The sequence below is a fragment of the Amblyomma mixtum genome, chromosome 10, assembly GCF_055824585.1.
Source record: "Amblyomma mixtum isolate Tamu chromosome 10, ASM5582458v1, whole genome shotgun sequence".
Taxonomy (NCBI): Eukaryota; Metazoa; Arthropoda; class Arachnida; order Ixodida; family Ixodidae; genus Amblyomma; species Amblyomma mixtum.
The window spans coordinates 97,726,577-97,798,665 of NC_143021.1; the positions used below are offsets into that span (position 1 = coordinate 97,726,577).

General features: G+C 46.5%; 1 protein-coding gene across 1 annotated transcript; it reads right to left on the minus strand.

The window, feature by feature from the left end:
• Window positions 1-17,494: 17,494 nt before the first annotated feature.
• LOC149326500 (uncharacterized) lies at window positions 17,495-35,433 on the minus strand. Its single transcript, XM_089564595.1, has 9 exons — window positions 35,250-35,433; window positions 35,081-35,169; window positions 30,022-30,229; window positions 29,531-29,605; window positions 27,762-27,857; window positions 24,740-24,811; window positions 22,231-22,292; window positions 19,658-19,880; window positions 17,495-17,607 (listed from the first exon to the last, which is right to left on the minus strand). Exons 1-9 carry the CDS (start codon window positions 35,431-35,433, stop codon window positions 17,495-17,497), a joined length of 1,122 nt encoding a protein of 373 aa, XP_089420721.1.
• Between the last annotated feature and the right edge of the window lie 36,656 nt (window positions 35,434-72,089).

Sequence of the window (72,089 nt, forward strand, 5' to 3'; positions counted from 1 at the left end):
CGTCACTCCTACCTTACGCGTGCCGTACGTAGTTTAGAACTGGCGCCATGTGCCGCTTCAGTATCTGACAAGCATCGGCCTAAGCCGCATATAAGTGAAGTAATTCGTGTGTCGTCTTTAGCGGCGCTGCGGCTCTTGGTAAAGCGTGCAAATATGTTTTGGGAGAGCGCAATTATGTTTTCTCTTTATTCTCGGGCTCCTAGCAGGCGTGACCATCAGTTTTCAATGTGCAAGCGCTGAACGAACGGGCCGCAATGCCGGGATGACCAGCTGCTCATACTCGTGAAGAGCGTTGGCATACCAAACCCTCCGCGAAGAATGCGGGTACGCGAATCAGAAGAAAATAAAAGTATCAGAATGCTCGGCAACAATTCCCTCAGATGTGTTCCGCGTGTCCAGCACTCTGCGAATCTATACTCCGTTTCATACGTTGCAGTCAACACAGCGAAGGCTGCGGCGCCTGCTCGCGCTCCTCGTCCGCATCGTAATGTAGTGCGTCAAAAGTGAAAAGGGTAATGAACTTAAAGTTAAAGTAAATGTTGGTCGATATTGTAGTATAATAATAAAAGGGTTTTATTTTGCAAAAAGATTGCTTTTTCTTTTATGTTCTTCCAAACAGAGTGCCTTAGTTTTCTATTTTTTTTCCGGCTCCTCCTGTATCAGGTTTTCGCAGCTAGGCCGGCCGCTGATGTCGTCTGCTTTCGTCTTTCGGTTTCTGAGTCTGCGAAAATGGCACCACTATCTCCTACCCGCTTGGTTTCTTCGCCCACTGCGGCTTCAAAAACATCTCATGCTTGCCTATTTTCTAAGCTGAAGTCTCCGAAAATTTTGAAAGACTGCAAGCCGGTGATTGTCAACTTTTACTCTAGCGTAAGGAAGCGCTTCCCGGAGAAGACTGTGCGTGAAGTTCTCGAAACTGTGGGCGAGATGATCAGGGGGAGAGCTTTCAACAATCCCCGTCTCGCCGCACTAACTCACACCCATAACAAACCGAATCCGACATCTAATAGAAAACATTACTACGAACGGAAGCACTTCAAAGAATTTTCCTTGTGACGACAGCTGAAAGAGGAGACCCTAGTCAGACGCTCCTCACTATAAAGCCGCCGAGTACAGCGATCAATGCAAGGTTGCCGCTAGCCGAGGCTGCTCCGAATAATCGACGCCACACTGAATTCTATCACCACACGATTAATGATTCATTGCGTGCCGCATGCTAAAAAGCGGCTCATTGCCCGAAAAAAGCACTTCGCAATCACGTCCGTCGCCAGTAGACTACAGTGCCTTTTCCCTTCCAAACAGGTAAACAGCTCTGCGTTTTTCAAAGTAGGTATTCGAGTTTGACAGTTTCGAGTTTCTACCTAATGAATCTTTTAAGAAATATGAAAAATAAATATAAATAAAACAGCCAAGCCCGGAGTCGAACCTTGCCCCTTACAAAATGAACAGACAGGCGCGCGCTTCGGACCACTCAGCCGCGATGCGAGGCAGACGGATACATTTCGCTTGGTTTTTGCAGCGGACTACTTTCGTACCTTTCGCAGCGTTGACTGCGATGTATGAAACGGGGTATAATGCCCAGTAACCTTGGCGTCGACGGTGCTCACAGGTTGCTGTTGATCTGCGGTGATGGAGGCTTCACAAGTCGCCGTTTGGGGAAGTGTCGCTCATAGTGCTAACGCAGTGAAACAAAGAACACGTCACTGGGGCTCCCTTCCCTTCACGCAAAGTCGCTGCTTCACGAAAGGTGGCCACAAATTGTTTCGCCCTTCTCAGCGCCTCGGGCAGGCGCTAGCAGGATATCGAAGCGGCACCTGCCGCCGGTAGCAGGGAGGGTACAACGATGTCTGCGATGGAAGAACGAGCGGGAGTGTTCCGTTAGGTGGCGCAGAACGCAGTTTCCCACGTTTTCCCATGTCCCGCAGTATTGTGATCGCAACAGTACACTGTACAGAACTGATTTCGTGAGTGCATTGATCATTCCCGTCGGTTTTCTTTTTTTTTAAGGCCCCAAAACTGTAGAGGTTCGCAAAAGCTTGAAGCACTATCTCACGTGTTCTTGGCTTTAGGGTCAGAGGCATTTTGTTGGTGGAGACTTTGCCTTCCCGAAATTTTTTTTCAAAAATATCCTAAACTTGCCTAAACTTGCAGCGACCATCCACCGCTACGTCAGAGGTTGCCGTGAGTGCCAGCGTCGTAAGTCGCCACCGCTATAGCCAGCAGATTTGCTCCATCCAATTGATCCACCTCGCACACCTTTTGACCAAATCGGCATTGATCTTCTGGGCCGGTTCCCTGTATCATCTTCTGGCAACAAGTGGATCATAGTTGCGACTGATTATTTGACACGCTATGTGGAAACCAAGACGGTGCCATGCAGTACATCCTCTGAAATCGCGCATTTCTTCATACACCAAATCGTTTTACAACACGGCGCCCCGTCCTCCGTAATCACCGATAGGGGCACTGCGTTTACAGCGCAGCTCCTGCACGAGGTGTTCCAGCTGAGTCACACGACCCACTGCAAGACTACTGCATACCGCCCGCAGTAAAACGGGCTTACGGAGCGTCTCAACAAAACCTTAGCGGACATGCTCGCAATGTACGTCGACGTAAAGCACGCGACCTGGGACGAGATCCTCGCATACGTGACGTTTGCCTATAACACGGCGATTCAGGAAACGACTCGGTTTACGCCGTTTCGCCTCGTCTACGGGCGTGACGTACAAACAATGCTCGACGCCATGCTTCCGTGCACCCCTGCCGACCAAGCACTCACGTCAGACGCCGAGGAGTTTACTCATCAGGCAGAGGAAGCCCGGCAACTGGCCCGTGTGCACATCCGACGGCCGCAGGTCACGGATGCACAACGCTACAACCAACGACATCGACACGTAGAGTAACACCCCGACGACAAAGTGTGGGTATGGACCCCAGTACGTCGCCCAGGACTGTCCGAGAAGCTCCTGAGCCGCTACTTTGGACCGTACACAGTGCTGCGCCGCATCACGGATGTGGCATATGAGATCCTCCCCGATGGCACTCTGCCGAGCTCGCGCCGTTGACCTCAGTCTGAGGTCGTGCACGTACTGCGCATGAAGCCTTACTTTACGCAGTAACGGGCGTCGCCTCTTCCGCGTTTTCTTTTTATTTGTGCCTGCAGCCCTTGAGCGGCACGTGACCGTTTGTTTGCTTGCTTACTTCCTCCCGTTCGCTCAAAGTGCACCCACATTTTTGCTTTCTTTCTTAAGGGGAGGGGGAATAATGCCGCCAGGTGTCCCCGGGCGGCGCCTAGAGGACGATGAAATGAGGGACTCACGTGTTCTCGCAGCTGGGACTCTGCTCCTCTGTTTGCGGCCTCTGCCTAGCCCTTTTGATTAAGGAACCATCTGTGACAATATTTACCAGTTTTAGGCAGCAAATCCAGAGTGCACTGTATTTTATGTGCTTCTAAGCGAAAATGGCCATCACCTGATTGTGACTTCACCTAAGATTTTGAGCCGCTCGTGCACTGGTATTCTTGATCTTGTGCTCTGCATGATGCCGCGCTTGTTTGGTCGGTCACTCGTACACCTGAACAGATTAATGATTTAGATGCTGTTATCGAAACCGAAACCTAAAATCTAAACCGCGTAAGGTCTCTTATGCGCAGCATATTACTAGGGCTACACTACAGCCCGTCGAGCTCGGTGGAGCTACCATTGACCTTTAGCGTGAGCACGTGATACCACGTGACAACATGACTTCACAGCAGAGGAGAGATGGGCTGCCGGCTCGCGCGGTCGGCCGCGGCGGTCGAGGCTCCACATCAGAGGCGCGGCGGCTGACCACGTGACAACATGACATCACAGCAGAGGAGAGATGGGCTGCCGGCTCGCGCTGTCGGCCGCGGCGGTGGAGCCTTCACATCAGAGGCGCTGCAGCTGACCACGTGACGCTACAGCAGCGGTTTAAAGCTGAGCTTGCCTCGCTCTCCGGGCACTTACGATTGCATTGGATTGCATTGGATTGGAGTGGATTGAATTGGATTGGATTGAATTGGATTGCATTGGATTGGATTGGTTTGGACTGGATTCGAGTGGAGTGGATTGAATTGGATTGGGATGGATTGCATTGGATTGGATTGGAGTGGATTGGATTGGAGTGGATTGAATTGTATTGGAATGGATTGCATTGCATTGCATTTGATTGGATTGGAGTGGATTGCATTGGATTGGATGGGATTAGATTGGATTGTATTGGTTTGGATTGGAGTGGACTCAATTGGATTGGAATGGATTGCATTAGATTGGATGGGATTGGATTCGTTTGGATTGCATTGGATTGGAGTGGATTGGAGTGGAGTGGATTGAATTGCATTTGCATGGATTGCATTGGATGGGATTGGATTGGATTGGTTTGGATTGCATTGCATTGAATTGAATGGGATTGCATTGTATAACCGATGCATCACCACAAGTCTAACCTCAAGCACAACCCCCAGCTGCACTACGAGCTGTACCATGGCGTAGGTACGGATATTGCTTTCGCAATTACCGGGCTTAACCAAGCTAAGCCACAGATTTTTTCATTATCGAGTTAATTTTTATTAATAACAGATGACACGTGCTTGCTTCCACCTTAGTTTAAAGAGTTCTGCTCCTTTATGTTTATTAATCTCACGCGCAATCTACTCTATTTGATGACACTAACATAGTTATAGCAGAACGCGAAGTGTTTTATTGTCTTTAGCGCCTGAATCTGTTCTTTGTTCTAGGGTCAGGGAGTATTTTTAATCGTGATTTGAAATAATTCCTTGGAACCTTAACATCCTTTGTTGTCATTTGACCTAACAAACTGCTATAGGAACATAGCTACCGTCATAATGGCAGTGTGCAATTCCTTATTGATTGACAGGTCTGCCCGCAAGCAATCCGCATCAATTTTCGTCCCATCTTTGTGACTAGTGCGCGCTGGAAATCTCTGAAACACATAACTTATCGAACAGCGATAAAGCACCTAAAGGCAGCAAATTTTTTCCCGCAAGACGCGTGCGGTTTTAGGCCCGGGCTGTCGTTTGTTTGTTTTTTTGCATCACATTTTGATTTTTTATGACGAAAGTCTACAATTTCATTCAGGATTTCCGGGCATCGAGAAGGCGTTCGACACCTCTCCTCATTTTCTTTTAGTGCCCAAATTGCCATTTCTTGGCTTCCTTGCCGCTATTTTACACTGCGCACAGGGCTACTTGTCGCATAGAAAGCTTTTTGCCGCAGTTAGCTCCGCATCCAGCTTATTTGTTGGTGTGACTTCAGCCGTACCATTTTCTTCAGTTCTAGGGCCGCTGTTTTTCTCGCTGCAAATCAGTGATCTAGCTGAAGAGATTTGGGCCAATTTGGGGCTTTACATCGACGACTGATTTGTATAGAGATGACTCTACGTTAAGATTTTGCAAAGTGATAGGAATTATGCGGTGCCATGGCGATAAGCGGACAATGCGCCTTAGCGTGCAGAAGGGTTATATGAGATAGTCAAGAAAGCAACAGCCTTTTCTCTCTCGCAGCACTATTGTAAGGCTACTTCCTTGTCCATGCTGATAATTTTAAGCGCTTGCGATCAGGCATGTATTTCTGGTCTGACTGAGCGTGGAACAAGCCTGAAGACTACATAACTATCAACGGTTCTATTGTACTAAATATCTTCAAAGAAAACTTGAAAACTACTCGACTGACCCTCAACGAAGGCTTCTATTTCAGTAATATATGTCCGATCCTTGAATATGCATGTCTAATATAGAGATGCATATAACGACGTAATTAATAAACTAGAACGCATTCAAAGAACTGTGCTGCAGGTTCCGTCTTCAACAGCTATAATTTTCGCTTCAGTATAAAATGGATGAAAAGCCAGCTTGGATGGCAGCGACATTACAATTTGCAAAGCAACGAAGCCGTTCAGATTGAAAATTTTTCCCAGCGAATTTATTGGCAACACGGGTATTGACAAGAATGTTTATTTTAAGGCACCGCACAGTATTGCTTCGAGAACCAATCACGCGAGAAAAGTTCAACAGGTTACATGAGGCACGATTACTTTTGCTCATTCCTTATTTACGAAGAATGGATGGATGGATAGGAGCACCCCCTTTGAAACGGGGTGCTGGCAATAGCCACCATGCTCAGCTTTTCTTTCTTAATTAACTTTGTTGTTAATTATGATTATGATTCGCCATCTTCTTTCTCTACGGTTATCTACACTTCTAAGCTTATGTCACATCTCTGCTTTTCAGCCACCAATTCTCTAGTCGCTTATCACTAAGTTCTACTGCAGATTTATTTACATGACCATAGATAGATAGATACAGAGAGAGGGAAAGGCAGGGATGTTGACATGACCGCTGTTATCATTAAACCCTAGAGCCTGAGGAGTAGTGACAGTGCCTGCATCGACATCCGGATGGATACCATCACATTTGAGTATGAGATGTTAAATTTTTCCCACAGATCTACCACACACAATTTTTTTTATAGCTGAGCGTTCTAAGACACCCTGACCTAGCTTCAAAGAGTAGGGCACCGCCTTGTGAGTTATCATTGAAAAATTCTTTCCTGATCTGCCTTTTCCAGTACCGATATAGTTCTACACTAAGCTTGTTTCCCACTGAATTAATCCAATTTTTAACTGCCGCGTTTTTAACCTGTTGTTTATTGCTTTCTTTCTCCTTCCTCATGGCCGGCATACTTACTGGTCAGTTTTGTAGTTTTTTTTTTTCGCCGCGGTTAGTCAACGCTCTTACTGTATAAGTATTTAAATACCTTAGCTGCCCACCTGTTATCGTCCAAATTCCTCAGCCGTTCTTCATAGAGTATTTTATTCTTAGCTTCCCGTGCTTCGAACGATGCCCAGCCCATATTCCCTTGTGCTGCCTTGTTTGTGGTTTTGCGGTGGGCACCTGGTGGTAATCTTCTAACAGCTCACGGACTTACGTCTAATCACGACTGAACTTCTGCCCTTTAAATGAGCGCCATCTCACAAATGAAGGAATAATCAGTGCTCCTTGCACCGTATTCTTCATACAATTATATGACATGCCGTTGTTGTTGTTGTTGTTAGCGTTTGAAAAGATGGCACATACCCACACTGGGGAATCGGCCAAGAATCGGGTGGCGGAGGTTGCTATTCAGCTGTACATACTAAAAGCAAAAGAAAAGCACACGAAAGAGCAACACCGGTGGATTCTTCCAAAAAGAGGGCAGGGACTTATCTCTTATCTCCGAATTTTGTTATACTCAGCACATAAAATTTATGTACTGCGTATACTTGTCATTTTATTGGTGTTATATATGAGTCCATTTTTGCAACCGCTCTGGAGTAAAGTCCCAAGGGAGATTCTAGATATATGCATGAGTGAATAAATAAAAATAAAAATAGCACCGTCCAGCCCAGGCAACCCGTAGGTGACCACCGAAGAGGAAGAAGAAGAATACCAGGATGACTATACCACTATACCTTGGCCAATCCCCCCAAGTTGGTATGTGCCATTATAAAGATGTGAAGAAGAAGAAGAAGAAGAAAACTGCAGCGTCGGCGGCTCCGCTCACCGCTGCGACCGACTTCGGCGCCGACCCACAACGCGGTCCTACTGCGGTGGGCACCGTCGTGCCTCCTGGATAAGTCGCCCCCGCCAAGGTAAACGAAGACGACGAAGACGAGGTAGATGATAGTCTTGTTAGTCTTGTTCGCTTAGTCTGTTCGCTTCCTTTCGGTTAGTCTTGTTCGCTTCCTTTCGGGCTGGGGCACCGCTCAATAGCTGGCATCTCCCTCGCATGACACATTAAAAAGAATGTGCACCAACTGGAGCTTCAAGACGCCGCATTTTGTAACGTTTCATCGAGTTTTCATTTTCATTCATTCCCTGCCATTTGTTCGATCCTCCCGCTGGCGCAGGCCCTGAGCGTTGACGTCACACCGGTCGTGGTAGAGACCCGTCAATGATGCTCCTTGTATCACCTACGCTCACTACATATGTCTCGCGAATGAAGTTCGTCGTGGTAGTGGGGCGAATGCAAGGACCATAGTCCCTGCCACATGGCTGGACTGGATGTGGCGGCGGCAGGGTATATAGCAGCGTCACCGCGTCCCGATCCAGATGTGCCTGTGATGGCATGTTGATTTGGCCACCTCCTGTTGCTATAGTCGGGGATCACGTCACGAGCAAGGAAACGTTTACAGAAAACGAAGGCAGGTTGCGTTTCTTCATGCTTTATCCACTTCATAAGAATTCAAAGGAAGTTAAAACGTATCTCCACTAACATGCCACCCCAACATACCGAACGAAAACTTGTCTAGAGAATACGCTAAAGGCTGTATAACATATGCTTATACCGCAGAGGTTACCAGCTGTTAGTGGGCAGCGTTTGGCCATACAGTGTGCATTTCGCTGCCTGCGTATACCCTCTTCAGTTTCAAAGATAATCGCAAATAATCAGCTTCTGATCCAGTCTTACCATGATTCGGGGATCATAACCGGTGTTCTGCCCTCCGTTCCTCGCAGTCATCTCTTAACTTTATCTACCCCATCATTGCCACAATCAACACCAGCCGCTGTGTTTATGTTCAATACTGGAAAAATGACAGCCTGGGTTTAACGCTACGTGTCTTTCATATAGGGACGTCACGAAAATGAGCTGGCGCACACGTCTGTAGGGATGTTATAGTGTGGTTGGAACAAGTTCTGCCTGCCCGCGCGTACCGCAGCTACTGCGTAGACTGCGCGGCTGCATTCACAGCTGCCTCACTGTTGGATGTGCGTACTACGGTAAAAATGAACATGGATGGGTTTATTGCATATAAATTCCGCTAGTGGCAATGGGCCGTAATAGTAAAGAGCAAAATTTACTCCTCGAAGCTGGCTGCTACTAACTGCATGCGGCAGATATTTCTTAGTGGGGAAAATGCTGCTTTGATTTGCGGTGCACCGGCATAGTTTGCTTAAATCAGTTAAGGCTTTGATTTGGTGCATAATCATCGCTCGTGGTAGTTTCTGCACCGGCGCACCAGGTTCCTCACAGCGACTAAAGAATGCGTTCTTTTGTGGCTAGCATGGCATGCTTTAACGTGTGTGGAGGCCGAGTGCAGTATATTTAACAATTATTTTGCCCTATTTTTTGCACTTATAATTGCTGCGGGTAAGGGCAGGTCAAAAAATTTATAATTTTTTCATGATGTCGTTTCTAGGTTGGAGTAGGGTACTCTGAAGTGTGTGAGAAGCAACGCAAGCAAGTTTAGCTATTTTGATTGATTTGTTTGAAAAAGCGCTGCTTGACCGCGAATTTGTTTGCAAGGAGACAGCTGAGGGTTGGCGTTGCCTAAGTTGCAGCACGCTTTTGTCTTCGTTTTTTTCCATTGCACGACAGAGGCGGACAAGGAATGCAATACAGCACGCGGAAACATGTGCTAGCGCGTCTAGCTGCATCAACAATACGTCGTTTGCTGGGAAGTTGCGTATTTCAAACAACTTCACTAAGCAGCAGTTTGAACTCGCTAAGAGTTCGAACTGTCGGTCAAAACTCTGGACATAGATGTGACAGATAAAGCTGATTATGGGCAGCGCTAGCTAGCCACGCATTGCGCGGCAGCTTTTTCAAGAGGCGGCGACCACACATCTGCACGGCCGAGACGTTGCCAGCAATTTTAACTATTACCCCGCAGTTAGGTACGGCTCATTAGTGCAAAGTGCGAAATAGTTTTGGTTTTATTTAGTAACCACTGCAGAAATAAATGGCAGCAACGCTTTCTGCTCACCACTAATCACTTAAAAAAATATATAGCGCCGATATTTTAGGAGGAATACGCTACGCTCGGTGAGCTCAAGCCCATGTACTTCGTATGAAATGACCTATTTAGTTGCAAGCTCCAACTGGCCTTGTAATTTGAAGAAAACTAAGTGCACACTTACAAGCGTCGTAAATCCTGTAGGACCGCATGAAAAGAAAGCTTGTGAAAAAATCGCAAATCGATTTTTTTGAGGAAATAAAATGGTGCAATAACTTTCTCACATCTAGGTGTGTACCCGAACCGCGCCGTAAAAAAAAAACAGAAGAAGTTGGTAGTGAAAGAATAGGTTTGTGAGAGAGAGCTTAGACATCCCACGCTATAGCATTTGGGCTTTTAATCTTTCAGGTACAGCGAGCATTCGTGATTTTGTGGTTCTTAGTAGTGCAGCTCTTACTTCATGCACCAGGTGTCATTCTCCGTGTCGTTATCTGTCATCTCACTGAAAAACGCTAGTAAAGTAGCAGGCTTATACGGGAACGTAAGTGGTCTTACTAGGCAATGACTGCTGCCAAACCAAATGAGACAGTTTCTAGGGATCCTACAATCTTCTTTTATAAAATTTTCTTCAGGGAGCATGCAAAGACTAAACTTCATGTAATACAAGATGTGTAAACTTTAAACCTACATTTGTCGATACATAAATCATTTGTGGGATGTTCGCGACAGTAGCCAATGACTGGACTCCCAGTCAAAACGCACTACAGGAATTTACGACAGAAAACTTCTGTAGTCTGTCGTATTTTGGGCATGTAGTATTTGTGTAGTCTGTAGTGTAGTATTTCTGTAGTCTGTCTTCTGTAGTGTAGTATTTCTGTAGTCTGTAGTGTAGTATTTCTGTAGTCTGTAGTGTAGTATTTCTGTAGTCTGTAGTGTAGTATTTCTGTAGTCTGTAGTGTAGTATTTCTGTAGTCTGTCCTCTGTAGTGACGTAATTCTGTAGTCTGTCTTCTGTAGTGTCATCTCTGTAGTCTGCCTTCTGTAGTGCATTTCTGTAGTGTCTTGTATTCCTGTAGTCATTACCAAGTACCCTTTGTCAATTAATATGCAGCTACAGAGCAGCAGTCTGAACATTCCATGCATTCCTGCAGTAAAGCCAGCCACAAAAACATCTCACTTGGAGCAAATCGACTATTTATTTAGATATATACACAGGGGTGGAAGCAGCTAGCTCCAGCTTTTTGGAGCAGGCACGGGAGCAGCCAAAGTCTTATTTTAGAGCAGCTTTGGAGCAATTTGTAGGCTATTTGGGAGCACTTTTGGAGCAGACTGGCAACATTTAAATGCGACTGAGAGCAATTTTGTTTGCAACTCGCCCAAAAACTGCAGAAATATTGATCATCAATCCTACAGGCCAGAATTCTTTAAAAGGACTGCAATCGCGCTAAAGATATTTGCTAGAGTTCATAAAAAATAGACATGTGGCAGCTGCTACAAACAGTAGTTGCAGTAAATTAGCTGTCATCAATTTCAGTTTCGAAAAAAAAGAAAACATCATATTGGCGACAGTTCGTCAAAAACATCAAAAGAGTGCTGCAGAATCTCGAATATACTAGTCAGGACCGAAAAAAAAAGAATCAATACCCGCCAACCAGTGGATTTTAAAATTCGGAAAACTGTTGCAGCCAAACCAACAAGAAGGTACTCACATAATTTGCGCCCTCACGTAAATGCGCACCAAGAATTTAACACCCATGCATATATGTAAAACAAATGCACCAGCGTACAAGCGGGTGCACCCAAGGCAGGCTTTGGAAGAACGCGTTGCTCTGTACAGCTATGAAAGGTGCGAGTAGCGAGGGGATGCCAGCCGCGCCGCTATGAAGATGTAACCCCATAACTGGCCAGGCCAAACCGAAGCAACGCCAACTGCGTGCGAGGTAAGAGCACGACAGTACCTCGCACGATGGGTAGTAAGTCAGGTGTCCATTCCCTGGCAGCACCACGTGCAAGAAGTTCGCAATTCGTTTGTGAAATTAGCTCAGGTAAATAAAATTATATTCGCGCGCCGTTTACCCTGCCCGCGCTGGCAGTTGCTATGCAGGTCAAGGTGTCCGGAATCCTAAACAACCGATTCGGTTTGGGGCTAGTAAGCTAGGCCTATGGCAAGGACGCCGTTTTAAGTGCTGTTTATCTCCAGAGTGAAAGCCTTTAATGGCTCATGCTCACAGTGTCTGTCCTTGCGCTGGAATCGTGCCAACTGTGGCCTCTCCTCCAGGCTAGCGCCACAGCACAACCACCTCCTCCAACAATTTCCTTTCCTCAAATTCATTTTCTTCACTACGGTCCTCTTTCTGTTCCTTCTTTCACTCCCACTTCCTCTGCAAACGGAAGAATCAAGACAGTTACTGCTTACTGCGAAATTTCCTTGCCTCAAATAGAATTTTCATTTTCTTCCCTATGGCCCCTCTCTGTGTCTTTTTTTCTTTCACTCCCACTGCCTCCCTTCCTGTACAGCCATGGTTGGTAGCAGCCGAAACAACCCAAAAGTGGGATTCAGGCGTGCACTGACCCAGGGAGCCAGTTATGAGCGCTTCCTTTCCTTAAAATGATACGAGTGTAAAACATCAACGCCAACGAACAAAGTGAACACAAACAGACAATGGCAATGAACAAAGTGAACACAAACAGACAATGGCAAGGCAAAGGGCTCCCTCTAAAACACTGCAACGCTTCCTTTCCTTAAAATGATCAGTGTTAAATGTGAACACAAACAGACAATGGCAAGGGGAATGAACAAAGTGAACACAAACAGACAAAGACAAGGGGAATGAACAAAGTGATCACAAACAGACAATGGCAAGGGCAACGTTTCTGCCAAAGAGCTCCCTCTAAAATACTGCAACACTTCCTTTCCTTAAAATGATCTGAGTGTAAAATGTCAACGAGCGCTAAAGGGCTCCCTCTAAAACACTACAACGCTCTAAAACACTGGCTTTAAAACACTGCAACGCTTCCTTTCCTTAAAATGATCAGTGTTAAATGTGAACACAAACAGACAATGGCAAGGGGAATGAACAAAGTGAACACAAACAGACAATGACAAGGGGAATGAACAAAGTGATCACAAACAGACAATGGCAAGGGCAACGTTTCTGCCAAAGAGCTCCCTCTAAAATACTGCAACGCTCTAAAACACTGCAACGCTTCCTTTCCTTAAAATGATCAGTGTTAAATGTGAACACAAACAGACAATGGCAAGAGGAATGAACAAAGTGAACACAAACAGACAATGACAAGGGGAATGAACAAAGTGATCACAAACAGACAATGGCAAGGGCACCGTTTCTGCCAAAGAGCTCCCTCTAAAATACTGCAACACTTCCTTTCCTTAAAATGATCTGAGTGTAAAATGTCAACGAGCGCTAAAGGGCTCCCTCTAAAACACTACAACGCTCTAAAACACTGGCTCTAAAACACTGCAACGCTTCCTTTCCTTAAAATGATCAGTGTTAAATGTGAACACAAACAGACAATGGCAAGGGGAATGAACAAAGTGAACACAAACAGACAATGACAAGGGGAATGAACAAAGTGATCACAAACAGACAATGGCAAGGGCAACGTTTCTGCCAAAGAGCTCCCTCTAAAATACTGCAACACTTCCTTTCCTTAAAATGATCTGAGTGTAAAATGTCAACGAGCGCTAAAGGGCTCCCTCTAAAACACTACAACGCTCTAAAACACTGGCTTTAAAACACTGCAACGCTTCCTTTCCTTAAAATGATCAGTGTTAAATGTGAACACAAACAGACAATGGCAAGGGGAATGAACAAAGTGAACACAAACAGACAATGACAAGGGGAATGAACAAAGTGATCACAAACAGACAATGGCAAGGGCAACGTTTCTGCCAAAGAGCTCCCTCTAAAATACTGCAACGCTCTAAAACACTGCAACGCTTCCTTTCCTTAAAATGATCAGTGTTAAATGTGAACACAAACAGACAATGGCAAGAGGAATGAACAAAGTGAACACAAACAGACAATGACAAGGGGAATGAACAAAGCGATCACAAACAGACAATGGCAAGGGCACCGTTTCTGCCAAAGAGCTCCCTCTAAAATACTGCAACACTTCCTTTCCTTAAAATGATCTGAGTGTAAAATGTCAACGAGCGCTAAAGGGCTCCCTCTAAAACACTACAACGCTCTAAAACACTGGCTCTAAAACACTGCAACGCTTCCTTTCCTTAAAATGATCAGAGTGTAAAATGTCAATGCCAGTGAACACAATGAACACCAGTGATGGCGACGCCGCGAAACAGGCGCCAAAGAGCTCGCTCTAAAACATTGCAATCAATATAGATACCGCAGTCACCAAAGACAAAAACCGCACACGCGGGAAGCCCGCCACGCGCCAAGCAGTTCGGGAAAGCGGCTGTGGGTTGACCACAAGGCTTTCGCCAAGCACACTAGAATTTCCAGTGCATTCGGTAATTTTTTTCCTTCCTCCAAGAGCGAACCCAACTGTCGATGCCAATGCAGTTGCGTCCGTTTCGTAGCGAGCACTCAGTGTTGCCCAGCTGACAATAACACTCGTCTAAATTTGGCTCTGTACGAGGGGGTACCCAAAAGAAACCGAACTTATTTTTGTTTGAACTTATTTGTTCACATTTTAAGCACAGACCTTCAATCTCCTTCAAAGTATTCCCCACTTGCAATGATACGCTTGTCGAATCTTTCATTTCATTTTTCAAAACATTGTTTAAATTCATCTTTTGTAATGCTTGACAGTGCCTCCGTCGTTTTTTTCTTCATCTCAGCAACATCAGCGAAACGCTTTCCATTCACTTATTTTTTCATTCTAGGTAACAAAGAAAGTAGCACGGGGCAAGGTCGGCAGAGTATGACGGTTGAGGAATAGGGGTCATGCCATTTTTGGTCCAAAACTGTCGTAGAGACAGGGCTGTGTGAGCAGGGGAATTGCCATGATGGAAAAACCAGACACCCGACCGCCACAAATCTGGCCGCTTCCACCGCACACTGTTGCCCAATCTTTTCAAAACATCCAAGTAGAAAGCCTGGCAAACTGTCTGACCCTGCGGAAAGAATTCTCAATGGACGACTCCTCTCACGTTTAAAAACAAATCAGCATTGTTTTGAGGTTTGATTTCACCTGACGAGCTTTCTTAAGGCGAGATGAATTTGAAGTTTTCCACTGGCATGATTGTTGCTTTGATTCAGGATTCGATTCAGGAACACTTGAGTTGTCCCCATAGCATCATCCTTGTACGTCTTTCTTAATATTTCAAGAGTTTCCATTCAACTTTTTCCGAGCAAAAATCAGAATTTCACCGGCGCACGCTGTTCACGAAAATCAGCCATTGCAAAAACGACGTTCACACAAAACAGTCGTCACTCTAAAACTCTGCCTAAACTAGTCTGACCTCCTTCAACGACGGCACTCGGCTTACTGACTCTGGAATGTTCGTTCTATGCGCTCCTAGTGGCAAAACGCGGTTCCAGAAGCTTTGCCGACCAAAAAATTTAGTCCGGTTTCTTTTGGGTACCCCCTCGTATACTTGTAATGGGCGTAAATTGCTGTTTAGGCGCATCTTGGCGCAGGAGATTAAGGGGGGATGAGGGTCTTGAAAACTTTTTTTTATTTGTTAACTTATCTTTCTGAAACTTAGCACCTGGGTGTAGCATTGAATGCTGATTTCGAATATGCATTTAGATTTCAAATATCTCACTTGGAAGAAAATATATGGCAAAATAAAATATCCTAATTGGGTCATTTCTTACGGGCCTTTTTAGTAATTTATCAGTTAAATAAACATTTTTAAAGAATAAGCAGACATTTGCAAAGGTCCAAAGCACATCCTAAAGCTAACAGAATGTCTACAAACTAATTTTGTTGATCATAAATAAACAACAAAGTTGGAAAGAAAAAATGACGTGGCAGTAATTAGCCCACACTTTGCCTAATTGCTCATATATCATGTTTAAAGGAAAAAAGAAAGCTTTAGCATGTGCTTTGGGCCTTTGCAAATGTCTACTTATTCTTAAAAAATCATTCTTTAACTGATAGATTAATATAAAGGCCCGTAAGAAATTGCCTAATTTGAATGTTATTTTGCGATACATTTTCTTCCAGGTGAGATATTTGAAATCTAAATGCATATTTGAAATCAGCATCCTATGATACACCTGCGTGCCAAGTTTCAACAAGTTATGTCGAAAAATAAAAAACAAGTTTTCAAGACCCTCATCCCCCCTTAAGTTGGCGCAGCATGGTGCAGCACTTCCACCCCTGTACACAGGATTTTCTGCAGGTCTCTTGTCGACTGTCCTAGCTGAAGAAAAAGAACAATAATATATATAGTATGCATACACAACAAATGCATGCAAATGTTACAAAAGTCATACAGTGGAATCTCGATTATGCATTTCCCTTTCATGCAACGATACACATTTAACGTCAAATTGGCACAGGCCCGACGTAAACCCATAAGAATAATGCATTAAAAGCCTCAATTATACAACTGAAGAATATGCACACCCCGCTTCATACGATGGCTGGCGGGAACCGTCCGGAATGGGAGAGACATTGGCATGCAGAGCACTTTATTGACAGAAGTGATGTCAACCAAGCTGTTTCCAGATAGAAATCAAGACGGAGACGTGCATGCAACGTGTGACCAAGTGCACCATGGCCTGTAATGACTGTTCTGCCGACGGCTCAGACTGCGTCCGTGCACGCAACCCACATCCATCAGTGCGAGGCAGTCCGCCTGGCCAGTTTTTCCACGCGCTTCACTTACGAGGACGGTGGGGAAATAAACTGCACGTTCATACCACCATAAAGTTATTGTAGAGGCGGTAAAAAGAGTAGACTTTTCTGTGATCGCTGGTGGCTAGTTCAAAAGCGCTACCCGCTACACCTTGAGTAAAGCACAGGTTAGGCCGACAACACCAAGCAAGCGGTGTACTGTCAGCCGGCAGAACGCACATCACTGCAGAAATCATGCTAAAGGTGAACATTGTGCTTTCTTTTTTCCTTTAAGATACGAATTCTTAGTACAGATACTGCTACCTGCTTCTGCGTAGTGACAGCGGTTCTAGAGAAAGTTTGAACAGAAAGACATGTCGCTGGCACGGCCGTATATTGCGCGCTGCACATCTCCGAAGGGTTGGAGTAGTCATATTCCTGGCGTGACGTTCATATAATTTTTTCAAGATTCATCCGACATCTACTTAACGTGCAGGAACAGAGCGCTTGCATGCCTTGTCTAAAGCCGTCTCTTCCACGCTGAAAAGCCTGGCTGTGCGCGGTCTCAACAGTCTCAAAACATGAGCGCAAAGGGAAGATCGTTTACTTTGGATGACAAGAAAATAATCACAAGGATGCTATCTTCAATAATGCCCAGTGAACATTACAAAACACTCCCAAACCTTCCTTTTATCTGTCTGCTAACATGGTCCATAAGTGCTGTTAACAGTCTGGTTCCTAAATATAATCTTCCGTGCGCTCATCTGAGTAGTCGACTACCCTTAAGCAGAAATTGGGTAAAGCAGTACCTCACTATAGTAGGCAAATTCCAGTAATATTTGCAGGTTATTCCAGTGCCTAAGTGTCCCATACAGACAGTTAGGAAATACAATCAAGTTTACGAATTTTGTGAGCACATGAGCTCACCCAATCTATTCATGCATATAAGACTTGGCTTGAACAGATATTTACCGCCGCAGGTCACAGCACTTCTGTGCCAGGTAGCGTGTCACTTTCTTGTGGCGCTTTTGCAGGTCCTCGGCCGAGCATCCCTTCAGCTTCAGATAGTGCCAGAAGGAATCTGCGCAGATGGGGTAATAAGTAATGTTAGTGTGGTTGAATATAAAAAATGAGCAGATGCTGAGGCAGTGATCGAATAACGAGCATTAATACACCTAACATAGGTCGCCAGTTTGAATCCATGCTGCGAGATAGGCTCTAACTAGTAAGTCTATGCTGCACGACAGGCTGAAACGTATGACACCATCTGGTACATTCTGTGCCAAACGGTTCACCCACAAATATTACACGAATGTCGAGACTAAGCAGCCAGACTTTAATGCGTGCCAGACAGATATACATATACTGATCGACATAGTTTAGTTTCGAGCTGTGGTGCTCGAGCATCACACTGCCACCTGCTATTATTTTATTCCATTATGTAACCCCCTCGGTTCCCATGGCAACTGCTGGGATACACTGCTGCATTGGAGGCTGCCATCTTGGATTCTATCCATGATATCAGCACAACTCTGAGGCTCAAAACGCAACCAGGCTCAGAACGCAACGCTCTAAAATTACTACCTCGGGCCAATAGCTCTGGGGAACAAAGCTTCACACACTGGTGCATAATATCACACTTCAGATACACCCAGCAAAGCGGTAGAGAGAAAAGCCCTTTAATGAATAACAAAATTTAGCTGGAGTTTAAAAACCCACTTACACTTGCATAGGTTTGGGACTTGGGGGAAAACAGAAGAGAGATGCAGAAAACTGCAAAGGTTTTCAAGCAATTTCAACAAAATTTCAAAAATTATACAGCCCCTGAATTTGGGATGGCATACATCAAAGTGGCGACAAATGGAGTGACAAAGTTCCTTACACACAGTGTGTGCATTGATGAGAAATGAGGAGGTTTTAGTGCTTATCTGGGAGATTAACAGCAAATAAAGTTTATTGCACATCTCTGCTGGCTATGAAAGGCTAACCGCCGAATTCAGAAGTGCACCTCAACTCTACACTCTGTCTCCACTCTGTGGAGTGGAGAAAACAATTGCTCTTCCATTTGATGGGCAGTTAGGATTGAAGAATGCTACTCGGCATTTCTGCAGACGAGGAGCTGCTATAGAAACCTTCTTCCAACCCCCGTCCCTCGAGGAAGCATGAACGGCAAATGAAGGTGAGAATAAGGCGAAAAGTTGCCTTTGGCTATAAAAAAAGCATGGCATGTCTATTAAATGTCTGTTTTGTCACGTTGCACCACCTTAAAAACACAAAGAACCTCACCGTTTATTAGCCTAGTAAACCATCTTTTGCAAGCTGCATGACGAAAGCAACAGAGAAAAACTACCGGAAACGCTTGCACGTCTGGCAACCTTTGCTGCCAATGATGTAGCGTCTATGTAGGCATTTACGAATCGCATGAAAAACTGCCACAAATGGAGTAAAAAACTGCCGTTCGTCAACTTGTGGGAGCTTTCGCTGGCCTGCAGAGGCCATCGGCGAAACTGAGAAGGTTTATGGGGTTTAACGTCCCAAAGTGACTCAGGCTATGAGGGATGCCACAGTGAAGGGCTCTGATAATTTCAGCCACATGGGGTTCTTTCATGTGCACTGACATCGCACAGTACACGGGCTTCCAGCACTTTGTCTCCATCAGAATGCGACTGCCGCGCCTGGGATCGATCCTGTGTCTTTGAAGTCAACAGCTGAGCACCGCAACCACTCAGCCACTGTGACGGCAGCAGAAAAATAAGATTCCCCAGAAGCGAACAGTGCATGCGAGTTTGGAGCCCAGGGGGTTTCTTTTGAGCCGCACTGTGTCGTTCTTAATGGATCTCTAGTGCTCCAAATTTCCTGGACATTAGAAGATTTCTGGTACTGCCTCCTGCAAGAAGTAGGACTTCCTGGAACGCTCTGGAGTCCCAGTATATAGCTTGGAAGTGAACCCCCTGGACTCTAAAAAACTTCTGACAAAGACTGTACCTTATACAGAACACAATGGGCCACATTGCAAACTAAAACAAAAAAGTATAGGACACTAGTAAGAATTGATGATGAAACGCATGCAGCTGAAAGCAGATTTATTGAAATGCATAGTGCACTGCGATAGACTAATGGTTTTAGCTTACCTGACACTGAAGCCACCTTCACTGGGGACAGTGGAGGGTAGGTTTTGGTAAGCCCTTTCGAAAGGGCATTGTTCGACAGAGTGCCTGTCAGGCTCCTCTGCGACAGGGTTTCACTCCCCCATAGGGACACCGCCAACTGCTTGCAAAAGGTGGAGTCCATGGCAGACCCCAGCAGCCGCTCCCATGTGCAGCTACTTAAGTAGTTGCCATGGCCAACATGTACCTGAAGAACAGATATGAGCAAAGCATAAATGGTTTGTAATATTGTTTTAGATACAGAGCTCACTTGACCTAAAACTCCGCTAATATGAGAATACCTATTTCTGTGGCCTATGAGGCAAAACAAAAGACATGTAAAAGATGTAAGAAATATGAAGCACAGTTTTTAATGTGATTCCTGAAAAACAGCTTCAGATCATCTTTGCAGATGCAATCAAGCACCTCTAAATCTTCACTTATTCATCCTAGCAGTAACCAAGTGACAACATATGCCCCTCACAACCTGCAACCTTTTTGCGGAACATCGCAAGACCAACAGGCTAAGGACTGCTATCAGGTGGGCGAGTTGGTACTCATTCTTTGCAGCAAACAGCACAGAAGATGGCGGTCTAAAAACAAGAAATATATATGGCACAGCACTAAACAGCGTGACAGAAAAATACGATTATAAATTATTTAGTGGTCATAGGTGAGTACCCCATGGTGATTCATGCATAGTGTCTTCCGGCCGCATCATTGTAGAGACGAAAACATGCCACAAAAATTAGGTGCCTTACTCTTTTAATAGCTACACGGCTGGGAGTTAGACTCGAACATGGCAAGCATGCGGAAGGCAGGAAATTCGATGTGGACAAGTAGTGCGTTCGGCGACGGCACAACCAAAAGGATGGATGCATTGAGGAACACAAGCTGCAAAAAGCATGCTACCTGAGGCAAGTCACGCCAGTTTCCTGAACCGGAAGAACAGCTGCTCTGCTATGTGATAGAAGTGCAGATCAATGGCTACGCATTGACAACGGACATGCTATGCGATTTCTTGTGGGACGAGCATGCACCAGCCAAGAGTAGGAAGACTCCGTGAGTAATGACAGAATGTAGAATAAATGCCATTCGCTCCCCTGTTGGCATTTTTACTTAAATTTTTTTTTGCACATCGCGTATATGGGCCACACCCTGAAAACTGCCGCCCCTACACACGTTTATGCAGAATTCAATGTGGACGAAACCACTCTTTTCTACCAGCTGTTGCCAAGCAAGATGACACATAACGAAGATAGCTGTGCAAGGAAATGGAACAAGAGCATAAAAGTCATGAATGTGGCAAACATGCATAGGACAGAGAAACTGCAGCTCCCTATTATAGGAAAGGCTCTCAAACCTCACTGCTTCAAGAATATCCAAATGCTGCCAGTACAATACACTAGGGGTGTGCGAATAGTGGTTTTTTGATTCGAAGCGAATTCGAAGCGAATAGCAATTTCTTCGCATAATTTCGAAGCGAATAGTTTGAATAGTACTTCTGGCACTAAAAAAAGGCTGAATGACAGTAGGCATTTCCAAACCATTTATTTTCCTAACACACGATGCCATTACATACTGCATGAGGCTTTATTTAAAACCATGCTTCAAAATTTTAAGAGAGCACCTAAAGTGAGTTAAGAACAATTTTTACCAGTTTGGTAATAAAAAATTATAACACATAAAAATACCGTCTGCTTTCTAATAAGAAATTAGAGATAAAATACAAAAAATTACAGTATAACAGAACGGTGCCAGTAGTACAACCAATAACTGAAACCATAGGAGTAACTGCACTACACTGCAGCAAGAGCACTGAGAAAAATAATGAAAAAAAAAGGACATTCTGCACTACCGGTGACCAGTGGTCGAATGTGTCGAATGTCCAACACTGGGCTAGGCAATCACGTTCGGTGCACCGACTTGCCACTTGCGTTGCTTGCGTTTCTATAGTTTAGGATCCTCACTTCTTGGCTTGGATTGCGCCTCCTTTTAGGCTACGCCGATGGGACTGCTGCGTCCAAGTGCTTTACAAGTGAGGGAGGCAACTGGTGTCGCGCGCCTATTTTGCAGTTTTGAGGAGGGCAAATATCATGCTCTGCATCACATTCACGCTTCGAGAGACAAAGTGATGACTATTACTTTCACAGAAAATAAGCAGTAAGTCACAACAGATCATCACCAATAAATATTTTGAGTTGCAAGTACTTTGTACCATGATCTCAATTTTGGCTTTTTTTTTCAATGACTTTTGATTCTTCAAATAAAACTTAATTTAAACTCATTATCTTTGTGAAATGTGAATTAAAAAACTTTTACTGTAGTAAAAATGTGTATGTAACCGAGGAACAGTACTAAAATTTTTCCAGGTCACAAGCATTGGACACAACCATGACACAAAAAAAAGGCATGCATGGCATCTAATATGCCAGTCAATCAGTACCAACTCGCCCAAATCACAACCTTCATGAGTGTAATATGCCTCAAGAAATGATTTTTCTTCGCCTCCACTGCTGACAAGTATAACACGAAGAAATTGGCAAAATACTACCCACCTCTCCTGCTTCATTTAAGACCCCAACAGTAGGGTCAATCTCCTGTGCTGCCGGCCCAAGAGCTGCACAAAAACAGTGGGATAATTAACAACCAAAAAACGTAGTTTTTTTTTTCTATTGGCTCGAAAGACTGCTTCATTACGTGCTATGCTATTTGATCCTTTGTACGCTGCAGGAACTGGTTTCCAATGGTTAATGATAACATTCACATGGTAGTGACGGCAGTCTGACAGACAGTGAAAGGCTTTCAATAGATGTTCTCTATTCGGCTGCCTTGTGCCTACAAAAACTTGACTTGGCGGTGGCATCAAAGGTCAGAACGACGACTGCTTTCGGCCGCACTCAATTTATGGCTGGCAAACAACTTATGAGATAAAGGGACGAAAGCAAGCACAACAATCTGAAGCAACATGGAAGCAGTTGCACATTGCTGCGCTCATTTAAGAATGATAAACCTAGTTCCATCTCGCGTCACATTGTGATAAAGCTGCATGCCGGTGACATTCAGCATGGACAAACATTACAACCTTTCACAGCAATGTCACAGGCAGCTATCTTTCTCAACACCAGCTGTTGTATCAACTTCTAAGTTAAGGCGGGACGAGGGCCTTAAAACAGACCTTTTTATTTGTGGCTATAATGTCATGAAATATTGCACACAGATGCGTTTTTCTCTTCTGATTTCAAATATGTAGTCGTAATTGAGCTGGTGGTCTTAGATCAGAAGTTATCTTAAATTCTAGAGTGTAATTAGGTAATTTCTTACGCAGCTTTAATGAACTTTCTCATTGCATTTTGTTGCTTTTACTTACATGAATTGATAGCCAGCAAATTCCCATACCCGATGACATTCTTACATTTTTGGTTTAGGCCACTTATAAATAGCAATTTACAATTAGCTTAACGAGTTGCCATGTAATATACCTAGTGTGACCTTTTACTCTCGACATAGTATGTCAGGATGGCATGCCTTTAAAGAAAAACGAAGAATGTCATCGGGTATGGAAACTCTCTGGCTATCAGTTCATGTAAATAAAAGCAACAAATTGCAATGATAAAGTTCATTAAAGCTGCGTAAGAAATTACCTAATTACATTCTGGACTTCGCAAGATCTAAGACCACCAGCTCAATTATGACTGCATATTTGGAATCAGAAGAGAAAAATGCATCTGTGTGCAATATTTCATGAGATTCTAGCCATAAACAAAAAAGTTAGTTTTAAGACCCTCGTCACCCCTTAAAAAGTTTGGGTTGGAGAAAATATCTCAATTTACTAACTTGTAACATGTTTTTCACTGTTTCTCGAAGGTTCAGACCCTGACTTACACTTGAGCACTTATTTTCAGTTCATGTGAGCTTGAAAAGAGAAGGGTACTGCCAAGTTACAGGAAAAGCTTCACTTTTCAAGCCCACAAGTCCTGCTGAAACTGCAATAGAATTAAGGCCTCAGCCCTTCCTCACAGGTCACATGAGGAAAGCGTGCTGGGTATATTTTACAAACCAGCCTTTCTTTTAAATGACCCTCTAGAACTGGGGCAAGGAGGATGTATCTGTGCAGCCAACCTATCTACATTAGTTGCAGGGCCGAAGATGGCTCTGGGCCCCTATGGGCAGTAGTACACCCCATGCATTATTGATTCTGAACATGAAAGCATCACTAATTTAAAATTTTAGATAATTTTAAGAACTTGTGCACACAAAGACAATTGGGCACACTAGACATTCTCCCACACTGAACCGCTCAGCGGAGAGCACACTTTTATCCCTCTCCCATATGTCTTTACTTTAGTTCCTTTGAACTGCCCTCTGTCCCACTTTCCTGTCTTCGGCTCTCAACCCCATCTAAGAAGGGATGACTGTGTCAATGAGCAGCCGCCAATGAGTACCCTTCGAGTCGAGCGCAAATAGTTTTAAAAGAGCTAGATGTTAGGCTAGTTGGATTTGACAAACTATACATATTTAAATATAATATTTTTAGTACAACCAGGTCAGGAACACAAAGAATGAAACACTCGTGTATTGCTGCTGTTTGTCTTTCGTTCTTCATGTTTCTGTCCTGGTTGCACTAAATAAGTATAATTTGTCGTATATAGTTTTCTTCCAGTCAGACGAACCTTGACCTTCTTGAAACCTTCATGATGCGCATCCCACAAAACTTGACGTTATCTCTACTACGTATGAGAGCACATCAATGAAACAGCTGCACGTGATGCAGCGAAGAGCTCCCTTCTCTGCCCATGAGGCCACCCTTCAGGACAGAACATGCTCTGAAGGTTGCCCACAACACAATATTTTGTCACAAGTGAACCTGCTAGCTGCCAATAGCCTGCCGAAGCTTGGTAATCAGAAAAGCTGGCCACACATGAAACTATGTGTTCCCAACCCAAGTTACGCCTGTTTTTACTTCCAAGGCATTATTACTGCGAGGGAAGCGTGGAAATGCATCCAAGAATAGCTTAATAACATATTTCTGAGCCTTCTTTCTTAAGTTTTCTTCAGCATACATACCTTTTGACCGTCTTGCCACCGGCTGTAGGCTGGAGCCGGCAACAAAAGGCGCCTCGCATCCTGGGTCGCTCACTGCTCACGAAACAAGAATGACACATTAGCCAGTTGCATTCAAATATCCTACCTTCTAAAAGAATTTTCAAATGAGGAACAATTGCACAGCATTCCTACACAGTGCCAATCCAACACAATGACAATCTTGGCAGCGAGAGAACAGTTTACATGGCCTGTAACGACTATTCCCAACTTGACAGGAAATATCCAAGGCTTGTCATGCCAATAAATGGCTTTGCTATGAAAACAAGCCATGCACGTCTACAGTTGTGCCTTGCTAATATGAACTCAATATAAATGCAGTGATATAATTGGCCGAAGCCAATTTGGAGCCGCCAAAAATGCTTTTTGGTGCACAAAAGTGATTGTCTGGCGCAGTCAAACACATACTGTATTTTCCAGTGCATAAGTATTTTTTTTTAGCTTTCTCATTGATGCAACTTATATACGGTGAAAAAGGACGTGCCAATATGCAGCATCTTTTGCCATTTCTAGCAATTATGTTTGAAAAGAAAATTGATGAGTAAAAGAAAAAATAACAGTTGTTGCAGTTTTCATGTAGTGCGATCCACTACCGTGATCCGCTTACGCGGGCACTCAACTACACCTGTGCAGTGGTAGGCATGTGCTCCCCAGAGCCATCTGCGCAATACCTAGATAGCTCACTGTGGATGCAGTTCACGGTAATCAACAGTTGTTGGGGGGGGGGGGGGGGGTGCCGCTGGGCGGCCCCTCCCCCATACCAAAGAAATACTAAAGAAAGCCATACTAAAGAAATAAAGCAAAAAATTCAATGCCACGAACAACGCATTTCCAGCGTACCAGTCGCGCGCTGCTGCCTCTTCGATTTAAAAGGTCAAGCAAGATGCTACAAACTTGAGCAAGCATTGAGGAGTGCCTTTACAGAAACAAAAAATCAGTAAGCTAGCAAATTTCCCCAAGAGGGACCCCTGAGACCCTAGGCGCTGCACTGAAAAGTGGCGAAGACGAGCGACAAGCGCAATTATAATCTTGTGCAAGCACTTGCACAACCGAGTGAGAGGTGGCTCTCTGCACTGATGAGTCAGCGGCGTGCTGCTATCGCAACACCTAGCGGCACGAGCTCAACAAACGATGAGCGGCAACTAGGAGGGACAGAATTCGCGCACTCACAATTAAGAAAGGAGTGGCATGCGCCGAGCACTGGTCTCTTCACCAGGTGCACGGCCGCGAGAGTGCGCAGTGATATGCTCTCAGCTGCTCCCACAACCATGCGCGATGGACCAGTGACTTTTGCCCCCGATAATACATATTAACAAGGCACGGCTGTATGAACAAATGCAGTGCTTCCAACAAGAACATACCTGCTATCTGACAATATTTAGTGAGATTCATTCACTTTAGGGAAAATCAACTTGGCTTAGCTGGACTCTGTCCAGAACAGCAGTAGCACGACCAGTGCATGGCAGTGAAATGATCAAATACTGTACATTTCATACTGCTTAGAACGGACAAATTAAGGCTGTAACATTAAAATTCTCAAAATTACCAGCAAGGCTGCAGTTAACTGAACTCCTGCACTAAGGTGAACATGTGCCTGAGAAGCATAAACGCACAAAAAGTTCATACCAGCTGGCTGCGGCAGAGGTGAGGCTGTGCCGGCATGCTGGCTCGGAGTCCCAGGAGCAAGGCTAGGGACTGGAAATTTAATGAGCACATAAGATCATTTCATTTTCAGTGAAAGAGTTTATATTTAGTGAAAGCTTTGTTCCTTTCAGGAAAAATCAATTAGGCTTGGCTGCACCCTGTCCAGAAAAGCAGTAGCTGGACCAATCTATGCCAGCGAAATGATCAAATAATGTAGCGCATTAACACAATTCTAAGTCGACCCATTCTTTCTAATTTGAGAATCTGAATTAGTAGGTTCAACTTGCAATCGAAACCAAACCATAGCGCCGTAAATAAAGGCGAGAGAAACGAGATACCAGGGATGCGCGTGGTTGCAATTTTATGCTTGCATTTGACCATCCTGCTTTTTTTTTTTCAGAAGGCTTTTTCTTTTACTTTCAACAATGCAATCAGCAGTAAAAAAATGCCGATAGTTGATGGAAGGGCCGAAGTACCAATCGCGACGGCATTACCACTTAGAATAGCAGCACTTCTGGGGAGTGTTGGTAGCTGATAGAAGAGCCGACGGTGCTCGCATGTAGTTTCTTTGTGGCTTTGTTTGATGCATTTGACAACTGCCGGCCACGTTTTACCAGTTTTTAATGAAGTGCTTCATCAATCACCATTTGTGCTCTGGGTCTGTTAAGCGTCCAGTGCTTGTTGACGGCTACATTTAAGATGGCTGCCATTCTTTGTGCTGAAGGAACGAACAACTACGTGCCAGGCTGCAAGTTCGATATCTCAGAATGAGGGATACAGGCAGGTGTGGCAGCTGCAGTGAGGCAAAACTTGCAGTTGTTCCATGTGATATCGTGCTGTGGCTGTTTGCGAGTGCAGGATTTCGTGAACAACCACGTGCTTTGGTTGTTTTCGCAGTGAGGGATTTCCCAGGATGGCGGTATTAGAACGACGTGCTGTCAGACCGCAGCAGCGACGACTAAGGCAGTGCTAGTGAGGACTATGGCGCAAGTGTTGATGAGTAGCCCAGTGACTGACACATTTTGATTTTGGAATGTGACCACGGCCATGCCTGCATGCGGCTGCCAATAGCGGCTGATGATAAGTGGCGGTGGCCGGGTAATGCTATCACATTCTACTTTTAAAGGCGAAGCTTAAGCAACCTCCAAGTTTGTTTGCTTTTTTCTGACACGCAATATGGGGGTCACCTTACAATCATGCAAATTCGGTACATTTCATGCTGCTTAGAACGGACTAGTTAAGGCCCTAACATTAAAATTTTTGTTGCAGTTAACACAAATTCTGCACTGAGGTAAACAACATCAGGGTGTCTCAAAAGCATGAAAGCACAAAAAGTTGATACCTGCTGCCTGTAGCGGAGATGAAGCAGACAGAGTCTGTGGAGGACTGCTGATGCTGCTGGCACACTGGCTCAGGGCCTCAGAAGCACGGTTGGGGACTGGAAATTTAATGACCACATGAGATCGTTTCATTTTTAGCGAATATCTCTGACATTCTGCATATTCTTCTATTTTTTTAATTTAGTTTTATGCAACTTGACTTCCTTGCATTTCCCTTTATATTCTGCCTGGCTTAGTGCTTTTTGCATCTGAACTGCATCTTACATACACTAGTGTTATTTAGCCTTCCACTCTGTATCAGTAAATGTAAATGGGACTGACAGCACCCAACTTTTCCAGTGCAATGGAAAACTTGCACCCCTATTACACGACCCCTTTAAACACCATTTCAACTGACTGTCATTTCAACTGAATAGCAGTAAGCTGTGTTACAAGCCAGTGCCAACAGCCTTTGAGATCTGAACTACACTTCAATTTGACTAAAGTCAGCGGCCCAAATTGAACAGGTCCACTGATAAGATGGACGTCAATGGACCTGTCACACTCACCTAGTCAAGAGAATTTCTCACAACCAAATCACACAAAAGGCTGTTGCCTTATCTAGAGTAAGTTAATCAACAACTTTGCTTGAAACTGCCCATGTAATAGGGTTATTACTGTCTAAGATGCTAGATTCTGCAACAGCTTTGTTAGAAATGCTGCAGAATATCTTTAGAAACAATTTTTCAATCAGTGAATGCACTCGTTTTTATGCATTCCAATTCTGGAAACCATGTCAGAGTGCACAATTGCATACCAGGAAAAGTAATGTACCAAAGTATAATGCAAACCTGACCTTCCAGATAACAATTTCAGTTTTAGTATAGAGCAACATCCATTTGAGTTTTCATGCCCGAAGTTTTTATGGCGCAGTGACATACGCCTCGTCGACAAAAGTTTCAGCGGATCATGTTTACTGCTTCATCCAATAAATGCAAAGAACTGCGACGCTGTCTAGTGACACAAGCTCAATGCACTTCATTGCCAATGTAATGAGCATAACTTTTAATTGAAATGCACACTAGAGAAGGCGTAAACTATAATGAAAGAAGAAAGCATTGAGCCTTTTACAACAAATCAGTAATGTTTCACCGAGTTGTAGTCACACGGTGGGATACACCGATAATGCCAAGGTTTCATGGAAACATAGCACTTTAGTTTGCTTTACGTTTTCAATGGCAATATAAAATTATTAATCATTGTTCCTTGGCACTGCAGTGCTCATTTTTTAAAATATGAGGAAATATCGCTCATTTCCACTAAAACTTCAACACATTTTTATCAATAGTAGGTTCCCTGAAATTAAAAAAAAAAATTTCGAACAAAACCACATCAGGCATGATAGGCAATTTTCCCCAAGAAAATTGGGGGCAAAAGCAACAGACCCCACCTCTACATTCTGGTCCTTGCAGCTCGGCGTGAGAACGCCACCTGACAAAACACTTTTGGCATCGAAACCGGCACAGAGAACCTGTTTCAACACCAGAAGTGCTTTTTCAGGTGGCACTCTCACTCGTTCTTTGAGACAATGATTTGCCCACAACGACCATGTTTTAGGTGCACTCCAAGGATGACATTTTGCTTCAGCCATTTTTGTCGTTTTTTTGTTCACACCATTGGTCACGTGGGCGCTGGCCAGTGTAAATAGTGCTATAATCTAGATTCAATAGCAAATGCTGAAACACCTGCAACATCGCTATGCCATTCTGCGTTGCAAAAGAGCTTTACGAACCTGCTGCTTCAGGTAGCCTTGGCTGCACACAGTTTGCACTCAATAGCCCATGCCTGGACTCCGATATGGAAGAATCTGAGAAGAATTTACAAAGAGAAGCATCAAATTACTGGACAGACATGCCAGGTTGAGAACACTGAAGATGAGCACACAAATTGTACAGAAATGCTCCCTGCCTTCTCATACCTAAAATTACAAAGGTAGAATCAATTGATGGCGCACAGCTGTCTTGATGCAACCTAAACACTGTGCAGGTGTTTTTCACATGCAGTTCTTGAACTGTGTAAATCCTACTAATAGTGAGCACCTCCTGCAGGAAGGCAGCCCTTTTCCACTGTTAGCCAAGTATATAGCATCGCAAAAGCTGTCACTTTGTGACCAAAGGTGAAAGCCTATGCAAAATAGCAGACGGAGGGCACCCCCTCACAGCGTGGTGCAAAAAGCAAACTTGCTAAACAAGCACGCATTTACAGCACAAATTATTCACATACCCTTATCAAAAATTTTCGCACAGAGGGCCTTCTGTAGCTCCATGTTGAGGCTCTCGAGCTCTTTCACTCTTGCCTCCAGCTCCGCAACCTTGGACTGAAGGTTCATTTCCCTTGAGCCCTCAGTACCTTCCATGTCGTCCTCCATCAGATCATCTTCAGCCCTTCTTTTTGCCAGGGCCCTAGCCCTGGACTGAAGGTTCATCTTGGACTGAAAAATAAAGAAGTGCTTAGTCAAATTCTTGGTCCTTCACCAAATGAAGTGGATGTAAGCTCTTTGCAAGCAGGATGAAATACTGACTTATCAAACGAATGATTTAGGCCTTATGGGGCTTAATGTCCCAAAGCGACTCCTCTAGCATTTCGTCTCCATCGAAATACAACTGCCGCGGCTGGGATCAAACTCGTGTCTTTCAGGTCAGCAGCCGAGCACCATAACCACTGGTCCTAAACCTTTTCCCAAGCATTTTAGCCCACGGAAAGCCAACTACCCCGTCAAGGGGCAGCTTGTACCCCGAGAAAACTGGTACAAAAATGAGACTAACAGAAACTCCTCTGATTAGACATCACATTAGAACGTGACAAAATTGCAACCATAAAAATTATAACAAGTCATTTTGCCTCCTGTGCAGGAGCTTTGTTCACAATGAAGTGATTAAAGCTGTATTGGATTTAAAGAGAGGGTCAGGAAGCATATGTACACTGGGGGTTTACTTCAGTCGCTGCCATTTAGGATGTCATTAGTCATATGCATAATTACAGTTCTGTTGCAGGCTAAGGTGAGCAAAAAACTTTTTTTTAGTTGGCAGTATGCACAACCACATCCCCCCATCAAAAGTCGTAGGCAGATAACACAGTGTTTGGCAAAACTACTCAAGACACCGTTTTGTTTCCAAAGCCATTATGCTCTTTTCGGCGCATCACATTTCCACCTCGCTAATGCAAACACAGACGGTTGAGCAGAAAACGATAGGGCAGACTGGCTTGTAGTGACATACATATGAAGGCTATGTTGTCAGCATCATTTTAGTAGCATACAGGCATCAAGCCAAGACAAACAGTAGGCGAGAGGGCACGGTGAAGCAGAATTACGAGCCCGAGGAACTGATGAGTGCTGGATAAAGGCAATATCTCAGACTAAACAATGACAAAAATGGCACAGAAAGAAACTGGAACCACCTCTTTCACCTTCAAACAGCAATACCCATGAAATTAATCAGAAATTAGGAACAGATTCTTTTCACAGCAGAAAACTAGAGTCACTCACGCACTTATTGCTTCATAACTTATGAATAACTGAAGCCTAAAGCAGCTCCCCTGCTAGTTGTTGTTTAGAACGGCCAAGAACTTTTGTTTTTCCAAAAAGAGGATGGCATTTGCAGCTCAAACAATGCTTAAGCAGGCTGTTAGACTGAGATGATTTAAAAGAAGCAGCGTGTTCAGTTAGGTGTTCACTGAAGCAACGGCCGGTCTGCCCTATTTAGACACTGCTACAACTCAGAGGGGCCTCGTAAACAACACCAAATTTGCACGCAACGAGCATGCATGGTTACAAGCTTGATGCTGCAAGCCAGTCTGTTACGGCTTTGGCTCGCCAGTGCGCAAAGGCTCGACAGTTTTCGAGGTGCCTAGAAAACAACTTCCACGCCAAACTTGCTTGTTATCCTCAGTGGACAGCTGGGCATGCATTCAGTTCCTCGAGCAGCTCTTTCCTCGTTGGAGTTACATAGCCCTCGTCGCAGCGCCACCCCTCCTCCTCTGCTCTGAGGGTGTGTTCGTCGTATTTTCCCGTTTTCGTTTGTTTACTGGATGTTTCTACTGTACTGATCTGTGCACCTTGTTTGGATTATTCGTAGCGGCGACTTGGGTTTTCCCGCGTTGAGCTTACACTTACACCGCGAAAACGTTACCACGTTCAGGAACTGCAGGATAAGTGTTGCATTTGGCATTCGAGGGAAAAGGCAAGAAATTAATTTATGTTTTGAGCAAGTGCAGCGGGAAACAAACTAGATGCAGCATCACTATTCTCTCTGTAGACTTTCTGAGAGCTGGATGCATTCCTTCTAGGACTGTGGCAAGCAGTAGGTCAATTGCACACAAGTTTATTTCCCTCTGGTGCAAAGTAAGGAGTGCAAACATAAAACCCAAGTTGGCGCTACAAATAATTAAAACAAGGTGCACACATCAGTGCGCAAAGTAGGGAGTGCAAACATAAGAAAACCGAAGTCGCCGCTACGAATAATTCAAACAAAGTGCACAGATCAGTGCAATAGAAACATCCAGTAAACAAACGAAAACGGGAAAATACGACGAACACACTCTTAGAGCGGAGGAGGAGAGGCGGCGCTGCGAGAAGGGTTATGCAATGCCAACGAGGAAAGAGCCCCTCGAGCTAGTAATTCTGCTTCCGTTCAGCGCTGGATTATGGGGGGGTGTCTAAGGGGGCTGCAGCCCAGGGCCTCACCTCGGACAGCAGGAGAAGGGGCCCACTTATTCTAACCTGCTTAGTGTATGGAACCGCGGGCAATGGAACTTCGAGCGACACGTATGAAGCGTATGAAAACCAGAACGAGAAGATGGGCCCCCCACCTTATGTAACTTCATTTAGCCTAATCAGTTGGGCGCAGCTTGTCGAGCTGCAAAAACAGGAATCCCCTGCTACCCCGGAGGGGGCCTCCTTTCTTACGAAGCGATATACGCGTTTGTGTACGGATTCCGGAAGGGTTTTCGTGGTTTTCTGTCAATCCCCCTGTCCAGTGGCGTCTGAAGGTGTAGTGTGTTTGAGAATCCTGGTGTCGGCATAACAGGTGGGGCTCCTGCCTCGCCACCAAGAATTCTGCTGGGATGGCTTTCATAATCCGCTAAAAATCCACTAATTAATTTTTAACCCCGCACATATATCCGATGTAAAAAATACTTTCTTGGCGCCCTCTGCATGGCATACAAATATAAGGCAATGCAACGCATCAGTGTCACAAGTATGATTAGAGCAGGGTAGGCAAAAACGAAACTAGAATGCGCAGCAAAATTTGAAGCGGCGTCTATGTGTGCGAGTATCATATACAGACTGTTGAGAAAATAAACGCGTGCAGTAGAATGCTTTTTTTAGCCACACGGGTGGATGTTCGAATTTTGCACAGATAAGACATTTGGTCGTCAGAATTATATACAACACCAGGTTTTCTTCTTTCGCTTTACCAAATTGAAAAACTAATCAGGCTGTGCTAGCTTCTCGGAACTCCCACAGTTTCACTTTGTGCTCCGGCGGCCACTATGGGCTTTAACGTCCCAAATCAAGTCCAGCTATGCGGGACGCCGTAGTGGAAGGCTCCAGTCAATTTCAACCACCTCAAATTCTTTAAAGTGCACTGATATCGCATAGTGCACATGCCTCTCGCATTTCGCCTCCAGCGAAATGTGACCGCCATGACCGGGGTAATTTATTTTGTACGTTCTTTTTTCTTGGGATCGGTTTTGTAGAGCCAGGTGAAATTTAATTTTCGAGTAAATAAAAGGCGCAGAACTGCCTCACTTCTAGGTGGACACCTCAACTGTGCCTTGAGGGGAGGGAGGAAGGTGTGAATGAAAGGAGAGAAAGAGGTTTCGTTGGTTTATTGGTTTATGGGGTGTAACGTCCCAAAGCAACTCAGGCTATGAGGGACGCCGCAGTGAAGGGCTCCGGAAATTTCGACCACCTGGGGTTCTTTAACGTGCACTGACATCGCACAGTACACGGGCCTCTGGACTTTTGCCTCCATCGAAATTCAACCGTCGTGGCCGAGATCGAACGCGCGTCTTTCGGGTGAGCAGCTGAGCACCATAACGTTACACTGATCCACCGCGGCAGCAAAAAATAAGAGGTGCCGTTGTGGAGCGCTGAGGAATAATTTCGGCCACCTGGGGATCTTTAACGGGCTCTGAAATCGCATAGCACACGAGTAACTTTTTGCATTTCACCTCCATGAAAATGCGGCCACCGTGCGGCTGGGTTTGAACCCGAGTACTCGGCTCAGCGCCGAGCACGCTCACCACTGATCCAGGACTTAAATGCTGCTATTCGAATGTGCCCCGTGAGAGTAGTAGCAAACGTTCGACGTATAATCAAATGAATTTAATAACTTGCAATAATACCCTCTCAGGACACTAATTAATGAGTGTTTCTATTTCCTAGTCGCTGCCGGCAGCCGGAGTACCCAGCTTTACCTGCAGGAAGCTGGCTCAGCCTGCTTTTCTTTAATGCGTGAGCATTCAAACAGTGCTGCGAACAAAAATCCCACTGTCGGCTTGCGTACAGTGTCATTGAAAGAGGAGAGTAGGCGGCGCGCGCAGCGCACTGCAATGCAGCCCCGCAACTTGTCGGTAGGTTTGAGTGGCTCTTCCGTGGCGTTCGGCGCTCGACCACAGATGTACACGTGTCGCGCGTTCCAAGAGTCGCGTTGTGTTTTGTGCGCTGTAAATGTAATGCTACTGCGTTACTGTTGCATGAATCCTTTTGGTTGCACTTCGTTCTTTTTAATTAGGTGTAATTACAATGGAACATGGGATTTATTTGAGTAGTGTAGCATGGGGACAAGGGGGTCAGTGGTAAGAAAGGGAGAGGGGGCCTACATTCTCATTAGCCCAGGGCCCCCATTTTTCTTTACCCTGCCCTTTCTTTCAGTAGCAAGTTAGCGCTCGTCCTGTATACTGTTTTCTCGCGCTAAGCCCACCCGCAAATCAAAAAATCTACTGGAACGACTGTTTTCTCGCGCTAAGCCCACCGGCAAATCAAGAAATCTACTGGAACGACTGTTTTCTCGCGCTAAGCCCACCCGCAAATCAAAAAATCTACTGGAACGACGTTTTTATTGCTGCCGTGTGCCCGACAACACCTGAAAGCTGTGCAGGCAAAACGTGGAACGCGTGCATGAATCTCCTAGGCTCATCACTGATCCAAAAACTGAGCAATAATATCAAGAACATGGACACAGTACACATGCTGATACTGGTTCAACGACAATAGCGGTTAATGTGGACTAAGCGCATAATGTTCAGCAAGCACAGGAAAGCCGGTTGGACGCACCTTTTTCCGCGGCGGGCCTTCCTTGGAGGAAGACTTGCGCGAGGCCATGCGCTTGTTCTGCCGCCAAGTCCTCATTTCTTCTGCAGATTCTGCAATTTTTACCGCAAAATTATGATAAGTGAACGCCAAAACCGTGTTCGGCAACGCCGGAAAGGGTCCTAACACTTACCTGTCATATGTACAATGGTCGCCTTATAAAACCCGCCCCGGGTGGTGCTGTCGCCTTCCCAAAAAACATCGTACGACTTCCCTCTCTCGAAGTCGTCGATGTCATTGGGACGGAAATTCCTTACGTCGGCGTCCGATACGACGTACCGCTTATTTTCGCCTTCGTATTGTACCAGCACGTACATCGTGTTGCTTCAAACAACGTGCGTGCTCACCTCAGTACCTCTGTACGCTAAGCGGATTCTCCGAAGCGGTATGGCTACGCCTAGTCATGGCCGGCAACCGATTTGACCAAATGTCTTCGTATTTGTCGGAAACCAAACCGCACCAATTTTTCTTGTAAACAAGCATTTATCTGTCATATTTAATTAACGTTTAATTTAATTTAGTCTATCAGGAATATATGATTAATTTCGGTTTTCTACGCTAAGGTTTTATTATTGTTTTTACTGAGTGCCTTGAGTGTAGCAAGCAATGTGCGCCACCATGTTTGCGGTGATAACAAGAACTACAGAGGCTAGAAGAAGAACTACTCTGAAGCCCTACTGGCGTGGCCAACCTTATGTCTACGGACTTGATGGCTCTTGCTTCCCACGCATTATTCTAGTTCACTGTATCTCTATTGCAATGGTTTATGGATGATATGATGTCTTCGCGAGCTGGCCCGCTACAAGCTGCATGTAAAAATAAAATATATCTGGCTTAAAATCATGGCCGCGGCCTAGATTCGAGTAAATATACTATAGCTAATTTGATCAGGCAATAATGCTACTGCACATATTCGCAAGACTTTGTGCATGCTGTAGAGGGCAGCAAAAAGTTCATGTCCTTTAAAATGTTCAGGCGTATTAATGGTGTCAATCGCAAAAAAAAAAGAAGACGAAAACAGAATTAACTGATCAACAGCATGCATATGTATTGCAAATTCTTTTCACTAGCTAGAGTGTACGCGTACACAAGCTATATAATAGTTGGTTATTCTATGGGTTATTCATAACACACGTGTCGTGACGTAAAGAGGGGTGACACAATTAAATAGCATGTAGCAATAGAATGATCAATGCAAGTTGACGGCGTCTTCCTTGTTTCTTTTTGTGTGTTATACATAGTTGCATCGTTATGCAGTTACTACATTAATTTTTTGCTCAATTTGTTGCACGTACTATCGCGATCGAAAGAAGCACGAATAACGCGGCGCCTGCGCGCTCCGCTGTTCATATTTCTTTTGATCGCACTCTTACATGATCGACGAACTCGTCCTAGAATGCATCACGGACAGCTCTATAGCGTCTTTTTGCTACCATCGAAGTAAAAGCGCGGTGAAAAGAAATGCGAACAGCTGAGCGCGTACGCTCCGCGTTGCTCCCGTTTCTTTCGATCGCGATTGTACGCGTATGTATGCTTAGAATTGCAGGCAATGCGCATTTAAGCGGCACTGTCTCCTTTCGATATGCAATCACAGCGTTTGAACTGTGAATACATATATTCACTTCTACGTTCATACACAATTCCCCAAGTCAGACACTTGGGTCCCCTTTTGTGAAGAAACGAGTAAGTGCAGCGAGGCCGGTTCACGCAGAGCCTTCATATTTATAAGCGGTACGGTGGAAAAGTGACGAGTTCAACTTCAAGAGATATATTCATGCAATGAGCCATACAACATAGCACGAAAGTTTTTGAGCTTTGAAATTCTGACCCAATGCGCACGTTCCTCCGGTTGTAATTATAGCGGCCTCCCAAACAGGAAATTAGGCAGCTCACTGAAGGACCCCAGTTGGGGTTGCTCTAGGCCATTGAGACCCATTTCAAGTGACGGTCGGCGAACAGGCTCTGCGGAGAGCGAACAAAAAGCCACCAGTTTAGCCGGTTGACTCGTCTGAGCCCCTGGTCAACTTTTTTTTTTGACGGGGAAAGAAATAAGAAATTTGTTTTTGAGGAAAGAAATGGCGTAGTAACTGTCCCACAACTCAGTGCACGAACACCAGAACAGCGCCTTAAGTTAAGGAATGAAGGAGGGATTGAAGGAAGAAATGAACAGTGAAGTGCTGCAGTGGTGGGCTCAGGAATAATTTCGGCCCAGGGGATCTTTAATGTGCACTAACATCGGATAGCACACGGGAGCCTTTGCACTTCGCCACCATCGAAACGCGGCCGCCGCGGCTAGGTTCGATCCCGGGAAGCCTTTAGTAAGCCCCGCCACGGTACGTGGCTTGATGGTTCAAACGGCACCTGAGGTGTTAATTCACTGCGCTCGATACTGAGACGATGACTGAGCACTCGGCCAGCAAAACCAACGAGTGGGCCGACCCTCCACAATCCAACCCAATCCAATCCGTTTATATTTAGGCTTCTGCCGCGTTCACTTTTTCTTCTTGGCGCGCAGTCGCATCCAACCAACCTTTCTGAGGACAACAACAACAACGTGAGGCCGGCATCACCGCAAGCACTTTTGCTCCTCGTACAACGATGAGTACTCCTCGGCGCAAGCGATACCGTCAGTACTTGGAGCCCGGACAGCCGTGGGATGTGCCGAGGCAGACGACGTACAACCATGAGCTGGTGAGAGCTCGACGCGCTCACGCTAGCAACTTGGATAGTGTGACACAAGGCGACGAGTCCGACCATGCTCACGGAAGCCGATGTTCGGACAGTTCCGGCCACTCAGCAGACGATTCTAGCTCTGTTGATGGCAGTGAAGCGCCTGACGATTTTTTTTATTGCCACGAAGAGGCAATCGGCGATGTTGGTCACCCTGTCGGATCAGACCCTGCGGATATGTGCAACAACGGCCGCCCTGCGAACGGAGACGAGTTGGCGTCGGTCAGCGAGGTCGGCGAGAGTACCGAAGACAGCCCTCCCAACTCGGGCGAGTCGACATCGCTCACTGACGTCGGCGAGCGTAGCGAACGCGGCACTCCCAACACGGATGAACGGGCATCTTTCAGTGAGGCCGACGAGAGTGACGATGGTGGTCCTCCGAACGAAGAAGAGCCAGCGTCATTCAGTGAACGCGACGAAAACTTCAGACGCTATTTCGAAAAATGTGCCGAAGAGACCCTGCCCAACCAGGCCATAAACAAAGCGCAGGCCATTCTTCTAATTTTGACGTACGTTGTACACGCAGGCCTCTCTTGGACCCAAGTAGAGGGGCTGTTGAAGCTGATCAACACGCTTTGTGGCAGTGACGTGTTGCCTGACACCGCGCACATGTTTAGAAAGATGTGGGAGGCTGAAATGGACTCCCTTCAGGTTCACTTCTTTTGCCAAGTTTGTTTTGGTTACTTTGGAAGCAAGAGGAGGAAAGAAACAACGCACGCATTCACATGCGTGCACTGCAATACCACACAGACGGTGCGGCGGCTGATAGCAAGAGGCAGTTTCTTTCTAATTTTCAACTTGAAAGAACAGATCTACGACATCGTTTCGCAGTACTCTGGGATACTGTTTCAGCGCTTGAAGCAAATGGCCTCGACTGTACCCTCCATGTACGCAGATATCACAGATGGGCGGCTGTATCGAAGCACAAGAAGCCAACTGAAAGCAAAATGGAGTGACCTGACAGTCACCATGAACACGGATGGGTCACCAGTGTTTAAGTCTAGTAAGGCTAGTGTATGGCCTGTTCAGCTACTCATAAATGAGCTGCCCTTCAACACTCGGTTCCACAATGTGATTGTGGGGGCATTGTGGTTTGCGAAGACCCATCCTCCTCAACATCTATTTATGAAGGCATTTGTCAAGGCATTTAATGACATTGGCACCATAGCGTGGAAGCATGCCACTGAAACTGTGCTGTCCAGTGTGACTGTGGCGTGCTGCTGCGTCGACTCACCAGCCAGGGCATCTTTGCTTAACATGAAGCAGTTCAATGGATATTTTGGGTGCTCCTGGTGCCTGCACAAAGGAATTCCAGTCGATGGTAAGCCTTTTCTATTGGGGAATCGGGCTTGTGTTCATGTTAACTTGCATTGTGGTCTGCCAAATGCTTTTAAATTAAGGGGTCTTTGTTTTGTATGCTGAGTGTCAAAGGTTTGCTTAACCTGTACATCAATATTTTGTTATATTTTTGCAAACTAGTAATTTTATTGTTTTTGCACTGTTTGTTCATGGCATAGGTATGTGTAATGTTTGCGAGGTGGGCACCTGTATGAATGGCATTTGCAATATAATCTTTTGTATGCACAGCTGCCTGACATTGTGGCATCTGCTCTTGTACACTGCTCTTCACACTTACTAGTAGCATCACGAGGCTCAGAAACAGTCCATGACATGAGAAAAACTTCATGTCATGAGCATAAATGAGTGCTGTACACTTTCTGAAACTTATATCATGGCTTATAGTTGGTTAAGCCTGGCAGCATTTCGCTTGACAAAGACGGGCAAGTAACATGAACTGTTGGTATGACCAGTATGGCAAAAGACAAAACAGAATATGTGGAGGCCAGATGAATTAGATTGTGGTTCTTCTGAGCAGGGCGCGGAGTATATGGAAAAATCAGTCTATTTTGCGTTGTTATGTCTAATAAATTGCGAAGTACCATGCATTGAAAATGCTTATTAATGCAAATTGACATTCATCCTGTCATTTCACCTTGAATATTAAGTTTTCATTATTGTATGGTGTACAATTTAATGGTTGTGTATAGTCTGACATTAAAGATCCAAGTACAACATTCTTCGACATAAGGCAGGACACAAGATACTTACCATGATTGCAGCCTTGCACTGCTAGCATTGCTTTCATGTTTAAGGCATCCAAAAATCTTCGTGTACTACACATAGCCCTGATGCACGGTATTAAAAAGCCTCACAAACAGGCTGGTGCCAAATTCAGTGCTGTGATATACCACTGCACATATTTAAAGGGGCTCTATAAATCTGCTGTATGCCTTGGATGTTAAAACATGCTGCTTTACGAATATTGACCAGCTAGAATGTTTTTATGTGCTTTTAGAAGCTGAGTGATCTGTAGTTGAAACTTGAATTTCAGCATCTTCGTGCCTTTCCTTCTCCTCTCGTCACTTTTTTTACGCTGGAAGGTAGACGCTCCTCCGCCGACTCCACTTCTGGGAGCCGAGCTTCCTGACCTGGCAGAGCTATGCCGCTTAGTGGCCGCGGCCACCATAGCTGCTTGACGTCTGAAAGAATGTAACCAATAGTCAGCTCTCATACTCAGGTGCAGGCGATGGAGGAGGGTGCGAGCATGAAAATGAAAAAGCTGCTTTATGCTGCGTGTTGAAGTGTATTGTTTGGGTCAGGTTTTCAGGAGAGCACAATGAACTGATTTAGCCAGTTGCACTTTCCTCGGAAGCGTTTTCAGAGCCCCTTTAAGAAAGTGGCTGTAGCACACTGCACGACAGAGAATTTTTGTTACTCCATTGATTGTGAGTCAATGCTGTAGCACAGGCAATCGTATATTCATATTTACAGAAGTTTTATTTCACTTTAGCAGCTGCTATGATTTTCTTGATAATGATAGCCTGGTTGTCTGTACTCACAATGAAGGCACAGCATAGAATGAACACAGGCATAATGGAAGGAAAGCAGACAACTGTGTTTGCTCCTTTGCAGCCGTCTGTTCTGTTTTTGCACCATGATGTTGTAGCATTGTAAGTGCTTAATTCCTGTGCCTGTCTCTTGCAGGCACGGTTCGGTATGTACAAGGAGGCGAGCCAGCAGCTCCACGCACGCACACTAATATGCGTCAAGACATGCAGTCTGCCCACAGACAGTGCCAGACCGTGCGTGGGGTAAAAGGACTTTCTCCACTTGTCAGCCTCCAAGGCTTCAATCTTGTGTGGGGTCTGCCACCTGATTATATGCACTGTGTGCTTGAGGGGGTAACACAACAAGTAACCGAGATATGGCTGACTGCTGTTGGAAAACCTTTTTATATTGGCAGGCATGTTCATGAACTTGAGCATCGCATTCAGCAACTGAAGCCTCCGATTATGTTCTGCCGATTGCCTAGACCAATTTCAGAGCGTAAATATTGGAAGGCTACTGAGTGGATGTTCTGGTTATTGTATTATGCTCTCCCTTGCTTAAGGGGTTTGATTCCTGAAAGGCACCTAAATCATTTTTCATTGTTGTGTCAAGGCATTTTTCTGCTGATTCAGACCTCCGTGAGCAGTGTCCACCTCACTGAAGCAGAGCAACTGCTGTCGTCATTTGTGAATAGGTTTTCATTTCTGTATGGAGAAAGCAATGCCTCATTTAATGTGCACCAGTTGCTGCATCTTGCTAAAAGTGTGGAAATGTTCGGGCCTCTGTGGGGAACTTCCACATTTCCATTTGAGAATGGCAATGGGCAACTGGTACGGCATGTCACAGCTGCAAAAGGTGTGCCATTGCAGGTGGCGGAGCGTTGCGTGATGAAAATGTGGCTCAAGAATGCAAATAGGTTTGTGGGCCTGTCATCAACTCTCTTGCAGAGAAAAAACAAAATGCTAAAGGTTCGTGACATGCAAACAACGGGTACACATGTGCTAGGAGCACCACTGCAATCGATTCACTTGGAGGACGCTGTCGCTGGAATGTTCGTTACTCAGTATGGAGAAGTGCCTGTAATGTTACATTATGCTCGATTGGAGATAAATGGCATCACCATTCACAGTACTCAATACAATAGGCCTGAAAATACTTGTTCTTACTGTGTGAGGATGATTGACGGCATTTACTGCCTTGTGAGAGACATCTGCTCTTTCAACATAAATGGCCGAAAGGTTGCACTCGTGTGCCAAGAGTTGGTAATCTGCCAGGCAGTCTTCCGAAGTGTCACGTACATGCACCCCTGTAAGCGTGCTCCTGCGAGTCGAAATCTCTGTCTGTACTCATCTGATGATGTTGCTGCCCAGTGTGTATTGCTTGAAATGGAGAATGTTTCTTATGTTTGCGATATTGCAAACAATTACAACATAGATTGAGTGAAAGAAGGATTTCAGTACCTCGGTACTGCAATCTTTAAATGGGGAATAGGGGCCTAAAAAATTTCTATTACTGGAGTCACAATTTTGAAGTCTTAAAAGAACATGTATTTTGAATGAAAATTACAAATATGCTGTTTCTATAACAACTTAAAACTTTAGAGCTGTAATTGTATTATGCAGGGTTAATTTCACTCTTGCTGCATTACATGTTGTCAGGAGAAGCCAGTGCCATGCATTTTAGCAAAATCGTTGCAGCAGAATTTCCTCAAAGCTCTTGACAAAACATTTACATAACATGCGTTCACTAGGGCTTGCTTTGCGTGAAGTTTAAATGGAATATTTGAAATCGATACATACAAATACATGCTCTATGGAGGTTTAATAATTTTGATTTCATTAATATTTTTTCCTAGACCTTTTTCTCCATTTAAATAGGTTTTTTTAGTTTGGTTATGTGTTGTTTAATGTCCCTATGCGACTGAGGCTAGAAAGGACACCATAGTAGAGGGCTCTGGAAGTTTCGACCAGTTACGGTTCATTAACGTGCACAGACATTGCACAGTACATGGGCCTGAAGCATTTCACCTCCACCGAAATGCGACCACTGTGGCTGGGATCAGATCCATGTCTTTAGGGTCAGCAGCTGAGGATCATAACCACAGAGCCATCGTGGCAGCCCGTTTAAATAAGTAAATAAGTGTGCTTTGGTTGAGCAGCTGGAGCTACTTGTCATGATGACGATGTTTTTCTATATCACAGGGGCATCTTGGCCAAACAGTGCCATAGCGTAAGGTGGGGCTAAGATTAATTTTCCAAGCATTTCTCCCCTCAGAAGAGCACATCACCAGACCAGATGTAGACCCTTTGCTTTTCCATCAGCAGTCAGCTTATGCTCATGCACTCATTGCCAGCAGGGATTTAGCTGCACACCTCTTGCATATAAGGGAGATGTTTAAACCACTTTTCCACTGCTGTGGTATAGGTGCCTGGCATCTTATGCCAGTCTATACTGAATGCCACAGGGGATCGAACCGTGCACCTATCACATACAAGATAGGTGCATGGGATACTCACATACTAAACCACTTGGTTACAGCTGCAGTTTAGGTACCCAGCATATTTTGCCAACTATTTTGCATACTATATCTGATGTGATCCAGTGCAAGAGACTGCACCTACCAAAGTAGTGTTTCTATTTGATGCTGTTGCTCTGTGCAAGCCGGTCACACAGGCATTACATTGCTTCAGCACACAGCTGTACAGTCAGTCCTTGCTGGTGTTATCATCATCAGCCTGACTACACCCACTGCAGGGCAAAGGCCTCCCATGTCTCCAATTAACCCTGTCCTTCGTCAGTTGCCGGTGTAGAATGGCAGAACACTGGCGAGCCATGGGCCAGATGGAGGGTAAAGACCTTGATGTTATAAGCTAGACCATTCACAAGCACTATCTTTGCACATGATGTACTTGATTGGCAAGGTCCATTAATAGGCAGCTGCCAGGCATAGAAGTAACCCCACCTAAAGTGATGTGCAACAGAGTCAGAACTTACTTTTAGTGCAACCCTTCACCACAGAAGAAAGCACTAAAGGTATGGCTGTGCTGCTCTTGGTGACGCAGAACTCAAAATTACCTCTTTGTGCTGTTCATATTCTGCTTGACCTTTATATTTGTCATTCATGCAAAAGGATAGCTTCGACTCAACTACTGTACTTTCTACAAGCCAGCTGTTTTTCAGTGTGTAGGCGTTGTTTTTTGCCCAGAGGTCGCATGTACATGAAGTACCATTTTGCAAGAATCCCTCTCATTCTTCATTTTGTGGCCCTGTGTCCTGCCTGTTGGCCTCCTGGCCTTTCTGCACACTCCTGACAAACCATCATTGGCCCCAACAAGTTCTTAGCAAGGACATGCTGTCATCAAATTTTTCTGTTTGTTACCTGAAAATGTGTTTAGTTTACCTCACATGTAGTTACAGCACATGTAACCAGCATTTTGTATTGTTCCTGTACTATTAGTTTGTGTTTCTGAAACATGTTTGCTTCTTTGGCAGCGTATACATATTGTCATTTCCCTATAACAATATTGTCATATGCATATTTTGTAGATTACGATTGTGGTTTTGCAGTGGTGTGGTTATACCACAAAAGTTGTGGTATATTATGTTCTGCATTTCGAGTACCCCGGTACAGGAATGCATGAATGCGGCTGTGTACAGGCGCGACCATAAGTAAATGGAGCACGCTATTGCGTTCAAAGTGCATATCACGCTTTCTTTATTGGTAATGAAGAAGCATTGTTTGTCTACAAGAAAGCCCACCAACCTCCTCTACCAGCATGTGCGTACCACTGCTGGAAATTTCAATTAGGTGACTCGTGAAAAATATTTGAAGACAGTTGCGTGCTCTGTTTACTTTTGTCCGCGCCTGTACATTTTTTTTTGCCATTTGTAACCACCAAGCATTGTTAGTAAGTTCACCACGGTTTCTTTGTTTTTCTATGACTGTATTGTGTGCCATCACTTAGGACAACAATTGCATCTGATAGGTGAAGTATAACTATAACAAATGCAGTTTTTGTTTTCCACATGTGCATTGTGCAACTATGCAGTCAGCACAGCTGGTGCCTATGGTGGTTGGTTGGAGTAGTTTGTTGACTGTACCCATTGTAACAAAAGTATTTTGTTTACATTGAATTTTCTGCAGATGATGAGGGCTGTGTTGACTCTGACCTTACGAAATGTTTGGGTTGTCTGTGTTGTTGTAAGGCCCTGGCAATAAATAATTTCAATGCCTACTTCCTGTCCCAACATTACTAATCTAGTGCTAGAATGCAGAACTGCAAGCTGCAGCCTGCAGTGAGCAGTCATGCCTGGTGATGTGACTCACTTCGGGAAGACTGGCAACTTTTCCTGAAGATATAATAGTCATGCAGCTCCAACAATACTAGCATCAGTGTCGTTTGGTGAAGAGCATTGCATGTCAAATTATAAGCACTATTTGGAGGGCACCGATTTTACATTGAGAAGACTATTGTTACCAATTTGATGCTGTAGAGAGCATCAGTGGCAGAAAGGCGTGACAATGACAGTCCCACTGTTCATAAATTATTTGTTTTCAAGGAACGTCATCATGATCTTCAAATGTGCCAGTTATTTGGCAGCCATAAGGAATGGGCAAAGGAATATAAAAGTGGCGCCCACAGGCCCACTGGTTAAACCTAGCCATTGAACGCAGCATTTTGTGAATTGTCTGTAAAAGAGCGGATTATTTATTCACCAAATTATATAGAATTAAACGAGCAGGCGAGCTGCAGCTATGTCACTCTTGTAGGTGTGAGGAACAGTGTTGCGGAGCTGCTGCCCGATCGCAAGCGACTGCTGGTCGCATGCCCTTTGCTATTGCAAGTGTGAATGGGCATTAAACGCACGTTTACAGTAGGGAGTCGGAGTTCGCGCGAGTTAATTACACGGAGGGGGAGCCCCGAACAAGTCCTCATGGGGAAGTCACTCGCTGACCGAATTCTTGCGGCACGACTTCATGTCGCAGAACTCGCCACCCAATCCTTGGCGTCGCGAGGTACAACGCCATGTCGACTAACAAATACATGGGTTCTTGCTCCTTCGGGAAATTACAGAGAGGCGCGATCGACGCAACGGTCCACGCGCGCGCCCTTATATTTCTAGGCGTGTTCAAACATATATGCTCAAGGATGTACTGGGGCCTTAGGATGTGTACGCTGTTATATTTGGCGAGGCGGTTGTGTCACTGTCATGAAATTTTCAGTGGAAGCAATGAACGAAGTCGTAAAAAAATATATTTATTTTATGATGATCATGCAGCATGCGCGGCTAAAAACTGAAACGTGGAAACTTGATACGGGAGTCGCCTGATCATTTATACAGGGTCATGTGTGCGTAACATACATGCTGCCTTTGTGATAGCAGGACGATTACTATTTGTCCCAAGACAGATATATATGTCCCAAGACACAACCCACGACAGGTATCTGTCGCAAGACAGACCCACGACAGGTATCTGTCGCAAGACAGAACCCACGACAGGCTGTAGCGTCGCGAGACTGAACCCGCGACAGGCAACTCTGTCGAGGCACGCAGGCCCTGTCGCGCGGCACGACTCTCCCTGAAGCACGACAGCACCTACGACAGAAACCTGTCGCGCGACAAATCCTGCGACAGGCACCTTCTGCACACTACAAAATACAGGAATGATGACTGTCGTGCGACAGAACCCACTACAAACACTTTTGTCGCGAGAAAGAACCCACGACACGAGCCCCTGTCGCACGACACAATGCACTACAAGAGAGCTTGTCGCGCGACACAAAATTTTGTCGCGCGACAGATACGCGACAAAAAATTCTGTCGTGCGTTTTGAACGGGCTATCAACTTTCCTGGCTCAGCAGTTATTTATTTGTCTGAAAGGCGCGCCAAGAGGTGGGCTTATATCTATGCATTAGTTCATCGACATATGATTTGAAGCGGTCAAGGGTAGTACAGTATGCAGTGCAGTTTCCGTTTGCAAAATGTTCCACTCTCTGGCAGTCTGGCTGAATGGTGATTTTGAGATGGGCAGAGGTGGATGCTCGAGGAGGATGCACGGCTTTCCGGTGGCTAATACAGCGTGAATTACGGTGGGCGGGAGTAATTGCGGAATGCTCAGGGGTGAATAGTAGAATTTATGATAACAGCAAAGTGTAGTTATCTTTCGGTGCAATTCAAGGCAGGGGAGGTTATCTCCAGGTTTTATTAATGTACCGCTGGGGTGGGAAGAATAATCTGAATATATTCCGGACGGATTCCGGACAGATTCCAGGGCTTTGGTAAGGTTGACTTGACGGGGGTCCCAGATTGCGATCTATATTGAAATTTAGCCGCCGCGGTGGCTCAGTGGCTATGGTGCTCGGCTGCTGACCCAAAAGACGCGGGTTCGATCCCGGCCGCGGCGGCTAGAATTTCTTTGGAGGAGAAATTCTAGAGGCCCGTGTACTGTGCGATGTCAGTGCACGTTAAAGAACCCCAGGTGGTCGAAATTTCCGGAGCCCTTCACTACGGCGTCTCTCATAGCCTTAGTCGCTTTGGGACGTTAAACCCCATAAACCAAACCAAACCGAAATTTCGGCCTGACTAAAGTGATATTGCCGTTTATTTTGACTGAGGGAGGAGTAAGCCGAGTGTTTTAGGTAGCCAAAGACATGGTTAGCATCATTAGTTATATTCATAATGGGGAAGAATTCAGGATAATATGTGTGTTATCCGCACCACCACATATGCTGTCATATGATGGATGATATGACTGACGCCGATCAGATGAGACATTAACCAGTTAGAACACCAATTTTCACTGATTGCTAAATCATTTTGCTAATGAAAAAGGCACACTGCCGCGAAAACTAAGATCTCATTATTCTAAGATCCAGTCACGACATGCCACTTTTATGGACTTATGCAAGATGAATATCTCGGGATGGTTATGCCGCAGGGTCGTGCAGTGCCATACCCACTGCTGATCCTGACCTTCGTATTCCTGGCCCTCCTTGGAACTACGACGGTGATCTTCTACAAGCTCAACAGAACGCTAGAATACACGACAGCACCGCCGAAACTGACCCCCGGGAACCCTCAAGGACCTAAGGGAGGACCAAAGACGCCACCTCCGGAGGATTCGGAGGCTCCAGAAACTCCGTATCCTGCACCGCCTCCGGAGCCCCCGGCACCTCCGGCTACTCAGGCGCCTCCACCACCTCCGGGGCCTCCCACACCTCCGGGTCCTCCTGCACCTCCGGTGCCTCCCGTGTCTCCGGCGCCTCCGTGACCTCAACTTCCAGCATCCCCGTATCCTCCCGTGCATGGTAACATCAGCAGAGCACTTGTGACGGACGCTGCAGACGAATATGTCGCCTCTGACGTTGACAGTGCAGAAAACAACAAGAAGAGTATTATAGCACCATCCGCAGGACCTGATGACGACGAATATCAGAGCCGCTGAAACAATCACTCGCCTATGCTGTGACTACGTTTGTTGTCTCGTTCTAAAATTCCCATCTCCAAGGGAACTCCGATCATTTTATTTAGTGTTAACGTAATACAGCACCATGGATGCCGTAGAAGTAGAAGAGGTTTCGTTACTTTCAATTCGTAATTCTGTCTCTCGCGATTTTATTTGCAGGAATAGTGAAAACGCGTCAGTATTAAGTACTCAGTTCAGCGAAGAACCCAGCGCCGGCGTGCGAGAAAATTGCGGATATATCGAAAAGGTAAGGACGTCACACCTTTAGGGTAAGATTTTAATCGAGATTAAAACATGACATAAATTGTGGATACAAGATGGCAACATTAATGAAACGAAATTATGAGATGTAGAATGTGAAGTAAATTAATGTCACTGAAAAGAAAATTGGGGTGACGTGGGAACTGAAGTCGTGCTCCCTATATCTCTAGTCAGACGCACTACCCATGCGCCAAACAGGCACAGGCACAAAAGTAACACTCCTTTCATGGCGGACAAGTCGTTTACGCAGATTAAGTGCAAATGCGCCACCAGAATCACTGCTGCGTATTCCGCTTGTTTCGGCTCTTCGTAATGGCAGACGATGAATATTTCTGATAACTTTGATCTAAACACGCAAGTACTCCACTCAAACATTATATTAAAAAAAGAAAACTATGAAATGCCATCTCACGCGCCAAATTACAACATGAATACGCCAGTAGTGTAGCCAAAAAGCACCTTTTTAAAAGGTGCATTTAGCGATGCAACACCAGAGCCAGTTGTGGGGTTGAATTGTGGGAGATAAACCAGGGTGTCTAACCGGAACTGCACCCGAACCCGAACCTGAAACCGGAACCGAACCTGAATTTTCGCCCGGAACCGGAACCGAACCGAACCCGTATTTTTTTTCGCCATCTTGGAACCTAACCCGAACCTGAACGATTCAAAGGAACCGTTCCGAACCGGTTCGGTACCCGGTTCAGCCCCACTTTTTTGCATCCCGGCATACGTCTTGTTTTCGGACAAAATGAGATGATCTATCGCATAGATTTACCCACCCGTAGCTGTCTGCGCTTGGAAGTGCGAAAATGATACCCAGTACATGCGACAGCAAACTTACAGGAGGTCTGCCTTAGAAGAAGCCTAATTGACGCTTTTGTAATGTCCTACCGCCAATTCTAAACACCTGTACGTCAGGTTTATGTAAAATCTTGAGTTATTACTCCTTCCTTTTACATATTTGCGTAAACATTTAATCAAAATGTTATGACTGCTCTAACTCAATAAAGTACTATAGCCACCAAACTTTTGCTTGCGTGCTTTCTTCTTTCAAACGATGCGTTAGACGTTGGTATACCTGGAGCACATGGAGCACATATTTGCGTAAATATTTAAACAAAATGTTATGACTGCTCTAACTGAATAAAGTACTATAGCCACCAAACTTTTGCTTGCGTGCTTTCTTCTTTCAAACGATGCGTTAGACGTTCGTATACATGTAGCGCCGCGTGGTATTCACCAACACATAATAAATAATTTATATTTGAATCTCTTCTTGACGTTGGTATACATGGAGCACCGCGTGGTGTTCACCAATACATAATAAATAATTTATATTTGAATCCATTCTTGACCCTGTTTCGGTTTCACCAACATAACGATGGCTGTGACGTGTAGTAGAAATTAGGTCACGTGAGGTGCTATAAAATGGCAATATAACTGCTGATACGTCGTTTGTTGTAATTATAGGTCTTGAAGTCAGCTGATTTAAGTGCTACAGTGAGTCAAAACAGCGTATCAGCACTTGTATTAGTTTTCCCGTGCCTCACGTGACCTAATGTTGAACTCACGTCACAGCCATCATTCGGTTGATGAAACCGAAACAGCATGGAAGAAAAAATTATTTTCTAAATTATTTAGTGGCAGCAGACGAATACCACACGGTGATCCATGTATGCTAATATCTATGGCGTCATTTGAATGGAGAAAACACGCAATAAAACTGGGTGTCTATAGTTATTTTAGTACCGATTGAGAATGCCTTCCTTTTCTTTGCGTCATTTCCCTCAAATAGACGAAATATTAGCGCGAGGACCCAACAATGTTGTGATGGTGGTTTTTGAGGAAAGGAAATGGCGCAATCTGTCTCACGTACTTCTTGATGCACACCTAAACCGCACCGTAAGAGAGGAAGGAAGGTGGGAGTGAAAGAAAAAAGAGAAACAGGCGCAGTAGGGGTGGGCTTCGGAATAATTTATACCAGCTGGCGATCCTTAAAGGGCTACTGCATAGGTTTTAGAAATCGACAAGCTTAAAAGGGTCGAACGTGTGAAACTTCCAGGTAAACTGTATGAAGTCCTCTTGGCCTAGCATTTGAAACGGTGACGTAATCACCAATTAAAATTGCGATGGCCTTCAAGCTTCTCCGCAGCGCACAACGCGAAGTGGGACACATGATAACGACATCGAAAGTATCCGTACATTTCCAACGCATAAACGCCTGCTTTGAAGGAAAAAAATTACCGACGATTACGTTACTCCCTAATGCGAAATTTGAGCGCAGCAAAAAGCTGTTTCACCTTTTCGATAGATTGAGGCAAAGAAATCGAGCAACGCATGTATGCGCTATCACAGAGTTTTTTTTTTATTTTTCACACGTATTCCTTTAACAAAGATTCCACTAACAGTTCTTGACAGTCATGAAGGAAGCTTTGTGGTCGGAGAAATAGACTGATATATGTTCGACTTTGTACACCAATGCTTGATTCTCAAAGACGAGATCTATACAAGTGCCTCGCGAGGTTGTCACAGCCGTGGGACGCGTTACGAGCGAGAGGAACGGGATGTTCTCCCGCATAAGTGTTAGGAAAGTGCTGTTTGTCTTTATGTCAACATTAAAGTCCCCCACTACTAACATCGGTGTGGATCGATGGACGGTTAATGCGAGTTGCAGGAAGTGCACGACGTCTTTCGTGAGTGCGGTAGGGGCGAAGTAGGCAGCTACTACCAGCAAGCCGTTGGGCAACTTTGCGGCGCACAGTTCGCCAAGTTCATGTGACGTGCCAAACATTTCGACTGGTATTGCAGAGAGACCTGTGCGCAAGTAGATAGCGACTCCCGCCGCTCTGTTGTGGTCTCTGCGAGCACCACAGCAGTATAGGAAATCTATGATTTCGAGAGGCTCTTCGGGATCCATCCAGGTTTCAGCAAAGCAAAGTACAGAGGAATGGCGCAGAATGTGATCGTGGTGTACGTCCTTGGCATGTGCGGCAAGGGAGCGTACGTTAAGAATGTGGTTGTGAATGATGAATCAAGTGCTGCCAGCGAATGACGCGTCCATTGGCTGTCTGCGTGTGTTACTGATGTGTGGTTAACATGTTAAGCTTCGCCTGTAAGAGTGGAACGCGACAGCGTCTTGCAACGCTGCCAGGGAGTCCACAGAACGCCATCGCCAATTCGGCTGTACGCCTTGCTGGACGGTAAATTTATTTTTTGAGGAAAGGAAATGTATCTCTCTCGCATATCTGGGTGGACACCTGCACCTCGCCGTAAGGGAAAGGGGGAAGATGGGAGTGAACGAAGACGCCGTATTAGCTAGACGCGCCTTTGTTCATTCCAAACCATTCAGCTGGCATTACGGAGTGGCTAGCGTGCTCGTATCGCACTCCGGAGACCCTGGTTCGATTCCCCAACTCGACCAATTTCGTTCTCGGTTTTATTGATTTATGCGGTCTAACTAGAAAGGTTAATTAGGCTATTTCATATTTATATTATTGTATTTCTATCCATCGTGTTCTGTCATTAACCTGTCAATTGTTGGAACTGTCTAGGATGTTCGACACAACGTATATGAAACGAGCAACGTCTTACTGAGTGGGGAAGTGCGTGGTGGTGGAGGGAACGCGGCTTCGTACTTATGTTTTTTTCAGCAGCGTCTCCTTCCGCGGACGCTGTTGTCGCTGCGGCGCGCGTCTTTCATTTCTTTTCTTCTGACCTGTTCATTCTCCTCTATATTAATTAGGCTAATTGATTAATTAATCAATTAACTAAACTCAGTCCAACTTAGTTGCAGCATCACTATACGATCCCTTTGATTGGTTGCATGGTTACTAGCCAAAGTACAATTGGCCCCATTTGAAATTCGCGCACTGTGACGTCACGAGCACTTCGACCAATTGAAAAGCGTGACATTGGGGGCGGAGCTGGTTACGAGGCCGACGCCGACGCCGACGCCGACGCCGACGCGAAACCCAGGAACGGACGCCAAAGAGCTGCGCTCTAAAAAACTAACGCCACAGAAGTCAAAGCCCGCCGAACGTTGTTTGGCAGCGTCCAACGAGGCACGGCAGGGCGTGGCTGACGGCAGCAGAAATTTGAAATCATACCTTCCGTGACATCACACTGAACTTCCTCGCACTCCTCTGTTGCTTTGAGAAGAAGTGCAAAATTTAATCGTCGATTCCGTCACTATTTTAAATGGTAGTGCAAAAAACTTAGCATGCTTTACCTACAGCCTATATAGATTCGAATCCTTGAGTATCGCGAAATTCTCAAAAGTGGCGCAGTTGCCTTTTAACCTGCACTGACATCGCGCAGCACACGGTGCCTTTTGCGTTTCGCCTCCATCGAAACGTGGACGCCGGGGCTGAGTTCGAACCCGGTTACACCGAATAAGTAACCGAGCGCCCTAACTACTGAGCAACCGCAGTGGTTAGTGCAACATTTACTTTTGTAGGCGCTCATTTTCTTAGACTGCAAGTTCTAAATAAAACTGTAAAAGAACTGCTGATTGGGCTAGTTGGTGTAGATTCATAGTGATGGTTCAACAGCGCAAACACACACAGACCAAGAAGGAGACAAGACACACACTGTGTGTGTCTTGTCTCCTTCTTGGTCTGTGTGTGTTTGCGCTGTTGAACCATCACTAAATAAAACCCCTCACGATGGGCCCGTAGGGCAATAAAGAAAAACAATGGCTTAATGGCTGTGGAGCTCGGCTGCTGATTCCAAAGATACAAAAACCAGCGTGCTCTGTCGCACGTCGAAAATCCCCAGCTCGTCTCCGTTAATCTGGAGCCCTCCACTACACCGTCTGTCATATAGCACCAATGTCTACTATACACGTTAAACACGAGATATTATTATTAGTATTACTAAAAGAAGGATGTAAAAGTTGGTGCAGCTTCTTGATTTTTTTTAGAATCCTCATATTCTTGTTTGCGCGGGACGGAAATAAGCAACGAAAGGCGGGTTTCTTGGCAACGGTGGAGATGTACTAATAAGAAAAAAATTAAACACCAATTACACAAATGGCAATGCGGAAATACATGCGCTCGCTGGCATGCGATAGTGATTACGGCCAGAACGATGCTACTGCGATGATATGTAATTGCGAAGAAGTGATTTCGTTATGCCGATTCGCTGATGCCGATTCGCTGAAATCATTCTGCTTCTAAGCCGCCGCGGTGGCTGAGTGGTTATGGTGCTCGACTGCTGACCCGAAAGACGCTGGTTCGATTCCGGCCGCGGTGGTTGAATTTCTTTGCAGGAGAAATTCTAGAGGCCCGTGTACTGTGCGATGTCAGCGCACGTTAAAGAACCCCAGGTGGTCGAAATTTCCGGGGCCCTCCACTACGGCGTCTTATAGCCTTAGTCTCTTTGGGACGTTAAACCCCATAAACCAACCAACTGCTCTGCTTCTAAAAAAAAATTGCTGCCAGTCGCCAGCGCGCGGCTCCATCCGCTGTTTTCGCACTAGTCCATGTTGAATTCTCTGTCTAGCGACTTATATCAACTTCTCGCAATCATACTTCATGTTCATAGTGTCTGACACGACAGGCTTATGATTGTTAGTGTTCTTTTTCGTAGAACGCTTGGGCGACTGAATACGTTGAGCCTTCACAACAATCTGCATCGGCTATATCGGGTACAGGTGGGTGACGGGGGGTGGGGAGATGGGTGAAAGTTTTTGAAGGTGCATTTTTGCCGGTGAATGCCCTGATGTGCGCCCACCGGAGTGCGCATCAAGGATGGAGGGTGCACGCACGCAACACGGTTATATTTGGGAAAGCAGGCTATACTGCTAGCGCAGTAAAACGAACAACTAAAAGAGTATGCATAGTCTAATCTCTGACTCCGAGCGGGATTCGTACTAATGGCGGCGCAACAGAAAACTCTGTTTATAAATGCTTTAGGCTATTTGGCTATCTTGTAGGCTTCTTTTTATGGCTGTTGCATGGAATATTTGCAACCTCTCTGACCCTCCTCATGCCTTACTTGACCGCGTTGAATTCAGCGATCTCGGCATAAGACCTCATGCCACTGTAACTCCCTGCCTCCGCCCTCAAATGAAAATTTCAGACGGTGCACTCGTCATGAAAGGGGAACCAGTCAGGAGGTTGAACTTGCGCAGCATATTCCTACGGCGTTAAAGTGCACTGTTGTCTGAACAGTGACCTCGTGGAAAACGGCGGTTCTGCGTCCTATGAACACGAAGAGTTCGCACGGAATTCCGGAGTTTTTCATTGCAAACATAAATGTTATAATGAAATGTATGATGTCAATGGGCTTTTTAAGAGGCTGATTAAGTGTGTTCCAAAAGGATACAGCATCACGACAAAAATATCATTTTATTGTTGAAATTGTTTCTCGTTGCTCGCATTGGTAGAAATGCACTGATCACTGCACAGACACTCCTTTGGCGGAAAGGTACGTCCTAACATGTAAGGTCCATGATGGTGAAAAAGGTTTTTGTGGCCGATTACAACTACAGTCGAGTCCACATATAACGAACCTGACGGTCACGCGGGTTCCACTCGTTATATCTGATGTTCATAGCATGTGGATTCTTTGAGAACGGCCAAAAATACTAAGACCGCTAAAAGTGGCAATTATTTCTTATAAAGCTGCGTTATGCGTGCCTACTTGTGCAAAGCAGAGCCTGTCACGGCTCTTTCCAGGCTATCTAGGGCTCATCCTAGATAGCCTAGGCTTAATCCTCGTCGAGACCTTGCTGCCAACTATCAAATTCAGGGACGGGGTATAACTAATCATGGATGAAGTGTGCATAGCAACCGGTGGCAGGCCGGCCACATAAATGAGATTCCTGGCAGTAGAGAGAGCTCGCACTTGGTGTTCAACGCCTCCGTCAGAGCCGGTGCTTCTGCGATTTTGTGGTCCGCAGGAACGTAGTTATCGGAGGAAACATCCGGTCGGCTATGGATCAACGAAGTGTTGCCATAACTCTGCAAGCATCTGGTCATTCGTGTTTTCGATCTGCTTCTGTCGTTCCTGGGCTGATGCAGCGACGAAGTAGCGCAGCGCTTGTGGCGCAGAATGCATCCGTTGCACTGTCCGCTATATGACAATGCCTGCACGTGGTAGCGGCGCAAAAGGCGGAGACGACTAGGTGGGCTATGCATACCACGTGAGTGGCATGATCAGCAAGGATTTCAGAATTATCTAATCGCTGCTGTTAGTTGATCCGCGACCATGGCCAGTAGCTTCGCTTTTGACGATGCCCCTTTCTCACGCGCACGCCGGTTCTTCTATTAGGGATGCTTTGCCGAGCCGGCGAACGCGTAGGTAATGATTTCCCTCGTTGGCCATCGACGCGGGTTTGGCCGGTGGTTACTTACTATTTCAAAAGAGAATTATAGCATATCATTACCGTGTGTACTTTAGCGTTTACAGTGTTACCGGACGCCGGACTTTCCGGTTAGCGCTGCGCACGGCAGTGCAGCCTTTTAATTTCATCTCTGGGTTGACATGTTCTTTCTGGGGCGGTGTCGTGAAGGTTGAGAGGCTTGGTTTGGTTTATGGCGTTTAACGTCCCAAAGCGACTGAGGCTATGAGAGACGCCGTAGTGAAGGACTCCTGAAATTTGGACCACCTGGAATTTTTTAACGTGCGCTGACATCGCACAGTACACCGGCCTCTGGAATTTCGCCTCCATAGAAATTCAACCGCAGCGGCCGGAATCGAACCAGCGCCTTTCGGATCAGCAGTCGAGCACCATAACCACTGAGCCACCGCGGCGGCTAAGGTTGAGAGGCACTATTTCATCTGCGTGCTTAGCGGAAGAACGACCTCTACAACCTCGGGGTAGTTCACCACGCCACCTCGCTCGCTATAACCGAGTAGTGTGGCCAGAGTTGTTCGCTGTATCTGCGACGAATTTCTGTGGCCCTTATGCATATTTTCACGGTGGTACCACACCCGCTAGTAATAAGCGAGCATTCGGTATATCTGCGGCCGTTGAAGTGGGCTACACTGTACATCCGCTGACTTCGCTTTAAAACACTATTAAGAAAGTCTAGGTAACGCTGTAGATGTATGGGTAGAAAAAGCAATGACGGATCGCAACATTTGTCATCTGCCTTGTGGAGAGGCCGTACAGGTAAGCAAAAGTGAAGAGTGAGAAAGCCGAATGAATCAGCACTCGCGAGCATGTCCAGAAAAGACGGGCGAGCACTTAGTCACCTATTAAGCACAGCTGCCAAAAAGGTGTTGTTTGTAGTTTTGAAAATAAATGCTTGAAACAAGTACGCGGACAAATAGTGCACGCCAAATTAACTACTCTTTATCACTCTATCAACGGCGCCAAAAATTCTGTTGACGCCAAGGTTGCCTTTGATAGCGCCCCAGGAAAAGTCCAAATCATTCTATCACAAACAAATTTCTTACTTTGCTATAGTGAGAGGCCACGATTAGCTGAGGTTTTGAACATACTGAGCTATAGGGGCTCGGGATATATAACGTGAGTCACAAAGGCGATGTCGAATAGGTGATTTAAATGTGTTTGGTAAGTTCTAGATGTTAGGGAGAGCCAGTGCTCCCACGAGGCTCTCGTTGGGTGGGGGAAGGGCTGTGGAGGGATTCTCGAACATTTTCTTACCCTGTAGTAAAGGACAGAGGGGAGGGGGACTTGCAAGTCGGTTTCGGGGTGACGGAAAGGTATCTGTCTGTACCGATACATGACATTTTCGTTTCTCAGTAGTGCGCGGAAACGTAGAGGGCGCGTGCGGCTGAAATTTTGGGGCCCCGTAAGTACACTGCGTATGAGAAAGTCCCAACTGACTAAAGCTTCAAGGGAGACCTATTACTCGCGCTACGGGGTCTCCCAAACTGCTCAAGCAGGAGGGTCTTGTAGATGCAAAATCCATCGGCTTTTCGTCTTACACCTCACCAGGTGGATCATAGCGTATATACATAGCCGACTCTATCGCTATCGGTCGGACCCTACCTGTCCCAACAGCCCCTGTATCTATGCGGACCTAGCCCATTGCCTCTTCTATTGCCCGGCTGCTCAGCAGTCGGGTTCCTACCCCCCACCTTCTTTATCCATCACCACCTGGCTCGACTGGCTTGGCGCTGAAGGGGAAGAAGAACAGCGGCTTCTGGTCGGCCAGGCGGTCGACATGCTCGGCCTATAAATTATGGTCGAATAAAAGTCTTTTACTACTACTACTACTACATAGCCGATTTGCATTAATTTCGAGTTCAGTTCATTTTGCGGCTCTTGCTGTAAATTCGTCTTTTTGCTGCAGAAAATAAATAAAATGGGTAAAGTGAGAACATCTCGCATTAAACAGTTTTTCATGCTCAATTAACCCAGTGGTTATTTTATTCTCAAGGGGTTATTTTATTCTGGGAAAAGTATATAATGGCGCAGGACACAGGGAACAAGCCCAAAAAACAGAACAAAGGTTAAAACTTAAAAAACCATACTTCGCATGCACATCACAGTCGAGTCGTGACGTCATTTTCAACGAAATTTTAAGAGTATCTTCCATAGTAGACGGCACTCCCCTATCTCCTGGACCTCACACAAGGCCAAGAAAGCCTGACTCTTTATCTACTAAATTGATAGATGGTGAAGCAACACACTCATCTGCTTCCTTCCTGATCCCACTGGCCTCGACCAACTCCCTACAAATGCAAACAGGATTATTAAACAGGACACTTGTCTTATCTTCTGGGGGAAGCAACCGATGGACTTGCTGCAATGCAAAACCAAGTTTTTTTATTTCAAGATAGCCCTAAAGGCCCTCTTCACGAGGGTATTACATAGGGGGTGGTAAAAATTTCAACTTGAATACATAGCAGGAACATTAACATGAGTAACAGGGCAAAAATAAAGAAGCAAGAAAAGAGCAATAACTGGTAGTCAGCAAGAATCGAAATGTGGCGGAACAACAAGACACAAAATAAACAAAATAAAAAAAGAAGAGAAAGATAAAAACAACGGAATAAACAGAACTAAAATCAAAACTCGAACACATTGCGGTGAGCAGAACAGAAATAGAAGAAAACTACACATCGCTTTGATTTTTTAAAAGTTCATGAAATGATGTCGGATTCGCTTCAGTTGCGATTGTGTAAGGCAGCCGGTTCCAATCAATAATGGTTTTGGGTATGAATGACTTAACACAACTTGAAGTGCGACATGTGATGCGTTTGGTTTTGAAAGGATGGCCACGGCGTGGAAACACTGCTGAGGGTAAGTGAAATAAATCGTCGTGAAGCAACGGATGATGGTAAATTTTGTGAAATAGAGTTAAGCGAGCTAGTTTACGCCGATGGGAAAGGCTGTCAAGTCCAGCACGAGCTTTTAAAGCCGTGACGCTAGTAAAAGGTGAGTAGTCAGAATAAATGAAACGGGCAGCACGGTTTTGCACGGACTCTATGTTATATTTGATGTAGGCTTGATCTGGGCCCCATATGGCGGAAGCGTACTCAATTTTAGGTCGAATTAATGTAATACAAGCAAGTTTACGCACATGCGCAGAGCATGCCGAAGGTTACGTTTTAAAAGGCCAAGAGAACGGTTAGCAGAAAGATAACAGATAACTTCCAGATAACAGGTCAAGATCATCTACGGTAATCTGGAAAAACCTAGATGCAGCCTTTCATGGCTGCGAACAATCGAGATTAGTCTGGTCGCTTCTCGCGCCACGAACAAAAGTGATAACGACCCTTTCCTGCTGCCTTGAGCGTGAACGAACACACACTGCAATGATACGTGGCAATATGATAGTTCCAGGTTAAGTCTGATTGAAGGTGAACTCCTAGATACTTGTAAGTGGAAGTTCTCTCAATTGTTATGTCATTAAGAGAGTATGCGGTTAGTATGCGGTAAGAATTTCTAGTAAAGGAGACGAGCTTTGTCTTAGAGGGCTTTAGGGTCGTAAGCCACAACTGACACCAAGTGTTAATAGAATCGAGGTCAGTTTGTAAGGATTGTCGGTCACAGTCATTTGTAATGGTTCGATACACAACACAGTCGTCAGCAAACAGTCTAATTTGTGAAGAAATGCAACTTTGCAAGTAATTAATAAATATTAGAAAGAGCAGGGGACCAAGCACACTCCCCTGAGGTACACCAGATGTGACATGGGTCATTGTAGAGTTAGAACCATTAACAGAAGTGAACTGAGCGCGAGATGAAAGGAAGTCTTTAATCCATGCTAGTACCTGAGGGTGAATATTAAGGTGCGATCCTGTGCACAGACGTGGTTCTCCAGCACACGTTTCTGTCACCTACCCCCACTCAAATTCACGCACTTGTGACCGTCGATGTTCGCAAGGCCTTCGACGGTGTTTGCCACGACCACATCCTTTCCCAACTCGCCTCCCTAGACTGTGGCTCCCGCATGTACTGTTACATCCGCTCATTCCTCTCTAAACGTGTCGCTCGCTTTCGAGTCGACACCTATCTGTCCGACTCCCACAACCTCACCCGAGGCACTCCTCAAGGTGCTGTTCTCTCTCCTACCCTTTTCAATCTTGCTATGGCCCCTCTCGCCTCCCAGCTAGCTGAAATTCCCGACCTGCATCATATATTTTACGCCGATGACATCACTCTCTGGTGTTCGTCTGGCTCTCCCGGTCACGTACATGACACCCTCCAACGTGGCCTAGATCTCATTGACTCCTTTCTCACCACTGCTGGCCTCTCTCCTGCTCCTGAAAAATCCGAGCTCCTTCTCCTCAACCATTCCTCATACCAGCGCTCACACAACCAATTCGTCTCTCTCCACCTTTCTGGCTCTCCCATTCCTGTTGTCACGCAGTGCAAAGTTCTTGGCTTTCCTTTGCATGCAGCCAAGAACGTGCAAGCCCTCCACCGTGCTGTCACCACCTGCCACTCCGTAACTCACCTCCTGCGGCGCGTGGTCACTCGGCGCTCAGGTCTCCACGAGTCTCATGCGTGCCGACTTGCCCACGCGCTGGCCCTCAACAAGGTCTTGTACTTTGCACCCTACGTTTCCTTCAATCAGACTCAACTTAACGCTCTGGAGACTGCCCTTGTGGGCCTCTACAAGGCAGCTCTCAACCTCCCTATCACTACCTCTACTGCAAAGATCTTTGCCACAGGCCTCTTTCATCCTCTCCGTTCTCTGCTCTCTCTCCATCATGACTCGCAGATTGCCCGGCTTTCCCTTACCCGTCAGGGTCAGTGGTTACTGACTCAAGCGGGTATCACGCCCATTCCCTGCGCCCCGTTTACCTCTCCTATTCCCACCCCGGCTCCCAATCTTCGGATCCTCCCTCTTCCGTCCAACATGTCCCCCGTTCTGCACGCCGGCCGTCGTCATGCGGCCGCACAGCACCATTCCCCTCTCTTTGATACCCAGGGTGTAGCTTACACGGATGCCTCCTTCGTGGCTCCTCGAGGTTCCTGCGGCTACGCCCTGTACCACCCCCACATCCCCGCTCCTGAAACTCACACCAGCGGGCCGTTTCTACGCCCTCCGGATGCATTGTCCCTCGAGGTCCTCGCCATTGCGCATGCCCTCCAGTCATTTTCCCTCCTTCCCTCTCTTCAAGAGTACACAGTCTATTTAGACTCACAAGCTGCTATACACCACATACAGAAACGCACCCTAACCCCTTCTCTTCAACAGGAGGTCGAACGAGCGGTCTCCGCATTGCAGCCTTCCACCGTTTTCCTCCGCTGGGTCCCTGGGCATTCAGGGATTGACGGCAATGAGCTGGCTCATCAGCTCGCCCGTGACACACTTTTCCGGGCACCGTTGATCCCCTGGCCCAAGCCCTCGGAGGACGGTGGGAGACTCACCCTTCGCCGCACCATAAAAGAGGTCTACCTCGAGCTCCGCCTCGACAAACGCCTTTACCCTCCCCCTCATCCATCACTCACAGTGCCGGAGGCTCGCCTTCTTCGGCACATTCAAATGAATGCAATCATCACCCCGTCCCGCCTCTTCCTCTATCGCTATCGATCGGACCCTTCCTGTCCCAACTGCCCCTGTATCTATGCGGACCTGGCCCATTGCCTCTTCTATTGCCCGGCTGCTCAGCAGTCGGGTTCCTTCCCCCTACCCTCTCTATCCATCACCACCTGGCTTGACTGGCTTGGCGCTGAAGGGGAAGAAGAACAGCGGCTTCTGGTCGCCCAGGCGGTCGAAATGCTCGGCCTGTAAATTATGGTCGATTAAAAGTCTTTTACTACTACTAAGGTGCGATAACTTGTGAAGTAGTCTATGCTAGAGAACCCGATCAAATGCCTTTGAAAAATCTAAAAACAAAGCATCGACTTGAATTCCGGCATTAAAAGAAGTAAATAAGTCGTTAGTAAATCCGGCGAGCTGAGTGTCGCAAGAAAATCCCTTGCGAAAACCGTGCTAATATTTAAATATGATGTTATGATCTTCAAGATAATGAATGATCTGAGTGTGTATGACATGTTCAAGGAGCTTAGAGAAAGTGCAAGTCAATGATATGGGTCTATAGTTTAGAGAATCAGAGCGGACGCCAGATTTGAAAATTGGAATTACTTTGTCTATACGCCAGTCGTGCGGGATGGAGCCAGAAGATAAAGACTGAGAAAAAAGTACAGACAAGACTTGGAAAATACTGTGAGATATGTTTTTTTAGTATTTTGTTTATAAAGCCCAGGGGATCCGCGCTTGTGGTAATTTTAAGATTACTTAACAAAGTAAGAATACCATCTTCCCTGATGACTATTGGGGGCATTGAATAATCTCGAAATGGGTTGAGAACTGAGGAGGTGGTGATGACCTCTTGAGTGAAAACAGATGAAAAGGCATTGTTGAAGAGCTGAGCAGAATGGACGTCGTCCAGCTGGTCACCATCAGAACTTGTCAAAAAAGAATCAGCACGCGAATGAGGGTTAATTACGCTCCAAAACCTACGGGGGTTATTAGATAGCATGGTAGGCAAAACGTCATAATAAAACTGGCGACGGGTAGCTTTAAGCATTTTTTGGTAGTTTTGGTAGTTTTGTTTGTATTTCTCTCATGTGTTTAATTGGTTGTTAGCAACTGCCTGCCTATACAAACGTTTTTTCTTATTATTAGCTCTTCGCAGCCGCCCACTGAACCAGGGCGCACTTTTGCTGCACTTAATTTGGATAACCGGTATGTGTTTTGTAATGAGGTTAATTACAGTAGTTTTAAACACTATCTAGTTCTGTTCAATGGAACGGAATTTAGATTCAGCCAAGAACCGCCCAGAGAAAGAGGTTAATTCATGGTTCATTTGGTCAAAATTAGCTCTGCAATAACACCTGATCATTTTCGTGGTAGTTTTTCTTTCGATAATTCTGCAATTCATTCACCCAGTAATAACGTCATGGTCAGAAAGACCATTAAGGTGAAATATTTTAGAACAAGCATCGGGATTATTGGTTACAATCAAGTCAAGAATGTTTGCAGTGGTACCTGAGGATCGCGTGGGCTTTGTAATGAGCTTAGTTAGGTGAAAATCAAGACAAATCTGTAGGAAAGCGTGCGCATCCTTATCACTTGGAGGCACAGATAGTGTTTCCCAATTGATGCCCGGGAAATTAAAGTCGCCAAATAGTAGTAGCAGTAAGAGACCTTTATTCGGCCATAATTTACAGGCCGAGCATGTCGACCGCCTGGGCGACCAGAAGTCGCTGTTCTTCCTCCCCTTCAGCGCCAAGCCAGTCGAGCCAGGTGGTGATGGATAAAGAAAGTGGGGGGTAGGAACCCGACTGCTGAGCAGCCGGGCAATAAAAGAGGCAATGGGGCAGGTCCGCATAGATACAGGGGCAGTTGGGACAGGAAGGGTCTGATCGATAGCGATAGAGAAAGAGGCGAGACGGGGTGATAACTGCATTCATTTGCATGTGCCGAAGAAGGCGAGCCTCCGGCACCGTGAGCGATGGATGAGGGGGAGGGCAACGGCGTTTGTGTAGGCGGAGCTCGAGGTAGACCTCTTTTATGGTACGGCGAAGGGTGGGTCCCCCACCGTCCTCCGAGGGCTTGGGCCAGGGGATCAACGGTGCCCGGAAAAGTGTGTCTCGGGCGAGCTGATGGGCCAGCTCATTGCCGTCAATCCCTGAATGCCCAGGGACCCAGCGGAGGAAAACGATGGAAGGCTGCAATGCGGAGACCGCTCGTTCTACCTCCTGTTGTGCAGAAGGGGTTAGGGTGCGTTTCTGTATGTGGTGTATAGCGGCTTGTGAGTCTGAATAGACTGTGTACTCTGGAAGAGAGGGAAGGAGAGCAAATGACTGAAGGGCATGTGCAATGGCGAGGACCTCGAGGGACAGTGTATCTGGAGGGTGTAGATACGGCCCGCTGGTGAGGGTTTCAGGAGTGGGGAGGTGGGGATGGTACAGGGCGTAGCCGCAGGAACCTCGAGGAGCCACGAAGGAGGCATCCGTGCAGGCTACACCCTGGGTATCAAAGAGAGGGGAATGGTGCTGCGCGGCCGCATGACGACGGCTGGCGTGCAGGACGGGGGACATGTTGGTCGGGAGGGGGAGGATACGAAGATTGGGAGCAGGGGTTGGAATAGGAGAGGTAAAAGGGGCGATGGGAATGGGCGAGATACCCGCTTGAGTCTGTAACCACTGACCCTGACGGGTAAGGGAAAGGTGGGCATGCTGGGAGTCACGATGGAGAGAGAGAAGAGAACGGAGAGGATGAAAAAGGCCTGTGGCAAAGATCTTAGCAGTAGAGGTAGTGATAGGGAGGTTGAGAGCTGCCTTGTAGAGGCCCACAAGGGCAGTCTCGAGAGTGTTGAGTCTGATTGAAGGAAATGTAGGGTGCAAAGTACAAGACCGTTTTGAAGGCCAGCGCGTGGGCAACTCGGCACGCGTGAGCCTCGTGGAGACCTGAGCGCCGAGTGACCACGCGCCGCAGTAGGTGAGTTACGGAGTGGCAGGTGGTGACAGCGTGGTGGAGGGCTTGCACGTTTTTGGCCACATGCAAAGGAAAGCCAAGAACTTTGCACTGGGTGACGACAGGAATGGGAGAGCCAGAAAGGTGGAGAGAGACGAAGTGGTTGTGTGAGCGCTGGTAGGAGGAATGGTTGAGAAGGAGAAGCTCGGATTTTTCAGGAGCAGGAGAGAGGCCAGCGGTGGTTAGAAAGGAGTCAATCAGATTTAGGCCACGTTGCAGGGTGTCCTGTACGTGGCCAGGAGAGCCTGACGAACACCACAGAGTGATAACATCGGCGTAAAATATATGATGCAGGTCGGGAATTTCAGCTAGCTGGGAGGCGAGAGGGGCGATAGTAAGATTGAAAAGGGTAGGAGAGAGAACAGCACCTTGAGGAGTGCCACGGGTGAGGTGGTGGCGGTCGGACAGATGCGTGTCTATGAACGGAGCAATGAACGGATATAGGAGTACATGCGGGGGCCACAGTCCAGGGAGTCGAGATGGGAAAGGATGTGATCGTGGGAAACACTGTCGAAGGCCTTGCGTACATCGACGGTAACAAGTGCGTGAATTTGAGTGGGGCTAGGTGACAGAAAGGTGTGCTGGAGAATCAGAAACATGTCTTGTGCACAGACGCGGCGTCGGAAGCCGATGAGAGAGTGGGGGAAGAACTCCCTCACCTCGAGAAAGTTAGAGAGGCGAGTCAAGTCCATTCGCTCAAGGGTCTTACCAACGCACAATGTCAGGGAGATTGGGAGGAGGTTAGAGAGAGAGCGAGGTTTGCCCGGCTTTGGAATCATAGAAATGAGGGAAGAGGTCCAGGAGCTCGGCAGGCAGCCGCTGTTCCAGGCCTCATTATAGGTATGAAGGAGGAATTCTTTTGGCGCAGTCAGGAAGGTTGCGAAGTGTGGTATGTGTAATGGCAGTGGGTGACGATCTCGGCCCGCAGAGCAGTGATCCGGGAGGAGAGTTAGGCATTGTGGGGTTGGGAGCGAAAGGAGCGTTAAAGACGTTTACGGCGACGCCATAAACGGAGAAGATGAGGATCTGGGTCTGGGACTGTGTGACGAGTGCGAATGCGGCGGCTACTGAACGTGAGCGCTGCAGTGATACGCGACGTCCAGTCCTGGAAGGACTGAAAGGAGTCGGAGGCGAGATTAGTGCGGAAGGCGTGCCAGTCGGTGTGAATGACCGGATGACATCGAGGGATGTGGGAAAGAGAGGTGTGAATATGGACGAGGAAGTGGTCACTGAGAAGAGTTTCGGCTGTCACCTGCCAGTTAAAGGAAAGTGAACCCCGAGAGAAAGTGAGGTCAGGTGTCGTGGGGCGCTGTGAGGCAGTGCCCGCTCGAGTAGGGCAGCCAGGAATATTAAGAAGGGTGAGATGGCGTTCCTGGGCTAGACAGTGAAGGAGGAGGCCGGGTTTGAGGGTAGCCCCAGAATGTATGAGGGGCATTGAAGTCACCACCAAAGAGGAGATGGGAGTTAGAAGGAAGAGAGTGAAGGAACTTGCCCAGGGCAGAGAATAAAGAGGAGGTGACAGGGTGGTTGTAGAAAGACAAAAGGGTGATTGGGACGCGGGAAGAAGGGTGGAAATAGACCACACCAACTAAATATTTAAGGAGGGTGGAGGGGATGTCAAGTGGCTCCACGAGCACGTCGCTGCGTACATAAATAGACGCAAGTGGTGTGGACTTAGTGGCATGGTAGGCGCGGTAATCTGGGGCAGTGCGGGCCGTCCGAGTCTCCTGGAGAAGGAGAAAATGGGGCAGGTGAGGAGATACTGGTGGAGGGGGGTCTTATTGTGGCGAAGATTTCGGCAGTTCCACTGCACAATCTCGAGGTCCTCGCCAATCGCCATTATGATAGTGGAGAGGTAGAGGCTCACGATGGTACGCGTTCCTTCTTTTTTGCTGGGGGCAGTGACTCATGGACGGATTGGAGCATAGAAGTGAAGGATTCCAATTGCTTTGATTGTGCTTGGAGGGTGGTAAGAATCTGGAGAACCGATGTCTCTAGCTGAACCAAGCGAGTGTGGTGTGCCTGTGTGGTGGTTTCGACAAGATCAGCCAAAGAGGCGACCTGGGCGGTGGAAGAGGGAGTGGTGAACATGGCAAGATGCTCATTTAGCTTGGTAAGCTGGGAGGTAAGAGAGGAAGTGGTTGTCTGGAGGGTTTGGGTCAAGGCATGGATCTGCTGTTGTAGGTCGTGGGAAATGCGCAGCTGCTCTAGCTGCTGGCGTTCGAGCATAGCGAGCCGGAGGTCGAACGAGCGGCTCTCATCAGTCAGCGATGGAGAGGGTGGTGTAGAGGAAGAGAGGGACGCTGGAAGCGAGGATACTTTAACTACGGGCCACTCAACCCACCACCCCTTCCTCCTCCTCCTCTAATCATGAACCTCCATCAACACCTATCACGTCACCACCAGGCTCGCCAAATATAATTAGGACAGAATTTGAAAAACGCATACACACATCGGTCAGTAAGAGACAAAATTCATCTGCAAAGCCATCATACAGGTCGGGTGGGCGATACAACACACCAGCAACAATGTTCATAGCAGTACATTTCAAGAAGACGACTACACACTCGAGAAAAGTATAAGCAACAATTGGTACAGACATGGGCTCTTGCGATAAGCACACCACCTCCTCTACGACACCGCTACGTTTGTACGTTGTACGACACCGCTACTTTTTTCACCCATCTTTGATTTTCGAACAAATGCTCATTGCTTTCCCACTCACAAAGACAAGTCTCCTGTTTAATCACCCTGATCCAATTTGTAGAGAGATGGTGGAGGCCTTTATAATCAGGAAGGAAGCAGATGAGCGTGTTGCTTCACCATCCATCAATTTCGTAGATAAGGAGCTAGGCTTTCTTTGCAACAGAGTGAGGTCCAGGAGATTGGGGAGTGCCGTCTAATATGGAATATAGTCTTCGAATTACGTTGAAAAGGATGTCATGACTCGACTATGATGTGCATGCGCAATATGGTTTTTTAGTTTTGATTTTTGCTCATCTGTTATTTGGATTGTTCACTGTGTCCTGCGCCTTCATATACTTTTCCGAGAATGTAATAACCAGTTGTTAGTAGTGTCTGTGTCGTCTCCAGACTTCCTTTTGTCCTCTTTGCTGCGCTGGTTAAGCATGAACTAGCCCAGTTTTATGTTCTCGTTAACAAACCTTTGCGTTTTTTTTATTTTGTACAGCGATGTGTAAGAAAAGGAAAACGCACAGCAAGGTTGACTGAAACCTATCTGCGTTCTAATTTTTTTTTGTCCTGAACCCGTTTGAACCGGTCGCGACGGTCCGAACCAGAACGGAATGGTCCTCTGGAGCCGAACCCGGAACTGAACCCGAAAGGCGTGAACCCGAACCGAACCCGATAAAATGCCGGTTCGACACCGTGAGATAAACACGTTCTCCCCGCTTAAGCGCGGCTGACACCGTTCGAAACCGCGCGGACCCCCACCCCGTGGTCGCGTACGCTATCGAGCGCACGCCGACCACGGCGGGCCTTGCTCTGCGGGAACAAAGGAACGACACACTGGCTGACACAAACATCGGATTTATTGCTATAACAACAATAACGCCAGCTAGCAACAAAATACACTGAGGAATGGCGGATGTACGACTCACCAGCACGGTTACGAGCGAACGTTCGCCCACGGTGGGGCAAGAGGGAAGCTTCGAGGCCAGACGGGACGAGCTGAGGGGAACATGTTTCTACACGAGGTCGCCCGCGGAGTAGAGCGGAGCGGTTCGCGAAACGTCCGCGAGCTTCCCGGTCCCAAGGAGAAGAGAGCCCGTCGCTTCCCGCGAGCGCGCAGCAAAACGCCATCCGTGGCGCTGGTGTCGCTGCGACGCGAGCGCCCTCCCCTGTTAGTTAAAGTAACCAAACGAGAAGAGTGCGTTTCGGGGGGAGCTAACAGCAGTTGGGGTGCATTGGGGGAAAGCGAACCACGGGGAGGCGAGTGCATCCCCACATTCCCCAACCTTAAATAGACCCACCCGCCTGGAAGTTACATGCTATGGAGGAGTCTCCTGGTCTTCATGAACTTGAGGCAGGTCTTGCAGCGGAGGTCATGCCGGCAGCGTGCACGCAGTCTTCCGCGGTATTCCGAAGGCGGCGTGAAGGTCTCCGCTGGAACGTCTCGCAAGGACCGCGGACTACGTGTACGGAGGCCCGCGAAGAGGAGGGCCAGTTGGAAACTACAGGCCAGCATCCTGCAGTAGTCGCCAGGGTAACAGCAGCCTGAGGTGGCTGCTGGCTGGTCTCGTCGCATCTGCCCCGGATGGATGCGGCGAAAAGGATACAGGCCGCTCCGTCGCAGCAGGCGGCAGCGAGACGATGTGCACAGGACATCAAGCCGGAGTGGCTCCACTGGATCTGCAAAGTTTCAGAAACACGCTCCGCATGCCTTTAACGTAGGTCAAGGGAGGGGAAACGGCGCACAGAAGGCCCTCGTGGCTCAATGCTCAAGTCGCTAGCAAAACGTGTAGGGTGGCTGTGCAACGCAAAGTTCGAGTGAGCAAAGCCCTTTCTTGAGTTGAACGAGAATGCTCAGTTCATGCGAGGTTACAAAAAAGGTGGGCAGAAAAAGTGCGCCCCCTCTCAACACCACGGTCCGGTGGTCGTGTCACTTTTGACATGGCGCAGGCAGCTCTGAAATGCCTTAGGCGTCGTTACCATTGTGATGGTCGACGACCCCCAACAAAAGAAAGACCCGAAACGGGTTTCGTGCGCGCAGCCGAGAGGAGACCTCAGCTTTGTGGAGTGGTCCTTCCCCGCTCACTGCACGAAGCAGCTTCTGAGCGGCCGGCGCCCACCGTATCGGACGGTGTCGGAGCGTCCGGGGCCGAGCTGCAATACCAGCGAGCTCGTAGCGGCACCCGTGGCCGCAGGCCACCCGGCTCCCGGAGCCGCGACTCTCAGAGTCGAAAAAGACACAGCGAGAAAATATGTATAGAAAACTCGGAGCACCCATGCGGCTTCCGTACTCACTCGCTTCGGGCTCGGCAACTCCGCGGGCGCTAGGCCTCGCGCTCCCTCGATGCGGACCAAGTGGTTCTTGAAGAAATTCCAGGAAGAACTTGACAAAAAAACACATGCTGAGCATGTCAAAAAAGTTCAAACATGCTGCAGCGTAATACACCTCGCACTCGACAAAGCATGCCGCATGGCCTAGCGATCAAAACTCACACTAGGCCTACCACTTGGCAAATCTGGAAAAATAGCGTTCCTCGAACCGAACAGACAGTGATCTAATGTTCCAAGAGCAGGCCCCACGTTGGGCTGCCAGATGTGTGGTTGAATTGTGGGTGATAAACACGCTCTCCCCGCTTAAGCGCGGCTGACACCGTTCGAAACCGCGCGGACCCCCACCCCGTGGTCGCGTACGCTATCGAGCGCACGCCGACTACGGCGGGCCTTGCTCTGCGGGAACAAAAGAACTACACACTGGCTGACACAAACAAGGCATTTATTGCTATAACAACAATAACGCCAGCTAGCAACCAAATACACTGAGGAATCGAGGATGTCCGACTCACCAGCACGGTTACGAGCGAACGTTCGCCCACGGTAGGGCAAGAGGGAAGCTCCGAGGCCAGACGGGACGAGCTGAGGGGAACATGTTTCCACACGAGGACGCCCGCGGCGAAGAGCGGAGCGGCTCGCGAAACGTCCGCGAGCTTCCCGGTCCCAAGGAGAAGAGAGCCCGTCGCTCCCCGCGAGCGCTCAGCAAAACGCCATCCGTGGCGCTGGTGTCGCTGCGACGCGAGCGCCCTCCCCTGTTAGTTAAAGTAACCAAACTGAGACGAGTGCGTTTCGGGGGGAGCTAACAGCAGTTGGAGTGCATTGTGGGAAAGCGAACCACGGGGAGGCGAGTGCATCCCCACACAGTTAAAGATTCGGCCAGGTGTACGTAAGCCGATACTCAAACGGGCACAAGCTATACAAAACCAGCAGCAGAAGCATCCAGTTCACCACAGATTTCCGCCTATAACTTGAAGCACAAAGACGGAACAGCATGCTCATACATCTGCGCGCGCTCTTAGAAACAAGCGGATTGCAGCGCTTCCATTCCGCGCTAATTATTCAGAAAACTCATACAGCACACAGAGGCTGCAGCTGCACCGTTTAAAAAGCAGTCCCGAGGTTGGGACAATATATTACTGTCACGATAAAATACCGTCTGAAATTCACTTAGTTTTACCTTCCAGTGCAGCCCCAACAGCGCAGTAAAGAGGTGTTTTTCTTGCGTAGAGGTAGCCTAACCCAACGCTGCTAGAAAAATCAGCGAAAGCATTGAGCGTGCTCAAAGTAGGAAGTATTTGAATGAAACAATTAACGCCTTCAACAGGCGTTATTAACACGCGAGCTTAATTTAATTTTAGGCGCAAATAAGCGGCGAGTTACATCGGCGCTTTCGTAACGTAGCAGTCTGAAATCAGAAACACATACTTTGACTCTCGCGCAAACGGTATTCGAGAAATCTGTGCACGCGTGAGCGGGATTCATGAACGAACCACTCGGAACGAAATGTAAGCCACCTCTTGTCGAGCCGACCTTTACCCAGCTTTCAAAATGAAGTGCCCGCAAGCCAGCGGCGGCGGCCTACGGCTCTGATGACAGATACGGACGAATCCATACGTGTGCATCGAAGGGGAGATGGGATGGAGCTCGTGGGTTCTTCGCGGCGTTTGAGCACGCCGGCCATTCGCGCCGGCAACGAATTTTATTTACCCATCACACTATAAGCATTCCTCCAGCGCCGCTTGACTACAACTTTGACAAACGTCTTTCGCTCCAGTCTATAGCGTTACAAGACACTTTTGCTGACACGTCGGCGTCCACGACGCGCACCGAGCGAGCGTCCATACGGAGCAAGCAATGCACACCTCAAAAAGAACAGTACTCCATGATCCAGATAAGCGATAACACAAAGATCAGAAAATAAATGTAATCCACCACAGAACGAGAGTGTATGTAAGTACGTTTTCGGAGGTGCCAAGTAAATTTAGCTCACACGGCGCTAACTAACGCACAGTTCCATTTCGGCCGCCATTCAGAGGCTAAACGACATTTCTGGCCGCGCATCTACCTTGAAACACGAAAATTCTAGTAGACAGCTCGCGAGGAGAGGCTTATCATCTAGGCCATCGCACAGACTGCCTTTCCGCGCGTTAGTAAAAACAGCGGCAGAGAGATAAATGGCATTAGTCGAAAACCCGATGGCTTCCGCCTTAGAAACGAAGATAGGACGTTTGTCACTGCGCACATAATCTGTTCTGCACACACAGCTCTGCTTAGAGTGGTTTAGGAGACCAAATGAATAAAATATAAACGTGTAGACTTACCGTAAGCGGACGATAAAGCTAGATTTTGAAGAAAACGTAATCAGCGAGAAACACGCCAACGCCACCGATGCAGCCACGCACACGGCTGTTTGCAGTCCAAATGATTTTCTGCCGTCTCGCGGTAAAATAGGCAAAACGTGAAACAGAAACCCATTTCAAGGTCGTATCTTTATCGCTCGCACTCTTGCCGTGTGCAGCTTGATCTGATATCCAAGACCACAGAAGGCAATTGGTTTATAAGCTTAAATTCTTCGCTTACCCTCTAAAAATCTTATTGTTTTCGTGAAAACAAAACCGAAATCTAACTTCTTGTCCGTATACGCGCCGCATCTCCCACAGAATAGTATGTGGTACAATTCTCAAA

Bases quoted from the DNA above. Each gene is read 5' to 3' on its own strand.
- LOC149326500 (XM_089564595.1), bottom strand. From the start codon at position 35,433: ATGTACGTGCTGGTACAATACGAAGGCGAAAATAAGCGGTACGTCGTA. The intron at 24,812-27,761 runs GTATCAACTTTT...TTTCGTGAGCAG, and splicing joins ATCTCCGCTACAGGCAGCAG to TGAGCGACCCAGGATGCGAG. The intron at 17,608-19,657 runs GTAAGCTAAAAC...CCATCTGCGCAG, and splicing joins GAAGGTGGCTTCAGTGTCAG to ATTCCTTCTGGCACTATCTG.